Source organism: Helianthus annuus, chromosome 14, assembly GCF_002127325.2.
Source record: "Helianthus annuus cultivar XRQ/B chromosome 14, HanXRQr2.0-SUNRISE, whole genome shotgun sequence".
In the NCBI taxonomy this organism is placed as follows: Eukaryota; Viridiplantae; Streptophyta; class Magnoliopsida; order Asterales; family Asteraceae; genus Helianthus; species Helianthus annuus.
In genome coordinates, this window is record NC_035446.2 from 132,091,125 (window position 1) to 132,163,213 (window position 72,089).

Genomic DNA, 72,089 nt, shown 5'->3' on the forward strand with positions numbered 1-72,089 from the left:
AGGAGGTGCATAGTAGTATCATGGGAAATAAGCTTGATTCCCAGGTGTGACTGGAGCATTCATAACTCCAGCAGGCATGATTACTGGCTGATGGGGTTGCATGGACAATGCTGCCATAAGTGCCGCTGAGTACAGCGGCGGCATAGCGTATGTGGCCGGAGGCTGATAGTATTGAGCCATGCTCATCTGTTGTGTAGTGTTACTTGGACCCGCGGATGTGATAACGGGCATAGTGCTGTGACGTATAGTCTGTGCAGTTGTTGTCGATGCTTGGGTAGAAACAATGGTGGTTGCTATGGTTGGTACCACTGGTCGTAGTTGCCAGGAGGTGTATGAGAGAGGGTCTGCAGCTGTCGTCCCAAAGGGGGCGACTGAGGTGCTTGCAAACCCCGGTGGTGGTGCTTCTGCTTCAAACTCTTGGTCCAGAGACCTGGTTATGGCGGGTGAAGCCGGCATGGTAGTAACCACAGAACTCGTCACCAGCAACGGATTACTGGTTATCACTGCTTGATTTGGTGTTCTTGCTGTGTTCTGATCGATTGCCATTGGGTCTAAGTTCACTGTTGTTACCAAAAGGTCCCACGGATGGCGCCAATGAAGAAACACTGACCTGAACGGTAGGCTCCAACTAAGACTTTAACTCTTGGCAATCCGAACAGCTGACTGCAAAACAGAACACCGTCAGGACTCGTTACAGGAATGGGGTTATTCCTGTAACCACCCTCTGGCGTGAGAATAAGTCTCAGTTTGGGAGTAAGAAAATATGAGTAGAGAAAGAGAAAGTAAACGAGAGAAGAATGAATCATACCTTTGATGTTTACCTCTATTTATAGTTTACCATTAGGGTTTCCCCTAACTTAGGATGTGCTCCGATAAGTTAGGGATTTGCATGATATTCCCAAAAGATTGGGGATTTGGTTACGTGGTTTATCCATGCAGAATGGAACATTCTAGAATAAACATGTGTAATTAAGTATTTATAATAAAGTAATAGGTAATGACCGGGTCGGGTTGGCCGATCCGGGTCATACCTCGTCATACGCGATGTATTTTCAACGTGCGATTTCATTCATCAACATGCGATTTGTAAAAAAATATATAACATGCAAAACTGATATACATAATATACCATTCGATTTCTGATACACACCCACTTGCGAATTGTGTTTTCATCCCCACATGCGAATTGTGTTTTCACAACAACATGCGATATTAAAAATTTTATGCACACGCTTTTTTATAATGTGTGAATTCTAATCGCGTACATAATGTACGTTAAGGATAATTGTACGATACACTTTCTATATATATATATATATATGTTGGTGCATGTTTGTGACACCAGCTTAGATTTGGTCTTTGTATATCTTGTAATTAGTTAATAGATAAACAGTTAGCGGGTTTAGCTTTGTAATAGTTAGTTGTTATGTTTGGGCTAACTAAACCCAAGGAATTGGGTGATGGGGGCGAATTGGGCCTGTCCAATTCGCAGCCCAGGAGTCTTTAACCTAGCCCAGTTGTGAACCTTGTGTTATATAAACAAGGTTAGACATTAGGGTTAAGGTTAATCAGCCAAAACAGTTATTAGAGAGCATAATTTCGTGAGAGCATTAGCTTGGACGAATTTAGGGTTTGTGGTTAGGGTTTGATTGATTGTAATCAGTCTTGATAGATAATCAATAAAACCTGGTTTGATTGAATTGCTGTTTCTGTGTTCTACACGTTTTCTGCTACAATCTGATCTAGAGGATTCCGCACTCTAGGTTAGATAGACGATTCTGTGAAAGATCCATACATCAAGGGGACCTACAATTGGTATCAGAGCGTTAGGCTCTTGATTGCTCGGTTCAGAATTGTTTGCTGCAGAAACAAGGAAGAATTTTCGAAAATTTGAAACCTGAAAAATTAGGGTTTTGAGATTTTCGAAATTTTTGTGTGTTTTGATTCTGATTTTTGATTTTTGTTGGCTGATTTGATATTCTGGTTGTTTGTTTGCTGATTTGCAGGTTTTCAGGATAGTTTCTGATTGACTGGTTGAAGGATTTTGGCTGAAAAGGCTTGAGAATTCGAAGATTGTTCTTCGTGTTCTTCGTGTTTATTCAATCAGTTCTTCATAATTTCGGGTTTTTAGTTGCTGATTTGGTGTTTTGATTTTGCAGATTTGTGTTAGCAGAATCCAGAAAATCATCAAAAATTCGTGCAGATTGAGTTTCCATAGTTACTGACTGGGCGAAATTAGGTGTACTGGGCGAATTTGACTGACCTGCGAAATTGACTGATCCAGCATATTTATCAGCGAATTTGTGATTTATTTAACTCGGTCATCGGCGAACTTAAATCCAAAGGCGACTTTGGTAACCGAATAACTTTCAACAGCGAAATTATCTCGGTTTCGGCGAATTTACTGGTCGTCGTAATAGCGAATTTGACCAGCGAATTTGGCGGATTTGGAGCGAAGTTGACCAGCGAACCTGCGAACTTGATCAGCGAATTTGAACTAGTTGCAAACCAGCGAACTTGACTTGTCAGCGAAGCTAACCTGCGAAATTAAACCAGCGAATTTAACTAAGTACCTAGCGAAATTAGGAGAGGTTTTAAGGGGTGGAATTTCCATTGGCAAGCGTCGGAAAATTTTCGGTGTTTTGCAAATAGAATTTGATCCGTAGCTCGTTTGACAGAACCGTTTGGACCGTTGAACTCGTGTGATTTTTAGGACAAAAAAAAAAAAAGTCTGGAAAATCCCGATTTCGGTCTTTGACATTATATATCATTGGATTCGTCTTTTCGAGACGATTCTAACGGTGTAATTTGGTAACCACTGTTTTCGGACGACTTTTGTACGGTTTTCTCAGTCTGTTAACGTTAAAATGTCAAACATGTCTACTTTGAACGAGCTGTTGAAGATGGAGCATGAGGTTGGTACTACCAACAAACCACCTAAGATGATGAAGGTGGAAAACTATCTGACATGGAAGGATCGTTTTCAGTCCTTCATTGAATATCAGGATACTCGTATGTGGATATGCATCGAAGATGGTTATGTGAATCCAACACACGACTTTGAGGGCAGACCACGTCGAACAGAATATGTGAACATGCAAGATAATGATAAAAAGATGTATGAGGCTGAAAAGAGAGCCTTGGCTGCAATCAAAATGTCGTTACCTGATAGCATCAAGCATACCTTCACAAAGTACACAAATTCAAAGGATATGTGGGATGCATTACAAAAGCGATATCAGGGAAATGAATGTGCCACTCAGGCCTTCATGGCAGAGATAGTGCCAGTTGATGAGGCTGAAACTAGTGTGAGTGATGCTGAATCTCAAGTGGAGAATGCTGAAGCAAAAGTGGATGCTGAAGTAGAGAAAGAGAGTGAAGCTGAACAGGTTGTGGCTGATCAAACCACAGAAGTTCATGAGAAAGAGGTACAATCTAATTCTGTGTGTTTGAGGTGTCGTGAACTACAGGGTGAGGTTGACAGGTTGTCAACTCAAAATCAAAGTCTGGTGAGTGAGATGTCTAGTATAAAAGAGTCAAACTTTTTTGCTAAAAGAAATGAATCTCTATACTTGAAGAAGATAATAGGTTATGAAAGTGAAATCGAAGCCTTAACATGCAAATTAAACGAAAAACTTCAAGTAATAGACTTAGCTCACGAAATGATGGCTGAGAAAACAAAAGAGATTTCTGAAAAATGCAAAGAGTTGTCAGATGCACAACTCAAAATCATTGAACTTGAACAGAAATTAAGTCAATTCAGAGATTCGTCTTTTGTTATGAAACACATGATGGGTGGGTTAAAGAAGAGTAATGACAAGACTAGTGTGGGATATAATGAAGTCCCACCTCCTCTTAGTCATGACTATTCTTTCCTCCCGGATGAAAATGAGCTAGCAGCCTATATGTCAACTGCACCAAGTAGTTTCGGATCGACATCAAGTCAAGGTGAAGGGTCTGAGAGTTGTGATGCCAGGAAGAACAATAACAGGGAATCTTTGAAAAAGAAATATTCACCTCCTAAGAGCAAAAATCAAACTTTTGTTAAAAAGATTAATTTTGTTCAAGGTAGTGATATGAAAAATGAAACCGCTGTTATTGAAAAAGAATCAAATGTAGAGTTTGCTAAAAATAAAAACAAAGAAAAATCTGAATCAAAGCAAACTGAACAAAATTCTTCCAAGGCATCATCACCATCTGATAAGGGATCTACCTCAGAGACTCCTGCTAAGAAGTCTTTGAAAAGGAGATCGTGCTTCCGGTGTCACATAAAGGGACATGTAGCTAGCTGCTGTCCTAACAAAAATAGTGAAGCACAAATGAGTGACAAACAGAGAGGGAAATTACCAGTGAAGAGTGGTGATAGTGAGGAGAAAGGTTCAAATTCTCCAAAGAAATCTGCTCCTAAGCAACCACAGAATGTTGCTGTTGGTGTAGATAAGGCTGAAAAAGGAACTCCACAAGTTCCTCGTTTTCAAAGAAATCAACAAAGATTTCAGCCTAGATCTCCACCAGGCAGATATCAGAGACCTAGAAGCAGTTCACCTAGAATGAACAATTTTAATGGAAATACAAATAATTTCAGAAGTCAAGGTCAATATCAAAATCGATACCAGAATAATGGTGGTCGAACTTTCTATAACAATGGCTTTAGAAATTATAACAATCAAGCTTCTTGGAATCAAAATGTAAGGTTTCAAAATCAAAATTTCCAAAGGTCAAATTGTCCAAATGTATATAGGAACCCTCAGGACCAAAGGCCTAGTGGAAATCAAAATCAAATTCCAACAGGTTTGAGATCCAAGACTCCAGTTAGGAGTAATGGATATTGGATGGATGTTCCAGTTGTTGGTGAATTTGGACGACCTAAGACCATTAAGGCTTGGGTCCCCCAATCTAACTAATTTCTAAGTTAGTGTGTGCAGGAGCTGCTAAGGAGGATTATCAACTTATGTTGATAGTGGCTGCTCTAGGCACATGGCGGGGGGTGTGAGATTGCTGATATATATTTTTTAAATGATTTAAATTGAAGTTCAAAGTGCTTAGTCGACACAGAGGATAACCTGGCAGATCTTTATACTAAAACATTTGACAGGGCTCGCTTTGAACATTTAGTCGAACTCAACGGGATGAGGAATCCTGAATAACTGGTTTTTCATAAGAATTTTTTGTAAATAGTTTACTGTTTTCTCAAAAATCAAAAACACAAAAAAAAAAGTTGAAAAATCAAAAACATAAAAAAAATAGAAAATCAAAAATGAGTTATCACTGTGTGAAAAGGAGAAATGATAGTACATCAGCAAGTTAGACTGTCACACTGAAGTTGGACCAAAATTGCCTAAGTGTGATAGCAGCTTCATCATATGATGTACCAGTAGGCAAAAAGCATGAAATAATCAACTTACTGAATATGAGTGGGGAACACATCAGTGGTGTATGGTTTAATGACCTTAATTCTTGCGTTGATAGATTGCCAAAATCTGAAGTTTTGGGTCTTTATACTGTTATTTCATCTAGGGATATCTTGGCTGTCTGTCTGTTAGAACTAAAATTGTACATGACCTCAGGAAAGAAAGTCACTTGGAATTAGCTCATTTCTATTTGAATGTCTGTATGCTTCCCGATACACACAATTTTGATCTGATTCTGAAATCTTCTCTGAAAAAAGTCGTGTACCTCCTCTGCTGCATCCAGATATATGCTGACCTGGAGGTGCTAGGCAACGACAGCTTCTGCTGCATCCAGATACATGCTGACCTAGCTGTTCGTTGTCGCGCTATAGATCTAATACACCCGAAAGAGGCCCTCAAGTGCCCAAAAGAAACCCAAGAAACCTATATCAAACTGAGTAAAAACTCATTTGATTTGTATATTATACCATCTCTACTAAAGATCTATTCTGTTCTCTTCTCAACCTATTCCCAGTTAAGATTTCAGAACTCAGGATTGGACTTGTGAAATATGTGGTAGGGAAGATACTTGCATGATAGAGTGTGCTGTTTATATTTCCAGGATTTGATTTGTATTTATTTGGGTGTTCATGGTTATGAAATCAAAACATGATAAAACAGGTTAAATGCAGAACTAGACACAGACAGGATATCTTAAAGGGTGAATTCAGTATACTCACCTACTACGATGAATCTTTGTGCATACCTTGATCGTGGGGGTATATCCTGTTGTGGGACACGCTCGTATTTCAGAAAATAAAATTACCTTAACGTATCATATGGTAATGGTACTTGAAATGTTCATGCATTTTGTTTAAGTGGACAAACATACTGGTAATCGTCTTGAACTGCTTTTCACGAAAAATTAAATAAAGAATTATATGATTATGTGAAACAGTTTGATTGTGCTGATATGATCTTCTTACCAGTGATTCTCACAAAAATAGAGTGTTTATTGCTTTTGTATTTACTTGCTTTCAGAAAAATATAAAAATCCAAAAATAGTGTCTTTTTCTGTTTAAAATTCTTAACGTACGGAAAACTGTTATTCTTGGAGGAATTGTTACTGATAGGGGGAGACAGTGTTAGTAAGTGAGCTCAAAATTTTCAATCAGGCAGGTTCTTGTGTGTTGAACAAAAAGTTTTGCGTGTTGGTGATGAGTTGAAAATGCTTAATCTGTTATACAGTTTAACTAATCTCTTGAAAAATAATAATTTATTTAACTTAAGTTGAAAAATTCTTATGGTTTCTCGAGATGTTTGTTTTATAGTATACAGATTAAAGCCGTTTGTTGCTGAAGAAGTTGCTGTGAAGTGTGAAGATGAGAGTTTGATTGGCTGCATGGTAGAACCTCCTTTCTATATTGCAGACAAAGATTGAAGAGTTTGAAGATTGTTGTGCAAATGCTGAACTGGAGTTTTACTCAAACGCTAACGTGTTGAAGATTTGGTGATTGGATGCATCAGCTTAGGGGGAGTCTGTTGCTGACAGAAGCTACTGAAGCTGAAGCTATCCAAAGACCAAAGACAGTGCGAGACTACATGAAGATTGCAAGAAGACCGAAGACAAAGTTTTGACTCAAGACAAAGTTTTTATGAAGCTATTGTCAAGGGGGAGTTTGTTGGTGCATGTTTGTGACAACAGCTTAGATTTGGTCTTTGGATATCTTGTAATTAGTTAAACGATAAACAGTTAGCGGGTTTAGCTTTGTAATAGTTAGTTGTTATGTTTGGGCTAACTAAACCCAAGGAATTGGGTGATGGGGGCGAATTGGGCCTGTCCAATTCGCAGCCCAGGAGTCTTTAACCTAGCCCAGTTGTGAACCTTGTGTTATATAAACAAGGTTAGACATTAGGGTTAAGGTTAATCAGCCAAAACAGTTATTAGAGAGCATAATTTCGTGAGAGCATTAGCTTGGACGAATTTAGGGTTTGTGGTTAGGGTTTGATTGATTGTAATCAGTCTTGATAGATAATCAATAAAACCCGGTTTGATTGAATTGCTGTTTCTGTGTTCTACACGTTTTCTGCTACAATCTGATCTAGAGGATTCCGCACTCTAGGTTAGATAGACGATTCTGTGAAAGATCCATACATCAAGGGGACCTACAATATATATATATATATATTGCATCTCTATGCCTCTTTCAACCTTTGTTGATCAAGTGGCTAATTTCAAATATATTTCCCAAGATGAAACACAAATAGACCCAACTTGCTCAAGTGATCACTGAAATGAGGAAGCAAACCAGGACAAGGAAAACTGAGTGTCTAAGTTTATATCATAATTGTTAAGAATTGTCAATGATGTAACTTTAGTGGGTTCAAGTGTCGGTAACATAAACCTTGGGGGACTCCTCATGTTAAGTCATCAAATATAATTGAAAATGTATTATACTATATCTTTTAGATGTTCTAAAGAGTCTTAAACATCTATTAAACTTGAATTCTGGGGGAGGGGGCAGGGCAAGGTCTCTTTCTTATAACTCGATATATAGATTTTTTTTTTTTGAAAGAGAACTTCATTAAAACCCACCCGAACTCGAAAACTGAGCCAGGAAAAACACACAAACAAAGGACACACTACATAATAACAAAGTTACACCAATCCAACCACGAGATGTGGTTGTTCCTTGATCTATACTTGAATCATAAAAATCCTTGGGACTTGATCTCGCTAAAAATACTTTCCACCTTGATCTCAACACCCGAGAATATGGCCATGTTCCGAGCCGTCCACAAGCACCAAATAGCCGTATGCATAATACCTTGAACAATCGGCTTCTCAGTAGGTTTAACATGAACCGATTTATGAACTTCCAATAGGTCTTTGAATGAAAACGCGTAAATAGGAGGGATATGACACCACAGACTAACTTTTTGCCACAAAATAACCGCAATGAAGCACGAAGTAAAGAGGTGATCCACCGACTCATTATCCGATTTGCATAAGAGACATAACCCATCCCCGGCCACTATCCCCCTCGTACTCAAAGCATCCGCGGTAGGAATTTTGTTCAACTCCGCTTTCCAAGCAAATAAATTACACTTACTCGGCACCCACTTATTCCATTCGAGAACATAGCTAACATTATTCACGGTAGCATCCGCCAAGACTTTCTTCACCGACTGGACAGAGAAGGATCTCGTCGGATCGCCCAGCCACCTCCACACATCTTCTCTGTTACCCAAAGAGACCGAAGACAGGTCCGACATCAAGGAACTCAACTCTCTCGTCTCAACTTCTAGCTCGGGATCATGTTTCCACAACCATTCACCAAACACTCGATCCCGAACGGAGCAAGATTTAACCAACTTCAGCGAGAACAGGTTCGGGAATAGCTCTTTCAGCGGCTTCTCCTTCAGCCACGGGTCAAGCCAAAATAATATCCGATCACCTTTACCCACTATACCTCTAAAAAAATTCCGGAGAACAGAGTTTCCGACGCCAGGCTTATTGATAACTGAAACAGTATTATGCCACACACCACTAAAAGATTTCTTCATTGGAAGAAAAGACCAATTTGGCCCGCTTGAATGAATAGAATTCACCACTTTTACCTACATATTATTCTTTTCACGTTTGTACCTCCAACCCCACTTACTTAAAACGGCGACGTTAATATTCTTAAGTTTGCTAATCCCTACCCCTCTGGCCTTCTTCGAAGATGCTACTCTATCCCAAGCCACCCAGTGAGTTTTATTTACTTCACTCGAACCACCCCACAAAAGTTTCTTGATCAGCCTTTCCAGATCCGCAATCACCTTCACCGGGGCCTTGTAAAGCGAGAAATAGTACGAGGGGAGACTCTCGAGGACAGAGCGAATAAGCGTAATTCTCCCTCCAAAGGACAGCATAGACGATTTCCAAAGAGCAAGCCTTGCCTCAAAAATATCAAATATAGGTCTCCAATTATTAATACAATTCATATTTGCCCCCAACTTAAGCCCAAGGTATTTGAAAGGGAGCGACTCCGCACTACACCCGACTAACCCAGCTATCGAATCCACTTCCGCAAAAACAACCTGATGTTTGGTTTTGTTGCCAGTTTACTCCCTGCGGGGAGCAAAATGGAAAAACAAACAATTTGGATGGAGTTCGAGGCGGGGAGCAAACTGGCAAAAAAACCGAAACATCAGGGAGTAAAATGGCTATTTTTAAAGGTTTGGAGCAAAACCATTAAGGTGACCAAACCACAGGGAGCAAAACGGAAGTTTACTCTTAGATTTATCTAAGTTGATCTTTAACCCGGAACAAACGTAGAAACACCTCAAGATTCTAACAATATTCAAAGCATTATTCACATCCCAATCCCCGATAATAAGAGCATCGTCAGCGAAGAATAGATGGGATAACGTAGTCCCGTCATTAGGAAGGCCGATCACCGAGAACACCCCCACCTCGCCAGCTTCACAATAAGACAAGACAACGCTTCCATCACCACGATAAAAAGGAACGGAGAAATGGGATCCCCTTGTCACATCCCCTTACCACACTTTAACTCAAACGTAGGAGACCCGTTGACCAGAACCGACGCCCGAGCCGAAGATAAAATTCCCCAAATGTGAGCAAAATAGTAATGTTATAAATGAAAAGATAATATACAAAATTTCTTATGTTCTCATTTCATTTATTAGGTATTGTAATTAAGACTATATGCTATACATCGTGAGCGTGATTGTAAACCGGGCCATGTAAGCTCACACTCATGAAACACTGTGCCACCTACGGCCTACCTGTGACTGAGTGTTAGCCGTGAAAGCATGACATTTTTTTTTCTTTTTTATTTAATATATATAATTTTTTTTCAAACAACTTGCACTCATTAGCTTTAAAAAGACGAAACTCGCATTATCCTTTATTTTTTGCTGCTTAAAGTATCTTTGGTTTTGTAAACGTTTGTCACAGTTTTGGTTGTACAATAATCAATTGTTTATGTTTTAACTAGGTTTTTACCCGGGATTGCTTCCCGGGCTCGGGAAACTTAGTTATATTAATTACTATTTGTTATTAATACGACCACATTACATCAACCATCTCATTCGATTCAACAACAATGTCTTCAAATCACCGGATTAGATCATGAACCCATATTAGAGGTAAAACAAAAGCACAACAGGACCACATGAATAATATCATTTCCACTTTTACTTCAATGCACTTACATGATAGGGTGATTTCGGATTTTGTAAAAATGTTTGTTTTTGTACTTCTTTACAAAATAAGATATTGACCAAAATTCAAACAGATGTTGACCAATATTCAAACAGATGTTGACCTTAAACAGATGTTAAACATCTGTTTAAGTCCAAATATCTGATATAGAAGGTGAAACATCTGTTTAAGGCAAAACATCTGTTTAAGGTCAAACATCTGTTTATGGCCAAACATATGTTTAAGGTCAAACAACTGTTTAAGTCTAAACCTTTGATATAAAAGGCCAAACATCTGTTAAGGCCGAACATCTGTTTAAGCCTGAACAGATGTTTAACTTAATAAGATCTACTGTCTTCTCACACTATTTTGCTCTTCAAAACACTGTTCAACCTAACATGGGTTTCCATTAACTATTGACCAAAAGGCAAACAGATGTTCAAACCACTGTTTGTTATTGTACTTCTTTACAAAATTACATAGAATTCAAGAAAATGAAACAATGACTTAAAGAAAAATAATTGAACACATAATCTAATTGGCCAAAGCAATCTATTATCTGACAATTCCGTGGCTTTTACAATATGAAACACAACATCATCATGCCAAATACAGTCATATATATCCATCCATTATTCTGAATTCATAAACCCATAAATGCAGATGAATGTCACATTTACAATTAATAAACCAAGTTTCTACTAATTGCAGTTATTATTAGCAAAAAGAAATATCATATTATCTATATATAAAACATAAAGTGCTAATAACAGTGTTTTATCATGTTAGCCATACATAGCAACAAACCATCAAGTTAATAATTTAAAAAAAACATACAACATCACCATCAAAAAATTCATAGTTATAGTATCTGATATCAGAACATACTTAAATGTCTTTGTTAAACTGACGTAACTTGATTTAATACAATCTTCTGTTGCGAAGACACGTATGTGAAGTGCAACATATCACCAAACTTCAAGTTATTGTCAGTCATAAACTTTTGCCAACCGTCCAACGCATAACGTGGGTTCAATTCATTTAACTCCGACTTAACATCATAAACCTCCACAACTCCAACCATGTTTTGAACTTTCAAAGGATGAAGATCAAGAGAAAGACCTGCTCGTCTGGCAACTTCAGCAGGAAGACGCTACATGTATTGTGTGGAAAAAAAATAATAGTTAGACAAATACACATAAATCATTAGTTTGTTATAAAAAATGGTATACCATCCTATAGTCTCCTTTACGATCAAAATGAAAGAACTCAGGGTCGAGAAGATGTCCTGAATGTTTTTTTGCAGTTTTGTAATCTTATTTCTATTAAGCTTTTTCTGAACGTTGGCGGCTCTCTTCCCCTTGATGAAAAAGAAAACATATACATGTGAATTAAAGGAATGTTGAATATATGCACCAAAAAAACAGTTTATATAACATATACTAATTAACTGGCAAATATAGATACCTTAACTTTATGAGCAGATGAAGAACATCCAATTTGATCACTTGTGTCGACAGATAACGCAGCATTTCCCTTAGTCCTATTCTTGACCATCTCCTTTCTCTCAGAAGTAACTTTACCTTTCTTCTTAACCTGTTGTCATAAAGTAACTTTAATAACAATAGTAATATAACAATCTTTAAGATGGTAAACTTACATCTTGGGTTTTGTTCAATCGTGAAGACATGCGTCTCTTCGACTTGCATTCGGCATTGGTTGGTAACTTCTTCTAAATAATACATTATTGGATAAATATAACATCAGTAAACAACATTAATAATAGTTGTAAAAACATTAAATTCTTATATGTGTTAAATTAAAAATAAATAATTTTAATAATTTAGTAAATACCTGAGTAACGGTTCTACCTTCACCTACAGACACAACTTCTTCATCCTCATAGATGTCCTGGTCTACATTAATGAAATAATTAATATAATGCTAAAAAATTAAAACTTTTACTGCTAATGCTAAATACTTACGTACCTTGAATGCATTGTCAACATAATCAGCCTTCGATATCTCAAGTATACTATCATCGTCAGATTCAGGTTTCTTCAAAAAGCAAATCTCAGTCTCATCTCTATAAACTACTACCTCAAAAACAACATCATCAATTTTGCTAAACACAAGCAAATCATCCTCCAGTATCCCAACATCGTTGCTCATTTCCGGCCATCCTCTAGCAAATACAAAGTTGGTATCAACCTTAGAGGCCTCAACATTCCAATAGGAACCCTTATAACAGATTTGAAATTTGTCACTTGGTGGGCTGTTTACGTAAAATTGTTTAATGAAGCGGTCTTCGATTACCTGCATAAAATGAAAAATAATGAATACTATACGTGAAGTATGTAACTTATGAGAATAAGTGTTGACACGTTAAAGATGAAAAAGAATTGAAGTTAAGATCAATACTCATACCGTAAAACCAAATCTTGCATAATGATTAAACGTGAAATAAGATTCACCACACATGCCATCAACAAAACATGAAAGTTTAAGTCCAAAATCACCTAACGGTTTGAAAACCAACAAAGTATCCCTCGGCAGATTGAGATCTTTAACAACATTGTCCCAACCGTCAGTTATTATTAACGTTGAATTTTCTGTTCTGACCCTCACAACCCATTTTTTACCAGACACATGATAGATTCGCAACCTAATTTTTGCCAAAAATCTCCCCACTTTTGATTAACAAAGAATATAGGTACATCCTGTATATAATTTTTAAGTAGTGTAAGAAAATATAAACCATAAGAACTATTAAATATATATCTCAATAAAAATAAATTATGTATGTAAAAACATGTCATACCAGTTTCAAAGATTCCGGGTTATCAAGAAACTTGACAAATGTAGTATACATCATAAAACCTGAATTAGTAAAGATGTTAAAAGATTGTAATTAAAAAGTTGGCTTCGAAAATGAACATTAACTTTTTGTATTAACAGAGTATGTAGTGAAATTAATCATAGAAACAGAGTATGAGTTAAAATTTTTCTGCAAATAATAACTATTTTAACATGTTCTCAACAAATGATTCAAACACCTAAGTAAACTCTTCTTGAATGTATAGCAATAAACGTTTAAAACCGTACTAGTAGCAAGATAGGATTTGAATTAAGATCGGTTAAACAATATAAAGTTCATTACAATATGAATGTACATAACAGTTGCTGAAGAAAAAACAATAAAACCTCAGGTGATTGAAGTGTAGAAGACGGAGAATAAGAAAGTTGAAACCCTAGAAAATGACTGGGAAGAAGAGATTTTTGAAAGAAGAGATGATAGATGTTTGATGTGTAATGATGATGAAGAAATAATGACGGTTGTGTTTTTCTCTTCCCATATTTTCAACTGATGAAAAATATTTACACATACACCCCTTATTGAATTTGTTATTTACCTATACATTGAGACACAAGAGTAAAGTGGATGATTAGTTGAATTGATTTGATATTCAAATTAACAAAGAAAAATAATTTTTCTTATAGCAAAGCCATTAACATATCATATTTTTTGAATGCCTTAAATCATGTATTAATCATAATTAGCTTTTAACATAAGTAAGTTTCATGAGCTCGGGAAGCAATGCCGGGTGAAAATCTAGTTTTATCTATTATAAGTAGCTTCTAACATAAGTAGCTTGACTTTGGTCAAACGGTGTTTTAACATTGCTCAAACAGTGTTTTATCTATTATAAGTAGCTTTTAACATAAGTAGTTTGACTTTGGTCAAACAGACTTTGGTCAAACAGCGTTTTAACATTGCTCAAACAGTGTTTTATCTATTATAATTAGCTTTTAACATAAGTAGTTTGACTTTGGTCAAACAGACTTTGGTCAAACAGCGTTTTAACATTGCTCAAACAGTGTTTTAACTTTGGTAAAACAGACTTTCGAACCACTAAGAATCATATTTTTGCAAACAGTTGTTTGACATTGGTCAAACTGTGGTTTGACTTTGGTCAAACAGTGGTTTGACTTTGGTCAAACAGTGGTTTGACTTTGGTCAAACAGTGGTTTGACTTTGGTCAAACAGTGGTTTGACTTTGGTCAAACAATGGTTTGACTTTGGTGAAACATATTTTTGGCTGGTGTAGGTTTGAAATTGATAAGTTCGTAGCCTCTTATGCAGTCCAAATCCGGTATAATTTTCTTACATATTGATTGTGAACACGGGGATCTTCAGAATTGTCTGCGTTGTAAATTACTTATGAATAAATTTATCACACATTGTTCTGAGATGCAAAACACAATAGAGTTTATAAAGTTTAAACCAAATAAAATTTAAACAAAATAGTAATTAAGAAAATATATATACAACTATACTTAGAACGGTGGAAGTTAAAACTCAGAAAAAACAATGATTACAAGCTAGTAAAAACTTCTTTGTAAATAACATTAGAAGTCTTATTTGTTGGTTTTCCATCAGCGTCGAATATTAGTATTTTAACGCCTTCTCTGGTCTTGACCCTTGATAATGCAATGTACAACTAACCATGAGTGAAGACAAGATCTTTCAAATAAAGATCAACCTTTGATAACGATTGTCCTTGACTCTTGTTAATTGTCATGGCAAAACAAACTGATAAAGGAAATTGTCTTCGTTGAAATTGAAAAGGTATTTTTTTTTGTCAGACAGGATCATATTAGTCCTTGGAATAAAAATTCTCGTGCCAATGTTACCACCAGATATTACTTCAGCTTCTATAACTCGTTTACCAAGAAAAGTAATTTGAAGCCTTGTACCATTACATAACCCTTTCTGTTGATCAATGTTTTGAAGAAGCATCACAGGAACACCAACTTTTGAGAACTAATTTATGATTAGGCATGCCAAAAATCTTAAGAGCATTCAAATTTTCTATTGAGTATAAGCTTTCTTGAAAAGAATCAAGAATTTGTTCAGTTTGACATATACTATCAGAACTCAGATACACTTTCGCATCACCAGGAAATAACGAAAGCAATCGATCATTAATTTCATGAACTACCTCATTTTTGGGTGCTAGAATTGTTCGCTCAGAAAAAAATCCAGGAATCCTAAATTGTTCAATAATTGAAGGATATACAAAGTCAATTAAACTTTGTATCTGGTCACAAATATCGGTGATTAGTAAATCATCTGGTATCTCTATAATAGCGTCACCATCATTATCATCTCCAACGTTTCCTTCACCAATATCAATAAGCCATTTTGCAAATTCTCTGATAGACTCCATATTTGAACTTTCAGCTCCAATAGTTAGACGCATGTTTTTAGTCAGCCATAACAGTCTGCATTTTGACCATATGTATGAAGAGCTTAAAGATGCACTAACAATTTCTTGTCTAGTACCATTAGGAATAACAGGTAGGATTTGTCTAAAGTCACCACCAAAAACAATAACTTTACCTCCAAAAGGAATATCCGAACGAATACTCCTACCTTCCGAAAATACGTCGGACATCGTCCTATCTAATGCTTCAAAGGCATGTTTGTGTACCATCGGTGCTTCGTCCCATATGATTAATTGGGTTTCCTTTAATAATCTGGCAATATCACTATTTGGTTTAATATTGCATATTGAATCTTCTGTTAGATTAATGGGGATATGGAACCGAGAATGAGCTGTCCTTCCACGGGAAAGTAATAACGAAGCAATACCACTTGAAGCCACATTTAAACTATTCCATTTCTACATCGAACAGCTGAAGCCAAAGTCTTCCATAAAAAGGTTTTTCCAGTTCCACTGTAACCATAGACAAAAAAAGGCCTCCTTTACGCCCTACAACTGCTTCCATTATTTCGTCAAAAACCGCTCGTTGTTCATCTGTAAGAGATTGATGCAACATGTTAAACTCAGCTTGTACTTTATCTAGGTCATGTGACAGCTCTTCCTTGATCAGACGATTAGAAGCATCACGTAAGGAATCGTCATCAGGATACGACATAATGACAAACCTTTGTAATGATGAACCATTGGAAATTAAATAGTATTCAATTTTCAACAAAGTAAGGTTCTTAATCTGATATTCAGGAAGCACTAAACCTAACAAATCAAAAAATTAACATTATTAATTAAAAAAAATCAAAATGTAGTATGTGAAATAAAAAAGATAGATCAGAACCTGAAATATTTGTTTCTTTTTGACGTCTATAAACAATATCATCAGCTAAGTATTTCCAGGTGTTCTCCCAAACAAATTCTGGCCGTGAAAGAGTATTTGACAAAAGTAGGGTAGCAAATAACGCTCGAAGATACCCAGCATGTCCTTCAAAACTTGCTTCTTTAATGGCCTCAACGTATTCATTGTCATCATCTAAGAGTCCCATCGCATAGCAAGCATCTCTAAAAGTCGAGAATAATTGACCGTTAACTATATGTATCTCCTCGAATGATCTAGGACCTTTAACTTTATTGAGTAGTATCCTCAAAAAATAAGGTTCGCCCAATGCAGGAGTGTAGGATCGGTTTTGACACCTTACGATTGCGTAACGAACGTTCGACGTGCGGAATCCATGAACGTGCGTGAGCGAACACACAATAACGTACACTACTCAGTGATTCTATTTATGATGTGACGAATACAAGCTCCGTGAATCACGTTTTGCCACTTTCTCTCTCTAGTTTCTCTCTCTAAGCACCTAGCTCTCCAAGCTCTAATGTGGCAAAAGTTCTAAATCTAAACCCTAAGGCTCCTATTTATAGGCACAAGATTATAAGGGATTTCCCCTTATTTAAAATAATGCCACCTTGCCTATTGCTAACAAATTACAATATAAAGCCTATTTTACTTCTATTTCAGCTACGGTTCCGATTGACGAAGGTGATAGACATTCTGCACTAACAGACTCCCCCTTGGATATTGCCGCAGTCAATCTGTAGTCAAACTCGTAGCAACTTGACTTTCTCTCTCTCTCTCTGAGTCTTCTTGAAGGTTTGACGGTTTCAGCAACCATAGACTCCCTCTTTCTCAAACAAAATCCCCGTGGATCTGTTTACGAGCTTCCGTTGCTCCCCCTCTCGCTAAGACTCTTTTTCTTCAAGCTCCCCCTTTCATCAAGCTTCCGTGCTTTTGGGATCGACACCTGGATTTCCAGATACAAGCTCTTCCAGGAACGATACCTGGCTCTTTGCACGCTTCCGTTTGCGTTGAGCTCGTCTTCAGACTCCCCCTTAGACTCGGCTTTCGGGATCGTAGTCTGGTATAACATCTGCAACACTCAAACATTTATAAGTAACAATGTTTTGAACATTCAATTAAATTCTCTAATCCACTCCCCCTATCAACAAACTTTACAGATTTGGCAATGTTAAAGAATCCAACTCCCTCACAGTTAATCATCCAAGTCCAAACTAATGACCTTGGAGATATCACAAACTGTTTTTGAAGTTTTCTAGAAATTTCAAGTTTCAAATTAATGAACTTGTTTTATTTTCAAAAACACAATCAGCTTACTCAGATTTTGAAACTCAGCAACTCAGACATCGATTTATCGAAAATAAAGCAGAAATCAAAATCTTTTTGTATTTTCTGAAAATATAAAGCAGTAAAGAAATATGTACAAACATATTTACAGACAATATTTTTGTTTGAGTATGCGTCAGAGGATCATATCAATTTTTGACAAGTCACAAGTACCGTTGAGCTTAGTTACACATTAAGAATTAAACAATTCACTTAGATTGTCGATATACTGATCCACTTAAATTTTCATACAAATTTCAACTGATTCAGGATACGAATTAGAAGTTTTAAGAACTTAAACTCATTCATGTGTCCCACCTCTTGAATATACTCCCGTATCCAGAATCTCAATATTCAGTCTTACAGGTGATTATACTACAATGATATCTGTACATAAATTAGGTATGCGAGGGCCGAGGGATCTCAGGTCGATACTTCCGTATGCGCAGAGAGATATCAGCTTCGACTTTTCAGTATGTCCCCTTTAGAGGATCTTTTGATTACAACAGCAGCGACTATCAATTTTTTTGTTTCATCAGCATGCTGAGGGTTTATGCTATGTTTCAAGCATTTGGTGAAAGTATTATCCAAGGACTAGGTCAGTACTTCCATACAGTAGAAGTCCCGGAATAATACCCCAGATATCACTGAGTATAAAGACCTAGTATCTCAGAATATGAGACCTTTCAAACGAGATTTCAGGGGTTACCTATATATCCAAGTAGTGTTCCCCACGAAATAAGCAAAGTATTTGAATTTAGATTTATATCCTGAAAAAGTTTACTAAGTGTATAAAAACCTATCGGTATATCATCAGTGAGACTGTTTAACACTTATTAATTCTTTACAATTCTTTAGCACACTGTAACTGTCTACTGATGTACTATCATTTCCTCTTTTTACGCAAAACTCAAATTTTTGAATTTTATCATGTTTTTGGCTTTTTCAAATTTTCTAATGTTTTTGTATTTTCTGACATGTTTTTGGCTTTTTCAAATTTTCTAATGTTTTTGTATTTTCTGACAATTTTTCTCCCCCTAAAATGCAAAATCATTAAAAATTTGATAACCGATGTAGATAGCTTTGTCTCGCCATCCATGTTCTGCTAATCATGCACTGAATCATACTAAAATCAGTAATTACCCCCATGATTTACAACACATTGATTTTTACAGTCTGAAAACCGTTTTTCAATCTGGTGAAAGTAATCATGTTTGTTCAGTCGTGAGGGTTTCGGCTTATTCAATCAACACTCCCCCTTACAACAAACTATTTCCCCATTATGATTTCAAAACACTTAAGTTTGTTTTAATCAAAATAGTTTTTCCGGAAAAGTAGTTTGCTTTCCAACCATTTGAAGGTTAGGGGTTTACATCATCTTGTAATTTTAACAATATAAGATCAATTTTCACAAACACTTGTAGAAAATCAAGTACAAATTAATGTCCTTGATTACCCACTAGTAGATCGAAATATCACAGTTACCATCCTGTGAATTTCTCAAGAAAAATGCCGATACCTGCTTCTCGCTTACCAACCTGGAAGCTCCGGCAAGTCAGAAATTCAACCAACCAATTTTGACACCCAAGCCTGACCAGTCTTAGGCGTATTTTGAGCTTTTCTCTTTTCTTCATAAAATTATGTTACTCCTTTTTCCTTACCATCAGCCATCTTACTAAAAATATGTTTAACATTGCTATTAAACATTTTTCCAGTATCAACACCTTTTGATTTTCGGTTCGCGGCTTGTAATGGTGGAAAATCCTTATCATTCATTAAAGAAATTGTTTCTTCCTTTTTTACCTCAAGTTGTGGCTCTTCTGATTTTGTGGAATCAGATTCATTGCCTGAGTGTGGCTTGTCTGACTTTGATCTATCAGATTCATCGCCGACACTTTTCTTTTTCTCCTTTTTCTCTTTTGTCCTCAAATTCGTATCTGATGAAACCGTCTTGCTTGACTTTGCAATCGAGTGAATCGTTTCATCAGAACTTTTATTTGAACCAACTGGTGAACCCGAGGACAAAATTCTTTCCAAATACTCTCGTGCTTTCTTCCTCTTCTTTCGCAGTCTGTCTTTTTGCCCCTGAGAAAGTTTTACTTTTGTTTCCTGAACTTTAGGTTCTTGAACCTTCTGTTCTTTGGGCTTGACGTTGACTAGTTTCTTTACTATTCTCTGAGATTCAACCCTCGATCTTCCCATCGATCTCCTTGGGCAATCTCTTGCAATATGACCTTTGATTTGACAATTATAGCATCTTCTCGTCTCATATCTCCGGCTTTGGCAGTTAACAGCAATGTGTCCTTGATAGCCACAAGAATAACACACTCTGTTATCATACCTCTTCTCTCTTTCATATCGTACACCATTTTCATACCACACACTTAAATCATAGCATTGAGTTGCCTTGTGGTAGTCATTTCTCTTCTTGTATCCTTGATTTGGCATTTGAGCACTGTAGTCAAACCTGCACCACTTATTACCAACATTTTGTGAATTTTCATTTTTAAATTTTTGTAATTTTTTATAATGATTGGATGACTTATCTGATGAGCTTCTATTTTCATTTTTAGGATTTTTCAAATTTTTATCTTTTTGTTTCTGTTCTGCATTCTTCTTAACAGGTTTTTGCTTTGAGCATTCACCTATTTCAGTAGATTGCAAAACTGTATTTTGAAATTTTTCTTGTAAATCTAAAAATATTTTTCTTTTCTTTTCTTTTCTTTTTCATCATCAGATATTTCATCACAATCTTCAATTTTGACTTTGTCAAAATTTGTGACATTGTCACTTATTGGAACAGAATTGATTGGTTTTGGACAAGGAAAATTCAACCTATCTGATGAAGTCACAAAACCCTTCAATTTCTTTTCAAGTTCATCAATCTTGTTTCATGAATTCTAAGCTTCATTTTCAAGCTGAGATATTCTTTCAAGATGAGACTTGATTGATTTTTCATTTTCAATTTTAACATTTTCAAGCACAAATTTTTCATTTTCAAAACTTTTAATTGTTCTTGAAATTTTGTTTCATTTTCTTTCAAATTCTTGTTCTCTAGTTTTATCCAGAAATCTTCACTTTCTGAAGATTTTCTTTTGCTTTCAAAGTCTTTTTCTTTCAAAATTTTGTTTTCTGATGATAAATTGTTCAAATCATTTAACAGTTTATCATTCTCAGATTTTAGCTTTTCACAGTTCAAGCGTAATTCCAGAATCTGTTCATCATCGACTTTTTTTTCTATCATCATCACACTCTTCACCAGATAAGTATGAATGATCAAAAACTGGAGCTCTTTCTGAATCATCATCTGAAATTTTTCCATCTTTTTCAGATTTAACTTCCAAACTCTTTTCAGTTTTATCTGCTTCAACTTTGACTTCCTCTAAGGCTTTCTTTTTCAAGTCTTCAACCATTTTATTCACCTTTTCTTCTGTTCTCTTCTTTTCCAGACTAGCAAATATCACCTTCCGAATACCTTCTTCAACCTGCTCTTTGTACCTTGGAATCTCCCTAAGGCCTTTGCACCAAACACTCACAGTAGGTATAGCCGCAACTAATGCATCAAGGTCAACTGTCTTTGGATCAACCGTTGGATTTCCTTGAGGATCAACATAGCATTCTTTTTCTTTGCTCCACCTGCCTGCTCATGTTGCTTCATTGTAAGCATCATATACATCATCCAATCTCAGACGTGCATGTCTTTCTTCACGAGTAAGTGTTACTTCAGCAGTCATTGCTTTAGTCTTCAAACCTTGAATATCTCGAATTACCTGAATCACACAAAACAAACAAACACTTATCAGTTCAAACAAACTGTATGCGTAAAAGTATGAAAGCAAAATTGATCTAGGACTCGTATCGAAGAAAACTTGATCGAATGAAAGCTGATTGTGTGGGCCACGATTAGTGGGTCTTGGGCAGTGACTACTTTATGCAATCCAAAAACAATTAATCCACAAGCAGACAACTTGATCACTTGTAAGTAATGGGCGGCAACAGGAAGATGATTGGGTCAAAGAATGTTAATGGGTCGGTTACTTTGATTGGGCTTTAACATGCATTTTCTGAACATCAATTAATTGGGCGGCAACATTGATTGGCTATGATTCAAGGTGGCCGATATCACTTCTTTATATTCACATGCATTGAAATTCAACAACATTCAATCGTTGACCAGTTCACTTCGTTAAATGAAATACATCACATTCATTCGTTGAATTCAGTGGCCGACAATTGGTGCACATGGGCCTGCAATTAACCTGCTGACAACGATGACACAAAAGCGAACCACAATCGAATCAATATGAGCGGACCACTGATGTATAATGAGCGGATCTGAATGTTCTAAAAGCGGACCAGTTCACTAACTAATAAGCGAACCAGACAAACAACCCAATAAGCGAACCTGTCTTATTTTATGAGCGAACCTGAAATTTAACCGAATAAGCGAACCTTTACCCTATGAACGAACCACAACAGTGATCAATGAGCGAACCAACCTGGTTCGTTTGAGTGGACCATACACTTGTTCGTATAAGCGAACCAACCATATACTTTGGAGCGGACCTGCAACTATGACGCGAATCCGAACGAAAAAACTTTGATTTCTCCTAAACGGCTAGGAGTTTCGATCTGAAACTTGGTAGGGTTGTAGATCAGATGTATACGCACAATATATCCAAAAATCAGCTGAAACGGACCGTGAAAACCTGTTCGATTCGACGAAAAACAGTAAAAAAACGTGAGAAATATGAAAAAGATGAAGAAGAGATGAAATTCGGATCTGAATCTGATGTAATCCTGTGCGAAATCGTGTGAAAGATCAGTGCAATCGAGCTCCTGCTCTGATACCACTTGTAGGATCGGTTTTGACACCTTACGATTGCGTAACGAACGTTCGACGTGCGGAATCCGTGAACGTGCGTGACCGAACACACAATAACGTACACTAATCGGTGATTCTATTTATGATGTGACGAATACAAGCTCCGTGAATCACGTTTTGCCACTTTCTCTCTCTAGTTTCTCTCTCTAAGCACCTAGCTCTCCAAGCTCTAATGTGGCAAAAGTTCTAAATCTAAACCCTAAGGCTCCTATTTATAGGCACAAGATTATAAGGGATTTCCCCTTATTTACAATAATGCCACCTTGCCTATTGCTAACAAATTACAATATAAAGCCTATTTTACTTCTATTTCAGCTACGGTTCCGATTGACGAAGGCGATAGACATTCTGCACTAACAAGGAGATACAGAATGAATCCAACCAACACACTGGTACGACTTACAAACCTACCAACATCTATTTTTAAGTATTCAAACAAATTTGGAAGGAAACTCAACATAAGTCAGCTTTCTAGCATCTTCATTTGTCTCGTTCAACTTCATCCATTGTACAAATATTGAAGAAGAAACAGAAGGCTTGCTTAAAACATTATCAATATCGTCATCCGCACCATACACAACATTCTGTTGGCTCGGCAAATGAAAGCGAAGCCTCATAACAGCAGGATATCTATAATGAACCTCATTAGAGAATATTCTCCAGGATGCCTCACAAGCTGAAATATATCTACAATCGTAATACTCCTTGATCTCGTCTTTTGGATTTTCCTTGATTCTTGAATTTGTATCACCAGAAACTACCGCAGTAGCCATATCAGGACCTTTGTTAATGTACTTGAACAAATATTTCACTGAACCGGCTTGATTACACCATTCAACATTAATGTGTGCTTGATATCTTTTCAAAATCCTTTTGTTATAAGGAACAACATTTCTGTTGTCTAATCTAACACCATATTTTATAACTGTATGACCTGAATCCCTTCTTCTGTATACAGGAAAACCACTTGAATCAATAGTTGTATGTGGTGTGAATTTCTTCGGAAAGTTTTTTGAACATTTTTTTATCACCATGCAAGGACAATTCAAATTAGCATTCCCACACGGGCCATGAATCATATAATCAGTCACAAGAGAATAAACTTCAGGATCTTCTTTTTTATCGGGAATCTCAGCAGAAATAAATGGATCTATGTGATCTATGGTTGGAAGTTTGTGATCGACCTTCATGAATAAGCATATATGTGCATGAGGAAGACCACGCTTTTGAAATTCTACTGTATAAACAACTAAATAAAAAGGAAAAATAAATAGATTTAGTAGTTGATAACCTTGATTACAAAATATATATCAGAGGATAAGATGTGAAAACGAAATAACATACCAGCGTTAATCTTACCGAAATACTTAGAATCCTTCAAATCTTTGAGTAAGGAATCAAGCTTCATTTTAAACAATCGACACAATATGTCAGGCCTGTCTTCGGCTTTGATGGTTTAATCTTTTAGAAATCTTTTTACTTCAGGCCACTTAGGATTACACGTTATAGTTATGAAGAAATCAGGGTACCCATACCACTTACATAAGGCCATTGCATCGACGTAATTTTGTTGCATGAATCTTACACCACCAGTAAATGAAGAAGGAAGTATAACATGCTTTTCAGTATCTTTTAAAACTTCCTTACCTTTAGATTTAAACTTTTGAAGATTCTCAAATGTTTCAGAGCGAAGGTTCGCTTGTTGCCTACAGATGTTTTTTAGTCTTTCGCTCTCAATCATTGTGTACGCATCAACCAAAAACTGTTGTAACAACCTTCGCCCATTTAAAATTAAGGAAAATCCATAAGTTCTATCTTGGATCCTATACGAAAAAAATTCTCTCATTGTGCACTTTAGTTTTATTTTCTTTTGTGTGGACATAAAATCTCTATGAGGAATATCAACTCTATCACCATCATCACCATATGGGAAAAGTAACGGATATTACAGAGCAATATACGATGGGTGTAATTCGCTAATACGCTGCAGCATTCCCGACTGAGTCTCGACAACAATATCATGATGGTCTATAGCTCTATCTATGTCTCCGACAACCAAAGCAGCAACTTCAGATGTGGTGGGTAAGTTATATGTCCTGCCGTCTTTTTCTCTTCTATAAATAAGTCGAAGACTAAGGTTGGCCTCTGGAGATTTGTGAAGATGGTCTCTGACCATCCTATATGTCTTAACCAACATATTTTGTGAATCTAATAAAGCCCTCAAATACTCTATCATTTCAACATCAAGTTCTTTATCAATAGGCGATGAAGGTTTGGTTCCTTTACTGTTAAAAGAAAAAAAAACAACAAAACATTAACATAACATAACTATAAAAGTATCTCTTTTATAAAAACTTATAGAATATGTTGACAAAAAGTAAGATTTCAGTTTACCTACAACCACTAATGAGTTTAGATTGAATAAACCGAACTACTGTTTAGTACTCAGTCAAACAGCTGATGGAAACCTTGTAAGCACTGCTAGTGATTAAAACACTGATAGTACTTAACAACTGATAGTGAACTACATATGGTTAACAACTTCTATTGTAATAAGCAGTGGATAGAGAATCAATGATTAATAATTAATTTTTAAGGAAGAGCAGTTGTTAACAACTGCTGATACCAACCCAAAACTTTTAAAGTATGTTGAGAAAAAGTAACATTTCAATTTACCTACAACCACTGATGAATTTAGAATGAATAAAGCAAACTACTGTTAAGTCAAACAACTGATGAAAACCATGTAAGCACTGCTAGTGATTAAAACACTCATGGTACTTAACAACTGATAGTGAACTACTAATGGTTAACAACTGCTGTTGTAGTAATCAGTGGATAGAGAATCAGTGATTAAGGATTAAGTGATGGTACTTAACAACTGATAGTGAACTACAAATGCTTCAATTTCTAGTTGTTCTTTAATAAAATAAAAATGGAACTTAGAAATCACTCGTACCTGAATAATGCATGTCTGTTTGTTATTTCATTTTCGGTATCATGTATGTATAGCTGACAAAACTTACCTTCATTTCTATCTGGAGGTTTCAGACTCCCCATGCAATGATAGTTTTGGCCACTGATACGATATATAAATGGAGCATTGCCCTTGTTAATATTAGAATCAACCTTTCCACCCAGATGTAAAAGAGAACATAGAGTTGTATCGTCTTATGTTCTTCAGGAAGAACTTGCTTTTTGCATTTGAGGAAGAAAACAAATTTTGATAAGACGAATGTGCATACTTTAAAGGCGGTAGCTGAACTTTACCATACCCACAACACATACTATAACATAGCTTATTTATAGTTAAACGACCTTTTCCACCTTCTGATGTCCATAACTTTGCACTACAAACCTGACATGTAAGCACTTGATCACCATGGTCCAAATAATCTGTTAAAAAATGATTGATAGTTATATTACAGGTGGAACCCAACAAAAGTGTTAAAACAGTAATAGATTAAAACCTTTAGATATCCCTTTATAAAGATCTTCATTAGTGCACAAAAACACATCGTCTTCATCTGAATCCAAAGTCAGCATAGGTACAGGAGTATTATCACGTTTCTTGCGCTCGAGGTTACATTTACCAGAAGACAGCCGTGTAAGGGTAGAGGTACTACCCAATATCGACTGATTGTTACTGCTAATGATGCTAGAAGTAATGGAATATCGACGGTTGCTATCTAGAGGTGTACCTATGTTTATGCCGTTATATAAACATTCAATATTAAAACATACATGTTAGTACCAGTATGTTGTTTTGTAATGTATTTATCAAAAGAAATAATAAAGAAACAAAATACAAACCTGGTGTAGTTGAAATTAAAGAACCAGTAGTATTTCTAACTGCTCGACATGCAATGGAGTACATATGTTGATCCGTAGTATCAGAATATTCCAGCAAATTTGCATTGTCAGAAAAGATGTTACGAACATTCGTTGATGATGACGATGAATTCTTTGATTTCTTATTATCAAGTATTAATTTTCGAAGCTTACGCCTTTCATTCGGTGAAGTAACTAAACAACAGAGAAAGTATAATATGTACAAAACACAAGAATCAGTCCACTTGGAAACATAAAACGGAAAAAAGTATACTTATAATCAAATTCAAGAGTTATTACCATTTGTGATATCTGAAAGAGGAGATCTATTTGAGATATCTGAAAGAGGAGTTCTCATAAGGGGACCTAGAAAAAAACCAAGTAGAATTATGATTTCAATCTGAAAGCTGATTTTGATTTGGAAAATGATGAGTTAAGAAGTTATAAATTTCACTTACTGTGTAAATTTTGTTGAGATGAATTAGCAGCTGTAGAAGATGAATGTGAATTCTTTGACATTGCATACAATGAGAGAAGGAGAAGGATTCAAAAGAAGAAAGAGTAAAAGATAAGGAACATTAAAAAATAGAACCAAACAGTCATTTTTAAATTTTGAATTACAATATGTCATACCTAGGGATTAACATATCCTCAATAAATTATAATATTCCATTTTATCATTTTGTAATTAAAAATCATTTCATGAAAAGCAAAATGGAATTGTTTCAAATTATTGAATTAATTATTTCAAGCAATCTATTACATTGATAAAAAACTTAACAACAAATTTTGTAATCTTTGTTGAATGTAAATCGGGTGTTCATCGGTTAGGTTTATGGTTTATTTGTATATGATTTTTAAAATAAAATATTATTATCTTTATTTAATAAATAATTAAGTTAATCGGTTTTTTAATTCAGTTATCCAAATAAACGAAACAAAACAAATAAAATAAAACGTGGATCCATAAACCGAACAAAAAACCGAATAAAATGGGTTTGCATTTACGCTTCTTACTTTGATACGGTTTTTCTAAACACCCTACTTTGAATGACTTAGACAAAATTTGAAGTATATAAATAAGGTATTGAATGAGATTACTTAAATCAATTAATGGGAGAAACAGTCACAAATTAAATATTTTTTATAAAGTGTAATATATGACAGATACTTATTAAACCTTAGTGAGCAGGGATAATGGTAAAAACCAATAAAGAACAACCACATCCACTGATAATCCTATATAAATTATGAGATAAGATAATAAGATTAAAATTGCTTAAAGATTATAAATGGTTGTAGATAAAAGAGTTGTAATTTGGGTTTATACAATATATATTATAAATTGTTGATCCTATTCATACACATAAGTTTTAAACATAAATATTGAATATTGAACATCTCAATATTTATTTAACATACACATTATAATAAGCAAAGAAAGGTCATACTCATTATAATATTAGAACATAACAGTATAATAAGCAGATAAGTTTTCAGGAATTCAAAACCACACAATCAGTTTAAAACATAACAACACCAAACACCCAAAACCAACAAAGCGAAAACCATAAGTTCAACGTGGCAACAACATATGAAATCAACACGTAAATGTATTTGAAAATACAGGGAAAACTATTTCTCAATCTTGGGAATCGAAAGCGTCGAAACACCAGCATCTTCATCCTGAGACAGTTTATCACTCATGCGGCGCTTTGTCGAGGAGCAACCTAATGCATCATCTACATCGCACACTTCACGAATATTACGTTTTGTTCCATCAGAAGAGGGATTCTTGTTCCCTACGAGTGCTTTGGATGCAAGTGTAACATTGTCACTGCTAAATGACATCTCATCCTGATATAAAAAGACAATAAATATTAACGTTTCAAAAAATTTAGTACAAATAACCAAATCCTTATATTACCTTCATAAGGTCAACAGGAGTAGATAAACTGCAGGAATCTGGAACTTCCAACGATTCGGACTGCTCATGCTTTAATTACATAATACACAGTAACATAAAATACACACAATGGTATAAATCTATTTCAAAACGATATGACTATGAAATGAAAAGAATGACATAATGAAGATTTAAACCTGGTTAAGATTGAATTTGGCACAGAACGCGGCAAGGATCTCATCATCGTTAGTGGCCATTGAAATACCATAGTTTTCAACCTGATGCTCAATGTTATAGTCTTTAACATTTATGATGAACGCATACCTCTTTCCAATCAACGTGTCAAAAATCTCAGGATATGGGTTCGGTATCTCTCCAGAATTAACAACCTATGATTTTGTAAAAATTAATATAAATTACAATGAGCACAATGATTCCATAATTGAGAACCTACAATTTTATAAAAATTGATTTTAAAATATATTTACTACATGGCCAAATAACTGAATGCATGTATTTGTTACCTGATCTTGGATAGCAAATAACTCTTTGGCAGTTTTCTTAAAAATCTTGTAAGCTTCGAAATCAAACAGTGTCAAAGACACAGTACCGGAAGAGTCTTGCACCCTAATAGGTATCTTGAAGCTATCAAAGTTAAAAACAAATGAAAACATTAGTATTACTAATAACAGAAGTGTGGTTCATATTAGTATTTAGTATAAGGAAATAAAACTGTAATCTCAAACCTCGGAATAGAATAGATGTCGACTCCTGCACATTTATCATTTGTACACACCAAAGATTTTGCATGATCAACATCAAATGAACCATCCACATTTTCTTTCGTTACAAATCTTTCCTCCACACTCGACTTACAGTGGTTACAACCATTGTAATACCAAAGTTTATCAGTGCATATAGCTGTGATTGTGCCAAGAACCAAAACCTTCTTTGTCTATCAATATCAAACAAAAATAATAATACTTAGAAAAGACTATAAATAAACTCAGCATGTAAAGTACTTATAAGAAAATACACACCGTTGATATGGTTCCAAGGAAACCAATAAGCCTGAAATCAGGGTTATTAAGAAACTCTTCTTCAACACTTGAGATAACGTATGAACCCACATGCTCATTTGATGAAGATGAAGCAGAAATTTTGTATACATACCTAAACAGATTCATGTGATCAAATTAAAACGTAAAAAGTAAATGTACGTACAAAATAATATGTTTAATGTTTGTATGCATATAACTAACTATACCTCTTCCTAAAAGAGGATATCTCTTCAATGTCAGTGTCGATAAAAAGTTTGCTAAGATCAAAGCCGTTTGCAACTCCACGCTTGCCTGAATTTAAAAATAAAACCAAATGTAGATCAATATAAACAGTTTCAAATTTAAAACATATAAATAAATATAAATATATATATAAATATAAATTACTTATATAAGAAAAAATAAACTAATTAAGTTTAAAGTGTACCTTTGTAAAGGTTGACCATACCAAAATGACAAAGGATAACAACATATTTCTCTCGTTTCTTATCATTCATGTAAGCAAACATCAATAGCAAAAGCATCCCACAAAGTAACCGTACACTTTTGCCCTCTAAAATATTAACATAAAACATAATAACATCAAGCAACCTTGTAATGCTTTAAACGTCAAAATGCAACAACTTAATAAAAAGAACTCACTCAAGGTCTTCAACTCTAAGATTAAGTCTCTTGCCCTTACTCCCATCCTTCTTTGATGTATCCTCTAGATTGAAACAAACTTCCACATAACCAATCCAATCTATAAACAAAAATATATTGTTAAAAGAAAACAACATTAAGAAGCGATAACATGAAAAAAAAACAATAAGACAAAACATCACATATATATTATATAGTGATTTACATACCAATAACTGTATTAACTTCAATTTTATTTTGAACAACATCCTTGAGGTTAACGAAATTAAAACGGTATTTCGGTCCAGACCAGTCAAGGCATTTCTCAACAGAAGTATAGAAATACAGTGATATTTTGTCATTTCTCTTGGTATACTTAGCAGAGGACTTATTAGCAGCAAGAGATGGTTTGGTGATAAGAAGACATTCATCCAACTGAAGGAAGTCTTTGAATTTTCCTAGCATCTTATGCAGACATCTGGCTTGTATCATAGTTCCCTAAGAATATGAAACACCCGATTAAATAAAAAACGTGTTATATAACATTTGGATATTCATATGTCCAAAATAATTATAAGACAAATATATACGGTACCATCTCATCCATGAAGATCATATCAAGACGATATATTTCATTTTTGTTTTCATTCATCATCTTCTTGGACATGCTAACAATCTTCACTCTAATCGAATAGTTGTTTGAGAATGTATTAAGATCATTAAGCATGCTAACCTTTGCAACCTCCATTTAAAGACTGTAGATAAAAAAAGAATAAGCAAAATATATCTATTGCTAAACGTAATATGAAAATATAATAAGCATGGATGTTCTTAACAAAAATATCAAGGTTGGAATTCAAGCTTACCGATTCTCCATTCAAAATTTTAATTGAATGCAACGGCAAATGTAATTTGAAAGGTAAGTAGTGTATATCCTTATATCATGCTTTATTAAATTAATTAAATATTAGAAATGATATGGAAAGTAGGAAAAAAAAAAGAGAGAGAACGTCAATTTTAAATTACCATTTTGCATATTTTGAATTTCAAAATTACTGATATTATCAGTAATTACTGATTTGATTAGAAAGCAATTGTCATGATGACTTTTCTAATTTTTATTTTAACTTTAATTAAGAGATAATAACCGTCGATTTAAAATTCACATTTTGCAAATTTTCAATGTCCAAAGCTCAAGAAATTAGCATTAATTACTGATTTGATTTGAAACAAATTGCCATCAACAGTATTTTATTTATTTGTTATTTTAACTTTAATTTTTATCATGAAAACAATGTTGGAGGAACTCTTATCTCATTGGAATGTAACGATTAGGTAAAATGGTAATTTCATCGTAATTCTAGTATTCTTTTGATAATTTCATTCTTTCACTAATTAACCACATCAATAATAAAAATGTGAGCAGTGGCTGTTCTTTAGGGAAACCACTGATGATCAATATCAGTGGATGTCAACAATAAAAATATGAGCAGTGGCTGTTTTTTGACTATCAGTGGATAGCCAATAGTGATTGAAACACTGATGTTTAGTCAGTCAATGGTCAACATGAAGAATGAAGAAACAGAGGTTGTCTTTCAGCAGTGGATAACTTTTAACAATCAGATGTTTGAACCAACACAGTGGTTGTAACATACTTTTAAGGATTAATTAAAACTATCATTTTTAAGTATTTTGAAGAGTGTTAAAAGATGAGAAGACAGTGGATCTGGTTAAACATTTGTTTAGACTAAAACAGATGTTGGGGCTTAAAAATATGTTTGCCTTTTATATATCAGTTGTCTGGAGTTAAACAGAAGTTTGACCTTAAACAGATGTTTGGCCATAAACATCAGTTTGAAAAAAAAAACAATTTCAAGAATACTATACTAAAGAATACATCAGTTTCCAAGTGTACATCATTTTTATTTATTAGTATAAAGATCAAACAACTATTCAATTTATAGTACAGATCAAACCACTGAGGTAATGTGATAAATACTGTTACATATAAACATTGTTGTGATAAACATTGTTACATATAAACACTGCTACATATAAACACTGATGTCATATATACTGTTACATATAAACACTGAGGTGATGACATCTAACAACCTAACAGATTATAAAACACTGATGTGATAAATACTGTTACATATAAACACTGTTAACATAAACAAAGGTAGAATAACTGCTGTTGATGCTGAACCACTGTTGTTGTTGGGCAGTGGTTCACCTTTGGTTGATCAGACCTTTGGTTCATCAGTGCTTGTCTTCAACAGAGCTTTGTTCTTCATGAGTGCTTTGGTCTTCAACAGTGGATAATCCTCATCAGTCTTTGTGTACAACAGTCTTTATATCCAACAGTTGTTAGGCAGATCAGTGTTTTGCCTTATTAACTTGTTATAATCACTCTCATTGGAGGAAACTTAGATGGGCAGTGCTTATTGTGGATCAACGTACAGCTTCAACAGCCAGATCAACATCATCTTAATCTCCTTGAGCAATATCCGATATCTTTTCTTCAGTTCTTGGATCTAACAGCTCGAATGTTTACCCTTTTCATCAAAACAAAACCAGTATATATGGCAACAATTAATCTGAAATAAACACATGGAACTAACAGCAAAAAGTGTACCTGAAACAGAATCAACGATTAAGAATAAAAAAAAAACATGAGGAATTAACAAATGCATGGATTAATGAATGAAACTTATCGTGTTGTTTAAGAAAACTCCGTTTAATTGCTCAAATTAAGATGACGGGTGATCTTCAAGTGATTACAAATGAATCAATGCATCAATAAACAGTAAATCAAAATGTTACAAATACCAAAAAATAAATCAGACCAATTGAGGTTACCGTTTATATAACAACAATAATTAAAGTAAACAAAAATTAAGTAACAACCAACCTTAATTCATAAGCCTGAAAATATAAAGTTGCCACATGAATAATCAAGTAGAACTTGCTGCAAAAATAATAAAGTGTGAAAACAATCTCAAAAACTTCTCTGTAATTGAGTAGTAAAGCGACTCAATTTAGTTAACTACATAAACAATCCAACAATGAATTTACCGTCATTCTCCTTCTCTTTCACATTTCCAACTCCTCAACAACCATCCGGCAAAGGTTACTTCTAATCAACAAACAGATTGTGAAAAACAGAGGATCAAGAAACATAGGTGCATCCAACATTACTAACATGGGTGAATAAATCAACAAAACATATTGTGAAAAACAAAAACTACAAACATATCAAAATCAATCTACTCGTAATCTCATGATACAACAAAGCAAGCATCTGAATAAACAATAAAAAATAAAAGACAAAAATCAAAAGCTACAAAAAGTTATTCATGTAAACAATAATAAAAACATTATTACAACATACCAGGGTCACCGATTAACAGGAGGTTGTACAAAAGCGTTCATTGTGTACGATAAGAAACCCTAGGAGAGCTTCTTCTTCTTCTGAAGGTACAAAAGGGTTCATCGTGTTCAGTATAAGAAAATAGATAAAACCAAATAAAATTTCTGAATGAGAAAATAGATCTTACATGATTATTCTGTTCTTCAACTACTCGACGGTACATGATTTAGGGTTTCAAACACAGATGTTTCCAATAGATGTAACCTTTGCCGGACGTTGTTGATAAGATGAAAATGTGAAGAAGGAGAAGGATGAACAGCAGAGAGAAAGGGAATCTTGTATGGAAAGGTGTAGGAGAAGAATGAAATAAGTATTGTGAAAATGTGAGAATAAAGGGCAGTGGTTACTGTTGGGCGGGAAAAGGGGAAAACGATGCCCTAATTTACTGACACGTGGCCCAAATCACTTTCATTTATTATATATAATAGATTTTATAACATGTAACTCTTTAAAAATAATTGTGTTAAAATAATATAAAACAATATCAATCGCACTTACACTCACTAAGCATAACATATTGCTAGTGATTGTGAGAGTGAGTGGTTCTCCTATTTACTTGATGCCTACGTAGCTCAGATTCACATCCACTAGGTATAACACATGCTTTTAGACGATTTTTAGTGGGGAGTGAAGTGACCCTTTCACACCCCAAAAAACCCATGTATGCCGCCCCCATGGCGTGAATTGGGTCAAAATCATTCCAAGCGTGATTTAATTCATGCAACATTTTGTACACACTCCCATGCATTGGTTTGACCAAAGCCTTCAGTAACTTTCTTTCTCTCTAACTATTGGCTTATTTTTTTATTAAAAAATATAAAACTAATTAATGATTGGGTAATTATTGGCAGGGCATAAAAGGGAGGTGGACCATTACACCATTTTTTTTGGTTAAAACTGGCTATACAGAAGTGGCATCACATGACGAAAAAACGCCCCAAAGAGGGGAAAAATCACTATACATCGTTGATAGTCACACTTCTTCTAAGGTGTTGTATGCACATCTTTTTACAAGAAAAAACATTCTTGTAAAACGTATATGTATGAACTAATTTTTTTTAGAGTTAGTTGTCTTTTTCGTCCATGTGATTTGTTGAAAATAACTATCACAGTTCATTAGTTTAGTAATTTTCAAAACAGTACAAGTGGTTTTATTTTTGTATCAATTAAGTCCACTTCGTTAACTCTATCCAATTATCCTGTTAAGTTATTTGTGGAAAGACAAAAATACCCTTATATTAAAATGAGAAGAAACTTATATACCTAACCTACCAACCATACCCTCACACATCGTCGTCATCTCCTTCACATACCCCAGCCCCACACCCCATTGTTATCTTCTACAAAACTTAGGTGGTCGGAGATTGTAGGTGTACCGATCAATGGGAAGTTTGTTAAGGCCATCAGAAGAAGGTTAAGAAGAATAAAGAATAAAGATGTACCATTGCACTGTGACTGAATATACCGTGTGGATTGTTCACTGGGGAAGTTTGCTGTCATCTTCTCCGACGAACTTTTCATTTCCGGTGGATGATTAGAAGCTTTATTGTACATCGAATTCAATGAAATCAAGAAGATGATTAGGTGATTAGCAGCTATATTGAATGAAAGAATTGAATTCTCTTTAAAAGTTTTCATTCTCCAATCCATTGACTGCAAGATGTTTATCTCATGACCCCAGTGATCGACCACCGTGAATTTAGGTAAACCTTTTCGTACATTACTCATATCCACCCCTGTTCCATAAAGTCAAACCTCAACATCTACAACCATATTTTTCAAAACCACTATTAATATAAAAAAACATTGTTAACCATACAGGTGGCAAAATGGGTAGCGTAAAGTGACAACGTCGCGAAGGCGTCATGGACTTGATCAAGATGTAGTAAGTCGAAATGATTCGCTGCCTTCACATCCATTGTGATTGTTGTTGTATAAGAATTGATTGACTGTGGTAGAATTGTTGGACGATTAGCAATTTTATTCACCCTTCTAAAACACTTATTTCTTATCCAATTTACATCTTTTGTAGAGTCTTGACCGGAATTAGGAGCCTCGAGAGCTTGATTTGTGCTCAAATAAGCTCATCTAAAGTACTCCTCAAGATCTTTGTGTTTCTAATAAGCTGAGAATCTTAATTCTATAGAAGATTTTCTTATTTGGATCGATTCTGGATTATGTAGTTCGTCGAAAACTGAGTCAGTGTATGGTGTACGTTTGATTCAGAAATGGATGGAGAACAAAGCACGTTCTAGCTCTTGCGATTCTTGATGTTGTCGTCAGAAACGGAGTCGGTGTATGGTGTGGGTCGGTGGATGTAATGTTTCGTACCTTTGTACTTTCCAATTTTAGGAACTTTTAATCATATTCCATTTCAATCATTGTAATCCGAGACTTTGATCATAATGGAAATTCATATTATATAACTATCATATTAAATTCATATTTATTTGTTATGTAATCAATCATCAAATATATGTGTATGTGTAGAACTAAGATATACTATACATTCGTAATTTCATTTATACTTACATCATACTTATTCCATGCTTGGATACACTTTTCATACTTAAAACAAGTTAAATTGTAAGTCTATCACTTAAAATATAAAAAAAACAAATTCAGGGGCTGAAAATGAACAAAACAAACAAGGTTTGGGATTTTAGGTTCTCGTGTCACGCGATGATCAGACCCTTCCCTCGTCGCGGTCGCACGACGAGGCTTAATCTGTAGAATGTTGTTTCAACAATCCAGGTTGGTCACTTCCCACCTCCATTCACCTCATATCACCTTACAACGACTTAATATGTAGAATGTTGTTTCAGCAATCCGGGTTGGTCACTTTCCCACCTCCAATCACCTTACAACTCCATTAAAACACTACCCCTAATCCTCCATTATAAAACCAAACCAAACCAAACCTCCCACACCTCCATTTCACTTTCCGGACACTTAAATCACTATCTAAACTCTCTCAAGAATTTGATTTGGCAAGTTTAGAACAAAAATTTCAAGTCAAAGAAGTGAGCTTTCAACTCACTTTCTCTTCTCTTCATCATGAATTCTTGCTTCTTCGTCTTGGGGACAACCTCTAGGAGTGTCTCTATAAGTTTGCCATGGTAAAACTAGGTTAGGACATCACCGTTTTTGAGGTCCAAAGGGATTTTAAAATTATGTTTTTATAAAACTTTCATCTTTTATAATTTGTTGTCATCTTTCTTGGAAGGACTCATACCAAACCTTGTTCCCTACTAATCTACATGTTCAGGGGCTTGAGTTAAGGTGTTGTTCCAGGAAGTATGGGGTTCAAACGCACTCAATTTTTGTGTTATGTATTTCTTTTCGTTGTTTACGTTCAAGTGCAAAATGTCGTATTTCCATTTCAAGACAATGTACTTTGGTTTAGTATGAAATGAAATATTGTTTACTTAAATTATTGTCGCAATTAGTACGTTATGAAGTCTCGAATAATCTCGTTTCGTCTGACTTCGATATTTCTGCCATCGGTTAGGGTGTGACAGTGGAGGTCTTTTCCTTCACTGGAGATGAATGGGGTGGAGGTAGAACAACGCCTCGTGATAAGGGGATTAGGGTTTTGTTGGATTAGATGAGTTGCAAATGGTATATTTTACGTTTTAATTAACTTATTATTTCTATTGATAGGGATATCATGGTTAGTTCACACAAAACTAATAGAATAAATAGATGAGGTTAGACAGAATGAATTGTAATAGTTACAAAAGTGAAAATACGCGTTATTTTTAAACCATTTGACTATAATGGTTATTTTCAGAAAAAAAAATATAGACAAAAAAAACATAATTAACTTTATTTAAGTAAATGTAATGAACTTGATAAAAAAAAATTAAACTATAAAAAAGATCTGGAATTTGAATAATCGAATATTAGAATAGGGACAGAATCCAAAAGAATATATGACAAAAGCCAAAAAACAAATGCTTTAAAAACTATGCATGGCATGTTAGCTACGTTGGTTGATTGATACGTATATTAAGAATGACCACTACATGCCAGGTCACTTGAATAAAGCTGCATGCATACCGGCCTTTTCTATACGATATTAAATACTAAAGCTGCATACACACCTCCCCTAGCTTTAGTGCCTGATAATAAATTAAGAGTTATTTTTTTTTAAAGGCAAAGAAGACGTATTAACCATCGTGACATTGGGTGTTTGGCTAGGGGCGGATGTAGCTTGAGAATAGGGTAGCCTCTGCTATCACTTGACGCTCCGGCGTTAGTCTAAATTTTGGAAAAAAATTGATGCTTTTTCGATTTCGCTGCCCCTGTAGAAAAAAGATTTCTCAAACGTTGCTCTTGACATTTTTTCTAGATCCGCCACTGGCTGTGGGCAAGGTCGACTACTCAACCGCCGCCAGCCTCTTGGCTCTCCCAGATGAGCTGAGCGGAAACCTAACCTCCACCCGCCCAAAGGCACGACAATAGAATAATTGGTAAAACCTCGCCTCCCATCCAAGACGAACCGACGTAACCCGTATTCGCCCTTCACCTAGATGCCACAGAAAATAAATAATGGTGAGAGTGAGAGTCGAACCTGGGTCACAAGGAACAACAAGTCTTTTTCCAACCACTCCACCACTACCTCATTGGCAAATTAAGAGTTATTTAATATTAAAATGAGAAGCAGTATTGTTTTTTAAAACTATGATTTAAAAAAATACTTTTTCCTAAAAGATGAGATTTAAGAATTGATATTTTCAAGTTAAAAGAAGAGAGAGAAGGAAGAGTGTGTATGTGAGAGAGGGTAACTATGTGTAAAAATGGTTGTAAAAGTCGTTATACGTTCTTTTGTTGGTCGACTAAGAAGTTGAAACTACTCTGTGTAGGCGGAGAGCACTCAGGGAGTATTTTGACATGTTAAATTAGCAGAAAAAATTCTTTTTTTTAGAAAATTATATATAGATTAAATATAAAAAAATACTAAGATTTATAACAAATACCTGAATATCAATATAAATAAAAAATACATCTTCAAATTGTAAAATATTTCAAAAATAATATGATAGACATATTACTACTTGAAAACTGCTACTATTCTCACGTCAATTTCTATGTGGGTAATTCTTTTATGACGCATTTCCTACGGATTTTCCTACTCCTTTCTCACACAAATGTTTCGTTGGAACACATCAATTTCTACGTGGCTAATCCTTTTATGACGCGTTTCCTAAGGATTTTTCTACTCATTTCTCACACAAATGTTTCGTTGGAATTCTCCTACTTATTTCTCTTGAAATATTTTTTTTTAAAATTTTGTGTTTAAATCAAATATATTTAGATATATTATATAATAATTATTATATTTTAATTTTATTACACAATTCCTACGATTTTTTTTCTTCCTATACAATTCCAACGGAATGTATTCGTTTTCCCTACATAGTTCCTACGAAAATATGTTTTTTCCTACACAATTCCAATTGAATGTATTCATTTTTCCTACACATTTCCTACAAAATTATTTTCTTCTTACACCATTCTAACGGAATGTATTCCTTTTTCCTACACAATTCCTACAAAATTAGTTTTTTTTTCCTACACAATTCTAACATAATGTATTCTTTTTTTTTTCTTACGCATTTCCTACATAACTATCTTTTTTTTCTTACACAATTTGTTTAGTCTTTTTCCTACACATTTCTTATGGATACATTTAAAAATAATATAAAAATACCTGCTTTTTTCCTGCTGAAAAATGCATATTGATAAATATCATTCGGAATATAAATTTAACAAAAACAAATAACATAAATTCGGAGCACATTTAAATTACAAAATCATCTATTGTTAAATATAAAGATCCGGAATAAATAACAAAAATTCCGAGCCCGTTCAATCACAACCACCATTGTTAAACCTAAAGATCCAAAAATAATTAAAAAAACTACTGCTAATGACTAACGAGTGGCTGAAATTTTTTCATAAAGTCTTCAAACTGTTTTTGCCCCTTTTCTTTATTTTCTTTCATTTCTTTTTCTATCTATTGCGCTCTTTGCTCCAACTCTTTTCTAGCATCCTTTTCATTTGTAAGTTCATTTTCCATTTCAACTCGAACTTTTTCAACCTAAATTACTACAAATTTCCGACAAATGGTTAAAATGAAAACGAATTCCTTCGGAAGAAATACGTTGGAAATTTCCGACACGTTTCCTACGCATAACAATTTGTGGCTTTTTTGTCGCTCTTTTTGTCACAAAACTAAGACCGTTTCTTGTTCGTTGGAATTTCGTGGGAAAAGTGTTCGCATTTTCGTTTGTAGAAAATTTTGATAGGAATAGTAGCACTTTTCTAGTAGTGTATGAATTATGTTTTATTATGTTTTTTAATCAAACTAGGCCCGAGTTAACCTACTAGATCCGATTTTGGCCGAGGTTGACAACGTTTGATCAATTCCAGGTAACTATGTGGAGTTAAAAAATATCGTCTTGACAACCTACCTTAGGCTATGGGGTGTGGGGGTCACGGATTGGAACATTATTTCCACATAGGATCATTAATTAAATGATATACCACCCCCTCCTTGATTGATGGTTCCCATGGATTAAACCACGACCCTCCCATTTGATAATTTTAAGACAAAAATAAATTAAAAAAAAATAAAGGGGATAGTGGTTTGGGACTTTGGGTCATGACCACACCCTTAGGGTAGTTGTTTTGAAGGGTGGATTAAAGATGGATGACATGACGCCTATGTGGAGGGTCATGGTGATCATGAGGGTCATGATCACACCGTATAGCCTTATAGCGATTACCCGGTCTCAGAGACCTTGTTTTATAACTTTGGCAAAAACACATCAAATGAGGTCAGTTTATAAAACCTTTTATCTCAAACTTTTATTAAATCTAACTTGGCCCTTCAAATAAACACATCACTTTTATATCAATTCCCTTATTTCAAAACCATCAGACCAAACACACAGTAATTCATGACAACTGGTTGAAAAGCTAGTTAACAAGGTTTCTATAATTAAGGAATGATTACAAATAGTCCACTACTCTCATACTCCCCCCTCTTTGTTTTATTATACTAAGACCACCCGTAGTGGTTAAGAAAAATAATGCCCCCATCATAGGACATTATCTAATACGTGTCATCCCAATCAGCATAGGGCGTTATTGCAAAAGTGGCGTAGTGAGAATAATGCCTAATAATGCCCCTTCCAATCATTAAAAAAAACAAAAAAACAAAAAAAAAACCAATCTATTCTCTCATTGGCCAGTCAAACCAAAGTCAAGCCATCACAATCCCATTTTGGCGTTTTAATAAACACGCCGGTAACATTTTTTTTCAAAAATAACGCCGGATAACGCCCACCGTAATGGGGGTGGGGGCGTTTCCGGGCGTTTTTTTTTTTCAATTTTTTATAAAAAAACGCCCCACTACGGGTGGTCTAACAAGGTTTATATCGTGACGACAGACTTTTCAAACTCGTTCTAAACGCTTCAGATACAAACTTGTTAAGTTACACATGACTAGCCTCTTTTTATGTGTTTTACACAGGGGTGGACCATGTATATGGGTGGGTGGACGGACGCACCCCTTAAAAATTTAGTGTATTTTATAGGCAAAAAAAACTAGACCCTTTAAAAATATTGTTGAACCCCTCATCCGCACCTCTAGAAAATAATTCATGGGTCCGCCATTGGTTTTAGATAAAAGTCTTTCAACAAACTATATAACAATTCAATATAAACATTTTAAGAATTTATCTTAAAAATGAATTATATATGTATAAGTTAATATTTACTTGCAAAAAACTTGTCCTAAATCTTCTGTTATAGATAAAATATTATTTAATTATATGACAAATTGCATTAAAATAGTACAATTTATATGTATTTAATTGATGAACGAATACTAATTTATATAGATTGATCACAAAACTTTTAAAAAAAACCTTACGCTGGGAAAAGATTATTATTTATCTCTGTTTATTGAAAAATTGGCCAAATATAAAAAGGGTACCTAAATGTCGCACTTTGGTTTATCATTGAACGTATTGTACTCACATAATGTGTCCATCGTTGTTAAGTCGATAGAGTAAATTGGCATTAATTGTGCCTACTGGGTCATTCTCGGACGTAAATTGTACCAAATTTCACATGCGAAGATTGTTTAAATCGGGTAATTATACATACCTAATGGGTCACACATCTGCCATAAGTTGTACTCATCCAAGACACGTGTCATTCTCTTTATTTGTCCCAATAATAGTCGTAAACTGGAAGGAGGGGTCACCATCGAACACATACATTGTGTCCCAATGCCGTGTGTCAGTCTTTTATTTGTCCATATTTATTGTGATTAGTGAGCCTAAGGCTATAGGGTGTGGTTATGACCCTCGTAACCATCATGACCTTCCATGTTAGTACCATGTAACCCACCTCTAATCCACCATCCAAAACCACTACCCTAAGGGTGTGGTCATGACCCAAACCACTAGCCACTTATTTATTTTAATATATCTTTGTCTAAAGAAAAAAGAAATGATTTGTTGAAAAATGGAAAAGAGGACCATGGTCGCCATGGTTTAATCCATGCAAACCATTGTGGATCAATTAAGGAGGTGGTGTAGCATTTCATTCATGTTCCTATGTAGCAAATCATGTCCCAACCATAACCCTCACACCCTATAGCCTAAGAATGTACGTATCTGGTGAAAATATTAAATGTTGATAAAATATTTAATTTGGACAATGTTTATTTTGGAAATTATTCTGATCAACCTTTTTATGCGACTTTTTTTAATCTTATATTCACTACCGCTGCATATATATGTATATATGATGGGTATGTTTGGTAAAAGTAGCTGGTAGCTGGAAGCTGATAACTGGTGCCTAGAAGCTTGTAGCTGGTAGCTAGTATCTGTAGCTTTTTAGATATATTTTGTGTTTGGCAGATTAGCTGGAGCTTTTAATAAAATATATAAAATGACCAAAAGGGACATAACTAAAAATTTAGAAAGTTGTTAGATTAAAAAGTTCCTTATTTTTAGAGGTTAAAATAGTCATTTTTCCCTAAAAGCTTGTAGCTCCTTCTAAACGCTACTAGTAGTAGCGTTCAACCAAAAGCTTCAAGCTCCTTCAACCAAACAAGACTTTTTATTGAGTAAGAACTTTTTCTTAAAAGCTTAAAGCTAGAAGATTCTAAAAGCTCCATACCAAACATACCCGATGTCGCAAGACACTTTCTAAAAGTTTGTGCCATTTTAAGAAACAAATCGTATCATTTAGGGGTGTCAACGTTCATAATTTTAGTTGAATTTAAGAAACAAATCGTATCATCTAGTGATATCAACGTTCATGATTTTAGCTGGATTTAACTGTAAGGAAAGAAGTAATCCAAATATGCATTAACTAGGTTAATGCCCGCGTAATACGCGGGCTTCAACCAAAACCATATTATTTACTTTGAAATGAAATGTTGTGTACAAATACATACATTGGAAGAAAAAAACAGAAAACTATTCAAATGCCGGAAAAAACTTCCTTGTAGACTACATTTGTTGTTTTACTCGTTACATTCTCATCTTTGTCTAGTATAAGCAACTTCACACCGGCTCTGCTTTTAACTCTTGATAACGCAACATAAAGCTGACCATGTGAGAAAACTGGATATTTCAAATACAATCCAACCCTTGATAGAGACTGTTCTTGACTTTTATTTATAGTCATTGCAAAACATACATTTGAGGGGAATTGTCGTCGTTGAAACTTGATAGGAATTCTTTTATCCGACGGTGTCAAACTGATTCATGGAATAAACGTTCTGGTCCCTATGTTTCTGCCGGATATAATCTCAGCCTCTATAACACGTTTATAAAGTTTAGTAATCCGTAGTCTCGTACCGTTGCATAAACCATTTTGTTAATCAATATTACGAAGCAACATTACAGGTATATCAACTTTAAGGACTAATCGATGATTAGGCAGACCAGAAATTTTAAGACCATTCAGAACATCAGGAGAATATAGTCTCGCATGTGCTTCATTCTTTGCTTGATCAGTTTGATAAATACTATCAGAACTCAGATACTCCACTTCATCGCCAGGAAACGAAGCAAGTAATCTTTCACTAATTTCTTGAACAACCTCGTTTGTTGGTGCTAGTATAGCTCTTTCAGTAAAATAATCTTTATCTTTGTACAGTTGGAGAAGTGAAGGATATACAAAGTCGATCAGATCTGACATAGGATCCTCAGAGCACTTGATTAACAAATCTTCAGGAATATCTATAACCACCTCACAATCGTTACTGCCACCAATTTTTCCCTCCCCCAACTCGAGCAACCAATTCGCAAAAGCTTTAATCTCTTTTATATCAGATGCGTTCGCTCCTACGGTTAACCTCGTGTTTTTTGTTAACGTAAGGACCTTGCAACTACTCCAAATATACGACGAAGTGATTGAAGCATTAACGATTTCTCGCCTACTGCCATTTGGTACAACCGGAAGTATCTGTCTAAAGTCACCACCGAACACCATAACTTTACGACCAAAGGTCATCTCACATTTGAAGATATCTTTCATTGTTCGGTCAAGTACTTCAGACGCATGTTTATGATTCATCGGTGCTTCATCCCAAATTATCAATTTCATTTTCCTTAATAAATCAGCAACGTCATCGTCCGGTTTAATAAAACACATCGAGCTTTCTGTTAAATTCAAAGGTATATGAAACCTTTAATGTGCAGTATGTCCACCAGGTAACAAAAGAGATGCGATACCACTTGATGCAACATTAAGTACAATATCTCCTTTACATCTAATAGATGCAGATAATGTCTTCCACATAAACGTCTTACCAGTCCCTCCGTAGCCATAGACGAAGAACACACCACCAGCATTACTATTAACTGCTGTAATTATCTCATCAAACACTAAACGCTGCTCATCGGTTAGGCTTCTTAAATTATTATCAAACTCGATGGCAGTAGCGCTTACATCGTACCCAAGCTCGTCAGCAATTTAACGGTTGTCTGCTGAATATATTGACTCACTGTCGGGTTGAGCCATAGACGGAAACCGACTTAAACTTGAGTTGTTACGTAATAAGTAACGCTTAATTTCCAGCAACGTTAGGTTCCTTATTTGTTCTTCTGGAAGAGACAAACCTATTACAATTATATGAAAAAATTATTTAATTATTAAAATTCTTATAAATAAAAAATGAATTTCATAAACACTTATATATAAGACATAACTGTGAAAATATTAAATAACAATTTGCGTACCTTCGATCCTCAAAAGCTTTTGACGATTGTATAAAATACCATCCGAAAGGTACTCCCATGTGTTTTCCCAAACATGTTCCGGCCTTGATAATGTATTAGACGCCAACATTGTAGCAAATAGATTACGAAGATAGTATCCTGAACCTGTGTAGTATGCCTCTTTGATAGCTTCTATATACTCCTTGTCGTCGTCTAAAAGGCCTCTAGCGTAGCACGCATCTCTAAATGTTGGGAAGACTTCTCCATTCACAGTACGAATCTCTTCAAAAGACTTAGGCCCTTTTACCTTATTAAGAAGGATTCTTAAAAAGTAAGCCTCGCCCATAGAAGGATTAACACAGTGAATTCGACCAATGCTTTTGCCTATTATCCGCTTATCCCATACCCTTTCATGCAGCTTCCAAACAAATTTAGTAGGGAACTCAACGTAAGTAAGACTGCGTGCCAACGGATCTTTTTGGTTCTTTTCCATCCACCCCAAAAACATCGTAGAAGCAACAGATGGTTTATGAAGAACACTATCAAGATCGTCATCAGGGCCGTATACAACGTTTTGTTTATCTGGTAGATGAGATGGAAGCCTCATTACGGATGGATATCGGTAATGAACATCAAATGCAAAGATGCGCCATGTAGCATCGTAAGCCGATAGATATCTGCAATCGTAATACTCTTTGATTTCATCTTTGCTATCTTCAAGCTGACCTTCATCGGCATTTTGTACATAACCAAATCCTGCCCTATCTGGTCCTTTGTTAATGTATTTAAACAAATACTTTATGGACGCAGCCTGGTTACACCATTCGACGTTAATGTGAGCCTGATAACGTCTCAAAAGGGTTTTGCTATACGGAACCACGCTTCTGTTATCAAGCTGAATACCAGATTTCTCAACAAAAAATCCTGAATCTGCTCGTCTATATACCGGATAACCATTCGAATCTAGAGTAGTCTGCTCAGAGAACTTCTTTGGAAATTTCTTCGAACAGGTACCTTCTACCATACACGGACAATTTGGTTTTGCAACACCACAAGGACCGTGAATCATGTAGTCGCTGACAAGATTATACAGATCTGGATCTAAGTTTTTGGCAGGTATCTCGGCAGAAATAAAGTTGTCAACATGGTCAACCGAAGGAAGCTTGCTTTCGTCATTTAAGAACAGACAGATATGGGCATGAGGTAGACCTCGTTTCTGAAACTCTATCGTATATACAACTGCAATAGGATAATTAATATTAAAATACTAATTTTTTTAAATTATGGTTATCAACGTAGCAACCAAAAAAACTATAATAAAGTAATTCAATTAAATGGATGCTTATCTGCCGATGCGTTTCCGAATAAAGATTTCTCTCGCAAGTCTTTTATTATTGCGTCAAGCTTAATTTTGGACAATCGACATAGAATGTCCAGTCTATCCTCCGGATTAATGTTCTTGTCCTTTAGAAATCGTTTAATCTCCGGCCATTTTGGATTACAAGTTATCGTAATGAAGAAATCGGGGTAACCAAACCATTTACAAATAGCCATCGCATCATAATAATTCTCCTTCATATAACGCGATCCTCCGGTAAACAATGACGGTAGTAGTACGCGTGTTCCAATATTTGACATATCTGGATTACCATTTTGTCCAAGCTTCTTAAGGTTCTCATATGTCTCAGATCTCAGATTACTTTGTTGTAGACGTATGAATAGTAATCGTTCACTTTTAATCATCGTATACACGTCAACCAAGAACTATTGCAAAAGTCTTCGAGCATTGAGAATCAAAGAGAAATGTTTGACTCTATCTTGAACATGGTAAGCAAAATACTCTCTCACTATACATTTTGACTCTTTCTTCTTCATTGATGCCCTTCCTTCTCTATGAAGAACATCAATTCGGTAACCATCTTCACCAAAAGGGAAAAGCAGTGGATACTGAAGAGTGAGATACGATGGATGAAGCTCGCTAATACGCTGTAAACCATCTTTCTTTGACTCAACAATTACATCACGATTATCAAGAGCATCCTCAATGTCTCCAACTATAAGCGCAGCAACTTCGGACGACGTTGGTAGGTTGTATGTACGACCATCTTTAGACCTATTTGCCTTAAGTCGTAGTTTTAGGTCAACATGAGGATTATCAGCCAACCGATCTCGTACACGCCTATAAGTTTTCACCAGCTGATTATTTGAATCTAAAACCACCTTAAGATACTGTATGAGTTCAGTGTCAAGCAAATCAGAAGTTGCGGAAGCTGCTTTCTTTGAGTTACTATAATGCAATTGCAATACAAAAGCGAAAGTATCAGTAAGTGTTTATATAACATAAAACCAATAATAAATCAAACAAAGAAATAATGAAATGGTTTGAAAGGATACCTAAGTACGGTTTTCCGATTACACACTTCATTATCTGTGTCGTAAATGTAAAGCTGCGCAAATTTTGGTTCAGCACCTTCTTTAGGAAGAAGACTTCCCAATGAATGATAATTCTCGCCACTAATTCGGTATACATACGGAGCATATCCTCTATTTATCTTTTAATCAACTTTACCACCCATTGAAGTGAGGGCAAACATAGAATTAAAATGACGAATATTCAGTTAGAAATGCTTGCTCTTGTTGTCTAAACTGTTGAAAAGATTTTAATATTCCTCACACGTCTCTTTAAAATCTGGAAGATGTACTTTTCCATAACCACAACAAATCGTGTAACTTGTTCTTCCTAAGTAAACCCTTCCTTTTCCGACTTCAAATTTCCATAGCTTAGCGTTACATACGCCACATACAACTACTTGATCTCCATGATTCAAATAATCTATTATACAAAAATATAAATATCAAATTGTGATCATTGTTACAAAAATAATATAATGAGGTTCTTCAAATGAAATTTAAAGTAGTGAGTGTGTAAGCTACTTACTATTAGAAACTCCTTTATATGGATCTTCAGCTAATTGTTGAGGAATAATAGGATCGTCGGAAGATAAGTCAACCATTGGGATAGGAAGTACGCAGCGACCTTTATTAGACAACCTTTCTTTACCTCTATGTATCGTCTTAAAATTTGATCTTTCACTTGAGAGCGAAGGTTGATTTATAGAATGTGGAGTTGATGAAGTTGTATTTATTTGGAATGTAAAACATGGACTCATATAAATATTCACATTGTCTTTGACACCTATACATTGATATCATGGAAATAAAATTAAAAAGTCAAAATCATAATAAAAAAAATCTGAAATCCGTTAAAAAATACCACCAACCTGAAGTAGATGCTTCATACGGACTTGTTGAAGGTGTGGTTGGCCAAAAACGTCGATCGATGGTATTCATATAGGACGATGAATGAATTGGTGTTACGATCGGGCATCCAATTGTAGTGGAGGTTGAAACGTTGGATGACCGAGTAACATTTTTTGAAGTGGAAGATTTGTTATTCACATTACTTCTTTTATTATCTAAATGTGACTTCCTAAATTTTCTTCGTTTAGCTGATTGTTGATGATCAACATCATTAGGAGCAACTGAAAAAAAAACATGGATATCCATAAAAAATCAAAATAATACATTAAAAATTTTAAACCTATCTAAAAAACTAAAGAGTTTTCCATTTGTAATGTCAGACAAAGGAATTCCTCCAGATTCAACTGCAACGTTGGTTGCCCGAATCACGTTCTGTGAAGTGGAAGATGAACGAATTGGTGTTACGACACGACATTCATTAGTATTGGATACTGAAACGTTGGTTGACCGAATAATGTTCTCTGAAGTGGAAGATTTATTATTGGCATCACGGTTTTTGTTATCCGTATATATTTTCCTAATTTTTTTTCGTTCAACACATTCTTGAGGCTCAAGATGATTATGAGAAACTGAAAAAAAAAGGAGGCATGTCCATCAAATATCAAACTATAAATGAAAAATTGTAATCATTCGTAAAAAATAATAGAATTTACCATTTGTAATATTAGATAATGGACTTCTTCTATATTCAACTGCAACAAAAAAAAAAATTGATGGTAAGAAAGATGATATGTTTTATATAATTAGTTATTTTAAGCAAAAAAAAGACATATTAATAATAAACAAAATTTATATATGTATATAAATAAGACCAACCTGATGTATACGCCTCGTACGGACTTGTTAACGGTGTGGTTGGCAAAATACGCCTATCCATGGTATTGATATAAGAGGATGATCGAATTGGTGTTACGAAACGACAATCATTTGTATCGGACACTGAAATGTTGGATGACCGAATGACATTTTGCAAACTCAAAGATTTATTATTTGCTTTAAGTCTTTTATTATCCAAATATAGTTTCCTTAATTTTCTGCATTCAACATAGTCTTGACGCTCAACTTGATTAGGATAAATTGAAAAATAAAATGCATATAAAAAATAAAATAATTTATAAAAACAAAATTAGTTCATGTCTACAAAATTGGAAACATTACCATTCGTAATGTTAAACAAAGGACTTTTACCAACACCAACTAAAACAATTTAAGTAAAATTAACGGTACGTAACATATTTAGATATTATACGAATTTTTATTATATTTGTAAACAGAAATAAGAATAAAATACGTACTATTCGAAGGTTGGGCAGCAATAGGAAGTGGAAATGAAGGTAACGTTTGACGCTTTGCACGTTTAGGCATTTCCTAATATTGTAGCATATAGAACATGCAAATGAATTAAGATATGTATTCGAATAAGTTAAATGTATAAGTATAATACAGAATGACAACACTTACGTGTATGAGAAACTACGAAACCTCAAACTTCAAAAATGCATGAATGTTGTGATAGGGTGTTTTGTTTTAGACTAAAACATTGAGTGTGTGTAGTATGAAATAAGAAGAGAGCTTCTTATAGTGTTGGAGTGTATTGTAAAAAAGGAAAGTTTAAATTTTTTTAAAAAAATCACTTATAAGTTTTAAAAAGGAAACAATTTAAATCATAAAAATTTGGAGGTAAATCTATAAATATTTTGCTGATTTTATTCTGGAAAATTGAAGATTTTCGGTTATATAATTTAAAAAAGGAAACAAATTCTTACCAATTTTATTTGTTGGTAAATTATTTAAAAATTTACGGTTTTTTTATAATCTCATATTATAAGTTTGAAAATATTGAGGATTCTTAAAAATATAGTTTTACTATTTATAAAATTAATAAAGTATTTAAATTAGTTCATATGAAATGTGTAATTGCTATTTAAAAATAAAACCAAAGCAATAACACTTTTAAGAATAATACTTTGTAAAACACAAAATTTATAACTGGATAATCATTTTTTGTCTATATAATAAAACTTGACAAATTTGCAAAACAATAAAACAAACATGAATTAACCAAAATATAAACCTTAAAGAATTATAACTCATATGCAATATTCAAAAAACAAACAGTACTTTGTCTAAAAACCAACCAACAAAACAACCAACCATAACAAAAATTGTCCAAACCAATCAAACATCCAAACCAAACCAAACAATCAAAATACGGAAAACAGCGAAATTGTTTTTGCAAGATATACTTCAAACATGAACTACTTTTCAATCTTTGGAACCAGCATGATAGTTTCCACACCATCAATTGCGACATCGGCGTCACCAGTCTTTTTAACCTTCGTTGATGACAGAGACGTGGTTTCTTCAACTTCATAAACGTCCGCAAGGTTACGCGTCAGTTCCGCAGACGAAGTCTTTGAACAATCTTTAGATGTGCAATCGGGTGTGAAGCTATCCCCAATAGAATCCACAGCCTCATGTATGATATATTCAACATTAGAAACTAAAAGAAATCTTTAAAAAATTTGGTATTTTACGAAATTAAGATTTATTTCATACCTTTAGAGCAAAAGGATTTTGAGTTGATAAATCGCTAAGTGAAACATCAGCATCCGGCTCGTTCACACCCTGCAATTCATAAAATAACAAATTAGATACAACAAAAATAATAAATTTTCTAACATGTCTTTAATTAAAAGGTTAGTATGATTTAACCTGATCAGCTAGAATTCGGCTCTCCAAAGATTCAATAATGGCTGGATCATTCACCAGCTTATGAACAGCATACCCATCTGTGTGGTTGTCAATATTGAATTGACTAACCTGAATCTTGATAGCATACTTTTTATCATTCAAAATTTTAAACTGATTGGGCATGGTTTTCTCTTCCGACGATGCCTATAATACGTGAATTAAAATTTATTGAAAACATAAATATCATATATCGACATTACTAATATGTACCATATATAACAACTTAAAATAAAACTGATGTAAAATTATTTACCTGTTCCACTTTTGACTTCTCAAGCAACTGAATTGCAGTCATGCCAAACATTTTTCTGGCTTCACGGTCAAACAAAGTCAATGACGAAATGGCTGCAGAATCCTGTACTCTGATCGGAATCCTAAAACTAAATGGACAAAAAGTAGTTCACAAAATATATTCAATTAACATTGGTAAAGTCTGGTAATATAAGCAAAGCGATTATTAATTAACAACAAATAAAATTAACTTACACTAGTGTCGCACCGACAACTTCCTTAGGACATTCAAGATTTGAGCAAACCAAAACCTGCTTAAACTTGGGTTCCTCAGCACCGTCTTCAGCCTCATCTATGACCAAAGTTGTTTCCACCTTTCGATTGCACTCTTCGCAACCAAGGTAATACCAGTCGTCTTTATCATCAATACCCAAGACGGTACCAACAACTATGACCTCACATGGCTGAAATTAAATGTAGGAAAATAGAGATTGTAAGTATAAATTGATAAAAATAGTGTCTTTAATGTATTTATTTAAAATATTTAAAATTGGATACATACCTATTCAAACAGAGTAATATCACAGAAATTGGAAAACAGATGCTTAACTAAAAAGTCATCCGCAACACTGATGCTTCCTGATGAACCAATTGATTTCTGACTATTAGATGATGTTTTACATATCTTCTCCACAAACCTGTTTACAATAAAATAAGAAACTAAAAGTTTAATAACAACAATAAGTAGTTCATATTAATTAAAACCATATTTACTTGGTTTTGAATGACCGAATCTCCTCTATGTCAGCATTGATAAACAGTCTTCTTATATGGAAAGCATTAGAGAGCGTTGTCTACCCTGAGTAAAAAAGTTAATATAAATTAATGGATATTGAATTTTAAAAAGCATACAAAAAATTATGTAAAATTAACGAAGATTATAAACAGCAAAATACCTTTATACTTGTTGAAACTACCAAACTGCACAAGAAGAACAACATGGACTTACTCTTTATGGCTCTGAATATAGTCAAACATCTCATCACAGTACTCATCTCACAAGGTGCAGTTTAACTTGATACCCCTACATGAATAGAAATTTAAAAAATTAGAGGATATCATAAAAGAATAAATATATAATACTAAAGTTTTAATGAATTAAAATTAGGTAAATCAATAAACAGACTCTTCATCCAGCAATTGCAAGTTCATGTATTTGCTATCTTTTCCCATCTTTGTTTTCGTCGCCTCTGGTTCAGACCATTCATCTACATATCCAATAAAATCTGTAAAAAATATTGATCAAAACAAAATATACTCAGCACAAAAGCCAACATTCTTAAAAAAATATATTTATATTTTATGTTAATTCCTATCTGGTTGTTATATATGATGAAGTACAAACCAACTCGATAGTTGACATCGACTTCACCGGCTTTAATGGACTGAAACGATGCTAAACAGATACCGTGCACACTTCCATCAAAGTTCTCACACTTTTTAACAGATGTATCAAATTTTAAGCTAATAGCATGTTGCTTGTCAAAGTGTTTGAAATTAGACTTAATCACAGAAAGTTGAGATTTATAAATATAATAAGACTCATTTTCTTTAAGCAAAATTTCATGTTTTTTCATAAACTTGTTCCAAACAGTAGCCTGCATCTTCGTCCCCTAATAAAAAAAATAAAATTCGTTAACATAAATATCAAGAAATAAAGTAAAATATATTTTTAAAATTAAAATGATATTCAATCTCTAACCTGCTCATCCATCACCACCATTTCAATAGCAAGTATTTCGCCTTCTCTCTTTGGATTCACACGCATCCAAAGTCTTAAAACTTTGACCTTTATGGTAAACAACTTTGATCTCCAATCAAGATTGTTTAACATATTCACATTATTTTCATCCATTTCGATGAAATAGCACCATAATATGATGAAACTGTTTTGAGGATGAAAGAAATTGTAATTATAAGTAAATATATATATAAGAAATCAGTAATCAATTATTTATGTAAACTTGAAAATTAAATTTATTAATAAAATAAATAATTACCGTAATTATAATGAGTTAGAAATGGATTGACTTTAATTCAATTTCTAATAATTTCAGTAAAATTGAAAATTTAAAAATACTTACCGTAATTATATACTATTATTAATAGGAAACTAAATTTATTAAAAAAGTACATTTATTTAAAATAATCATAAAACTACCGAAATACATACACAAAATTTATTTAAAATAATCATAAAACTATATTCTATATCTATATTCGAAATTTTACTTTTCAACTTTTCCCTACTTTGTTTTAAACTTAATAATTGTTGTAAATTAAGTTGGATATGATAATAATGAAAATTTAATAATTTTAAGATTTACTTATAATTATGATATGATTGGTAGTATATAAATGTAATCTTTTGGTTTAATTTGATTTTTTTAAAATAAAGTTAATAGATTAATTAAATGTGGAATGATTTTAATGGATTTTATAAATCATTGATTACAAAAAAAAAAAAACATAACCGATCAACCGCCGGATCATAAAAAACTTCCATATTATACTTTTGAAATCTGATTTTTCCTTCCAAAAATAAATAAAACAGCATTAAGAATTTTGATTATAATTCATATAAAACTTTGTTTTTTTAATTCGAAAACAGAAACTTCACAATTAAGAAACAGATGGAGAGGATATTCAATTACTAATCTACATGTTGAAAGTCAAAACTATTACTAAATTAAAATTTACAAAAGAAATATTTGATTAAAAGAGAAATTTTAAAGTTTTAAAAAAAATTATACAATTGAAATCAGAAACTTCACAATTAAAAAAATTATCTACCAATGTCATTCCTTGATTTAAACAATAGAAATTAACCAAACATAATCAAAAACTTTTGTTCAACATTTTCAATGCTTTAATTGTACCATACTATAACAAACACACAATTTCAATCCTGGACCATTTCATTTTAAAATGCATAAGTCATCAAGTCGTAGGGAAGTTAATATAAACACAAAAATGTAGCAAAAAACATTAACAATGTCAGGACACAGGCATCCTAAGTCTACAGATGATAATAGCCATACATAAATATGGCCACAAAAAAAGTATAAGCGTATCACCAACATATATCAAGTCATAACGATCATCATAATGACTGCACCAAAAAAATACTACTAATCATTGTCTAACCACAACCTGTTTGTCCAACATATGCTACCAACATCTACCACATACTTCACCAGCTCAATTGTAAAGCAACATACCTTGACTTTTAACATATATCATCTGAAAGTGGGAACCATATACCAAGTGTTTGTCTCTAACAAAATCTCGCATACCGGTGACATTATAGCGTGGACAGCCTTGGGATAACTCCTTACCAACAACCACGTCCCAAGTTCGACCTTCGCCATCCTTGATGGTCAAATCCATCCAAGCCATGCGTATGTGCCCACTTCTTCTTCAGACGCTACAAATAAAAATACAAATTTTTATAATAAAATTCCTTAAACACTGGTATTCAAATAAATAGTAGTAATATAACCACAAATTTTACATTAAAAGTATAAATAAGTAAATAATAGAAACTTACAAAATGATTGTCAACAACAAAAGTAACCGGTACTTCGTCATCGTCACTCTGTTTAATAACAGGTTCAGCAATCGGATTAGGCATGTCATCATCAGACATTAACTCATCAGTTTGTTCTTTTTTTTTTATCACACAGAGTTCTGGTGGGAATGTTAGAAGGGCAGGCTTACAGCTAAAAACACTCAAATCAAACGTATTGAAATCAACCATTTCCAAAACCAACAAATGATCATCCGTTATCGACATCTCCTTCTTGATTCAACTCCAACCAGTAGTAATGTAAAGCTCATGGTCTAACACATCCATCATAACAAATCATTTGCGATTTCCAGCCCCTCGCACAATGACAGGATATGATGGACAGGTATTCAGGAGGGAATGATGAACAAACAACATGTTCACATACTACACACGGTACATAACCATATATCAGTATCGATGCTATACATGAAATACAAAACAATGTATGAATGCAAGGATAAAATAATTTTTCAACATTATATGATCAATTACCATGGAGTCGTCTCGGTCTTTGACATGTCCAGCTTTGTAGTAGAAGTAGTTAGAAGGCGCATGCGAAATATCTTGATAAAAGTGGAACAGGCGGAACGAAGTCAAAGCTTCTTCGTACTTGAAAACAACCCACGAATTATCTGATAATTTCAATGACGTGACCACATCCAACCAACCATTGTAAAGAAAATAGTCGCCTGTAAGGTTGAACACTTTGACTTCAAAGATCTTCCCATTGAGTGTCCGAATGACTGCATTCTTCTCTGGATAAGCAAACTTCTTAATCCATTCACCATAATCTGTAGGAAGTTTCTGTAAAAGGAAAAGGCAAACTCGTTAATGGCAATTATAATATCAGTGAATTTATAAATGCTTATAATATCTACACTAACCAGCAATTTTTTGTCGTTCTTCCACACGCGGGCAGCGAATCCGTACACCATCTCTTCTTCAAACGATGTACAGTAAATGACAAAATTAAATTTAATTTCTGTTAGGAACAATAAACCAACGTATATAAGATTTATTAAAAAATAACAGTTCACATAAGCCTTCCTTATACAGACTGATTAGTAAAAAAAAATAAACAACAAAACTCGGCGTATCAATTTCAATATTGAGTATCAACAATCAATGTGTTCATCTAAAACAAAAAACAAACAGTCCATATGAAGAGACTTTTCAAATAACATTCAAATTATAAACAAAAAAAAACATCAATCGTGGTTTAATCCTCAACAATAACTACAAACAGGGGCTGTGTTTATCAAAAGATGGAACCAAAATCATACAATCAAACCAAACGAAATCTTGTGCAAAAATACAATACCAAACAGACAACATAAATTCAATATTTAACTAACATTCACTCACTAACTCAATATTTAACCCTAATATCGCCGATTAAAACTCTAACTATAATCATCATCAATCAATCATCCAAAAAAACTCAAACAGTAAAAAAAAACATCAATCGAGGTTTATTCTAAACAATAACTACAAACAGGGGCTGTGTTCATCAAACGATCGAAGGAAAATCATACAATCAAACCAAAGCAAAAATTTCTGCCAAAAAACAATACCAAACAGACAATCAAACATGATTCTTTAACTAACATTCAGTGCCCGAATCAATAAATTTCGAAACAAACCTTATTCTTTAAATCAGTCGGAAAAGAAGAGCATATCGGAATACTTATCGTCGATTATCACTGATGAAGGTGAATAGTTTGATAAAGGCTGTGGAAGAAGATCGATTGAAACCGTGATAAGTAGAATCGCCGGGGAAGAAGATCGGTTGAAGACGTGAGACGGAAATCGCCGTATAGGGTTTTCGTATAGTGTGAGGCGAATGATTGATGAGAGAGAGAGATTAAGAAACTTACCAAAGAAGCTAGATTCAATCCTCAACTATGAGATATGCCACATGTGTGCTGACATGGCTGCTTATTTTGCTTAAACCAATGGGTGACAAGTGTCCCCCAATGGTTTTATTTATTATAGATATAGATATGTATAAAGGCGTGGAAATCGCATTATCTAAAGGTGTCAATGTTGATGATTTTTGTTGGATTTAATATTTTAATTGTAAGCAAAAACGAATTTCAAATCTAATCTAATATACCTTGGGGGCTGTTTGGTAGCCTCTGAATGGTCATTAAGAGGCTACCTCTTAATGGAACCATTAAGAATTTTACCAATGAGAAGGTAGAAGAATGTTACATGTGATGATTTACCATTCAGATGTTACCTCTTAACCACTTAGACTTAAGGTTACCTCTTATTTATTCAGAGGTTTTAAACCATTAAAAGGTAGCATCTAAATGGTCATTAAGAGGCTACCAAACAGCCCCTTATAATAAAGGATTTCAATTAATGTCACATGTTTTCTCTCTTTTTCAACCTCACAATTTTCCTTATATTCTATTTAAAAATACCCTTTTATCCTTATCATGTCCTTAATGTATTATTTAGAACTAGGCGCTCCACGGCGGGTTTGAAACACACATAAAATTAAGCCAATCGTGAACGTGACTATACAAAAATCACGGGCGACGGTATATTCGAAAGTCATGGAAAAGTTACGTCATATTGTGTACGAATGTCAAGTTAGTCAAACAAACTTTACACTAAAACACATATAAATTAGATAAACATGACGGCCTTGCATTACAGCGGGTCGGTTTATACGTTGATAAAAAACACGTTGCAATGGTGTATTTAGAGATGAGCGTTGGACAATTTAAAAATACAAATGCTTTAAATAATGTTTAAAACAATTGCTTGGTTTAAAAACACTGTTACGAAAATTCTCGTCGAAGCGTAGATAAAAATAAGTCACTTAACTGAATACTCATTAAAAACTCAAAATGATAATCTTAATAAAGTTAAAGTTCAAAGAGATGTTGTAACGTAAATTATTAACCAAAAAGAAAAAAAATTAACAAACCTAAAAATGAAGGGTGCAAATGAAAATTATCCTCTAATAACAAAAAAGAAAAAGAAAAAAAAATTAACAAACCGAAAGATGAGTGGTGCAAATGAAAATTATCCATTAAAAACAAAAAAAGAATATAGTTAATAGAATTTGGTAGTGAAACTAAAATATATAGAAACTTTGTGGCCAAAACAAAAAATTCCAAAGTTACTTGTAGTTAAGGAGTTGTAAAATTATATATAGCTAGAATTGATTCCCCGCGTTGCGGAGGTCGATTACTTTTAACGTGATTTAAGCGTACTGAGTTTTTTTTTTTTGTAAGTTCCTAATGATCAAAAGGTAGACTAACAAAAAAAATCCATAAAAATAAGTACGAAAAGGTATTATAATTGCCATTACTCATCAAATGTAAAGCAACTCTAATTTATAAAGCCTAAAGAAATGTACACCAAAATGCAGGTCAACTGATAACGTAAAGTAACTCTAATTGACCCGATTCCGTTTTCAAACAAAAGTTACGTCAAAATGTAGACCAACTAAAAACGTACATAAAAATAAGCACAAAATGTATTATATTGAACATGACTCCTTTTCGATAAAAATTATATTGAAACATAAAACGTCAATTTATATTTGACATATACATAGAAATAAGCATGTAAAACTCGAGGAGTGTCAAAATGACAGGTTACAAAAATTTTAGAAACTATAGCACCTTTAAATGTTAATATTAAAAGTTGAGGATGAAATTCATAGAAAGACAAAAACTCATATTAAAGTTAGGGGTGAAATTAAAAAAAAAAGATAAAAAAATCAAAATATTGTAGCTAACAAATTGGTTTATCAAATATATAATAATAATAAGAAGAATACATATATTATTTATTTTAGTCTTAATCTTTATCACATGAGTTGGTTTTATATATATATATAAAGTATAATGTACAAAAGCCCTAATCATACTTCATGTACGCGACAAGGAGATCTTAACGCGTGGCACGAATTTAGATTTCTCATCAAGGGCAAATTAGACATTTTTCATTCTTGAGGCAGGGTAATTCAGTAATTTACTAACATCAAGAGAATTATGCGAGTTCGCTATCTCCTGTATCCCGGTAATTACGATTCGAATCAGTTTCAAATATTTTCCATTTTTCAAAGTATCAAATTAGCGGTTATAGGTGTGCGATTAGGGTTACTATCACTTATTGTTTGAAATGGATCCACAGAGCAGTAATGCACGAAATACAGATGATATTGAATTTGAGGATGCTGAATTCCATTCCGTTCCTGACGCTGCTGAGCATTTGAGGAATCCGACATCAGACAACCATGTTCTATTCGACGATCAGACCAGTAAGTTGTCAATTAATCGTTTTAATTTTCCAGAAATCAACGAAATTATTGTTATGTGATGTTTTGTATTTGATCGTGCATCATTGTTTGATAATTAGTTTTTTGAAATGAATGTGTGATAAATCACGCATGTTTATAAGCTAGAGACCTGTGTAATTCCATCAAACAAGCGTTATTATTATGAAGTATACAGGACTGGCTAGTTTTTTTGTACCTGCATTTTTATTGAGGATATCATGCGTGATTTTTTTTTGTTTGCGTTATTTTTTTTATTTCCTAGATGAATGACTGTGTGTTTTGGTTTAGAGCTAATGTTTTTTTTTGTCATTTAAAAATGTACAGACGAAAGATTGTATATTCCTGAGGTAGCTTCATCATGTGTTCCTGTTATAGGAATGAAATTCACTTCCCTAGAACAAGAATATGTTTTTTTATCAGACATATGCCAAGAAGTCAGGGTTCTCTGCTCGAAAAGGAGGTGAACACCATAGTGGTGGTATTATCAAGACTAAATACTTTGTGTTTTCAAAGGAGGGGCATAAACCTCTGGCTTTTGATGATCCTTATTCGAAGTTGTCTGAGCCATACAAAAGTAGGAACATACCGACTATTCGAATTGGGTGTTAAGCTCAAATTAAGCTTTGTTCGATGGATGGGGTGTTGTATAAGGTTGATAAGTTTGTTCAAGTGCATAATCATTCATTCGTGTGCCCCAAAGATATGCATTTATTACCGGCTTATAGGCATCTGTCCGAAACACAAGAAGAGATGATATGGGATCTTGGTACATTGAATCTTGGGCCGGTGAAAGCGTTCAATATAATGAGACAAAGATATGGAGGTTTTGAAAATGTTGGAGCATCTAAAGACGACTGCAAGAATTTTAGAGCTAGGATACATAGCTATATAAGAGAGTATAATGCAGATATGGTTATAAATAGGTTGACCGATAAAAAGCAGTTTATGGTTGATTATTCATTTATACATTCAGTCGATGAAAACAAGCGATTAACTGGCCTGTTCTGGGCCGATGGTTTGTGCAAATGTAACTATGCTGAGTTTGGAGACGTCATATCGTTTGATTCTACATTCAAAACCAACAAGTTAGTATTCACTTTAATGTTTTAACTTTTTTTTTGTATAATTTTGTTGTTTTTTTATTCTATTTTTTTCATCATTTTGAAGGTATAAAATGGTTTTTGTACCCTTACTGGTATTGATAACCACTGTCGGAGTGTGACGCTTGGAGCCGGGTTGCTAGCATCCGAAAGCATTGAATCATACAAATGGCTGTTACAATCATTTTGGACTCATTTGGTAAGCAGCCGAAGGTGGTCGTCACTGATCAGGACCCGGCGATGAAACAAGCTATCGAGGCAGTGTTCAATAAGAGTAGGCACAGATTATGTATGTGGCATATAATGAAGAAAGTTGCCGATAAGGTTAGACACAACTACAACTTGCGTTATTACTATTACAACCGGCGTAATAACTATAATGATTTCTGATTTTTATATGCACTTGTACAAAAAGTTCATCATGCGTTATTATTTCCTACACTCATTTTTTTTAAAGTGTGAATAATTATTAAGATTTCTGATTTTTGTTCATTCCAATCCTTTGTTTTAATAGGTGGGAGATGAGTTGTGTAACAACGAAGACTTCAAAAGACGTATGTGTGACATTGTATGGACTGATTCGATTGCGCCAGAAACGTTTGAGTGAGAATGGAAACTGATAATGATTGAATTCGGTCTAACCAAGAATAAATGGATTAAAGATATGTTTGACATGAGATCTTCGTGGATTCCAACTTTCTATCGTCATGAGCCTATGTCTGGGCTCATGCGGACCACCTCCAGATCAGAGAGCGAAAACCAATTTTTCTGTCAGGTGGCGAATTCTCAACTTACCCTTGTTGAGTTCTTTAACCATTTTGATGGTGCAATGGACGTGCAAAGATTCAACCATCGGAAAAATGACCATATTGCTAGAAATACAACCCCAGATAACTGGTCTGAAACTACCTTAGAGGATGATGCTATGAAAATTTACACCAGGTCCATCTTTGCTGATCAACAGGCAGAGTTATATGGAACAATGTCCGAGTGTCTTCCTATGGAGACTAAAATCGAGGAACCGTTCTTGAAGATAAGTATGAAAGATTGGAAAGCCCACGGTGACGGTTTATTAGAGGTAACACTATCTATACTAGATAACATGCGTTATTACATAACAACGTGCGTTTTTTCCTTGATTTTTAGTTTTCAAACTTTTATTTAGGTTTGTTTCAAGAAGGGGGAGGATGTAACTGCATCATGCAGTTGTCGCAGGTTTGAACAATATGGATTGTTGTGCAAACATATATACTTTGTGTTCAAAATGTTCAAAAGTTAAAGAAATTCCCAACAAGTACGTTATGAGAAGATGGACCAAAGATGTGGTACCGAATGATCTAAATAACACATTTGATTTAAGTGTTGATGATAATGATGGGCATAAAAAGGTCAAAGAGGTTGCATATGAGATAATGCAGACCAGAGAGTATCTTATTGGTAACTTGATGAGAGATTTTGATCATCTAGTTATAGTCAGGGATCGGATGAGGGAGATGAAAGAAATGGTTGATGAACTTTGCATAACCAAACCCATCGACCCTAAGTTTGATAGATATTCAAGGTTAATCGGTTACGAGAAACCGAACACTGATGCTCCACCTACAGTCCGTGTGCCAACCGATATTAGAAACAAAGGTCACGGTTCACATAAGCGGATTAAATCAAAAAAAAAAGGATGGTTAGTCTAAAAGGCAAGAGAAGTCGGACATGTAGTGTTTGCAATACCAAAGGTCATGATATCCGAACTTGTTCAGTTTTAAAGGGTCAAGCTAGTGCTGCCGATAAGAAGGGGAAGAAAAGAAGAGTAATTCAGTTGGAGATTGATCCTGGTTTAGTAGACGAAGAGGACGAGGAGGAAGAAACTGGTGAGGGAGAGGAGGAGTATGAGGAGGTTGACGAAGCAGATGATAGTGATTCTGAATGGGAAGAGCTAAACGAGGACGACGAGTAAATTTTGAACCACAATTGCATATATTTAATCATGGTTTTTTCATGCGTTTTTAAAGAAACAACTAACATTTTAACATGCGTGATTTTAAAGACCAAAATCATAAATATACAAGACTATCCTGATTCGTGATTTTTTATACCATCTGATGCGTGATTATGTATACCATCTGAACTGATACTTTTTTTTATCCCTGTTCAATATGCACATGCGTTATTTTAAGACCATTTTGATCCGTGATTATGTAAACCATCTGAACTGATCCTTTGTTACTCCTTTTCAATATGCAGATGCGTTATTTTACTGTATTGGTCCTTAACCTAAAATCATATCTCAGATGAAGATCTCAAATGACCATTTAACCCCTCTCTAACATTTTGTATAACCTGTCATAACCCCTGTTCACAGCTATTTCAATCGAAAACATACCCAAACACAGATCACTTTTTCACAACTAGCGTCTTTAAACGTAACATGTGTGATAATATTTAACATGCCTTTTTCATATAAATAATGCCAAAACACCATACATAGATGCCTGAAAAGTTATCAAAACATGTTAAAAGTAAGCCTACATGATTTTCCTAAATATATCCACATATCAGTTTCTATTGCCAAAAACCACCATAGTTGTAAGTTTTCAAAATACCAACATTAGAACATCCCCAAAAATCAACAAAAAACGTTGATTAATCAGACATACCACCTAGTTCGATGTGAATATTTTCCCAAGCTCCTTGTCACGGGTCTCCATCTTCTCTTGCACCGTCTCCACTGCATCCTTGAGATATGAGTAAACCAAGTGATCAGCAGATGCCTGATCCTTCATGAGCTTTATGCCGTTGTCCCTCAACGAAGATTTTGGTTCTTGTAGTAGTTTCCCCCAGACTTCCTGGTTCATCTTCTGTTGTTCTAAGACCTTCCTCTGCACATCAAAAATACTGTTAGTAGAGTTTACATCAGACGCAAGCTTTGTCAACGTGCAGCTGGAGAGGAGCTCCTTGATGGCATTGCTTGTCGGATCAGTAGACATTCTTGTTTCTTGATGAGAGTTGTTATTTTTTTTCAAAAATCTAATATGGGGAATCGTATATGTATGAAGATTGTGATTTAATATGGTAGTTGTGGGAGATTTGGTAAGTGAAATTAAATATCTCACATAATTACTAGTCATGTCGATTTGGAAGGCTACTTGTAGGTTTCATTATTATTAAGATTAATTATATTTTATATCAACTTGCACTGCATCTTGCATATCAAAGTTCAGTAGCTTAAATAATTCACAAGTAGGTCCTGCGTGATTATCAATCCATGCGTGATTATTCTTTCATGCATGATTATTTTTATACTTGCGTGATAATATATACATGCGTAATTATCTTACATAATATATGTACTGGACCAAGAAAACTCCAAAAAACAGCTAGAATTATTTCTGAACCATACAGCTGTCATGCTTAATAATTTTAGATGTCCTCTTGTTTGCTATTTCCTTTTATATATCATTGAAAGAGCATTCAGTTATTACCTCAAAGATGGCAGATTCTTGTAATTCATCTTGTGGTTCCTCTTCATCATCAGGTATGAGTGTTTATCTCAAAAAGAGAATCGAGGAACAAATTGTTGAAGACAAGTCTTGTAAAGACTTGTTGGAAACTAACATGTCTAGGGTCAAAGAGAACATGAAGAGGCGAGAAGAGATTTTCAATTTGCTATCTGGTATGAAAGAGTCAAGTGTCCGAGAGGTGGCTATGATGTTTATGGTTGATCTAGAGAGCGGGATGAGAAACAATTAAAGGAGCTTGCGGATGCAATAACCGTCTTAAGATGCTCTATGGACATGAAGATCAAGTTTTTGAAGTCCTTTTTCTGATGGGTATTATGTGTCATTTTCATCTGGGTAGTGAAATCATGTGCTTTTTATGTTTATCTAAGTGTTTTTCTTGAATCGAAAGTGTGTTTCAATAAGGAAATTTTCCCATTGTTTTTACATTTTTCATGTTATCTGATATCATAGTTTATGAGTTTATGAGTAATCAGCAAATTTAAGAATTAAAAATAAAAATAAAAAATGAACATGTCAAATATGTTTGCAACAAAGTAGTTCTACGAGGTAGCATTTTGTTTCACTTTCTCAAGGTTGAAGAACTGATCCAATCGGTCACTAATTTTGTTATCTAGATCGCGCAAAACATCTACGGTGCTTGCATTCTTCGTAAATTCCTTAGTTTTGTCGTACACTTCTTTCCTTATAAGATTGTAGTCGGACAATACAATCTTACTAAGATATCGGTACCGCAAGAATCGAAGTTGTGAATCTTGAATGGTCTTTTTATCTTCGTTTACAAACCCCGGATTCCATGGTGATTTGCCTTTGTACGTCTTCATATGTCTCATAGTGAAGACACCACAGTCACATCCGTTTTGAAGAGTTCTCCAATCCATTTCCTTTCGAATTATGCTTGTTGTTTCCAAGTTTTTTATCCACTCTTTTCGTCGTATCTTGCCTTTTAGGTATAGTACTAGAACTCTTCGCAATAATCACGATAAAAAATCATATTAGTACCTAGTCACTATAGTATATAGTCGTTTTTGTATATAAAGCTAAGTATTCAAGAATTACCAGCTTTTCAGGGCGCCCACGGTAGCGTTTGCTAAACGATTCGTCAAACCTAGAGTTATCAATTAACTCGATTTCGCCATTTTTCAAGTGAAAGCATAGGCACCAAAAATGATCAGATAGTAGTACTGGAATGAAGATAAGATCCAATGTGTCAACTTTCTTGACCTGATACTTACACAGTATATCGTCTAGGCTTGGTGCAAATACTTTCAATCGATCATTGTCTGTGTATTTTGGCCCAAACATTTCGCCAGGCTGCAAAAATTATGGTGATTTTTTTCATTAAACTCCATCTGTCCATTAAGCTTAAACATGCGTGATTATCATATAGCATGCTTGGTTAACCTTAAACATGTGTGCATTTAACTTTCAACATGCGTGATTATCATATAGCATGCTTGGTTAACCTTAAACATGTGTGCATTAACTTTAATCATGCGTGATTATCATATAGCATGCTTGGTTAACATTAAACATGTGTGCATTAACTTTCATCATGCGTGATTATCATGTAACTTGCGTGATTACATTTCAATATGTGTGATTTAACATATTAAAATACAAACATGCGTGATTAACTAAGTAAAATTCATACATGCGTGATTATTATGGAAAAACTTACAATCATTGTACTTGGCAAGAACAGCCTGTGGGATGATGATTTTTTGTCCCTTTTTTTCTCTTCAAAGTTTAACACATCTACAAACGCGTCCACTCCATTTGAAGCTATGTATTGCGATGGGTGAAAGCTTTCAAAAATGATTTTTAGTGTTTCGACTCCACTTTCAGACTTGTATATCAATGAGCTGTTGTTTAAAACCAAAAAGGACAGTTTAAAAAGAGATCAAGATTTTAAGCGGTTTAAAAGAGACAAAATATATTACCCAATATCTCTGACCGGAGCTAAGAGGTAACAGATGATCGTTTGGTCACGTTCCAGAAGTGGCTCATATAAGCTGATTATCCTGTTGCAGTAAGGTGATCTGTATGCGTCACCTAGTTCTGACATTTGTTTTTCGTTCTTTTCCCTCAACATTTTGATACGCGTTCTCACTAGTTCTGTATGTCTCTCTTCATCCGTTTTCTTTGTGTTCGCAGACACGGGAGATTTTTGCTTACTTTCATTTGATGTTTGTAAGATGGGAGCCAATCTTAAAAGCGTCTCCACCGACTACATTTCTGCATCCGTCACTTCATCAGTTTCTTTAGCGGATGTGGTGGGAGGCATTTCTTTACCATAGACGTCAGGGTTTATCTTTTCAAGCTCATTCAACATCGACTCGGTTATTGTATTCTGACTTTGTGCTTTTTGCTGACTGCACTCTGCTAAATTTACAGCTTGGTCCATTTGGTGTACCACATCTGCTTGTGTCACTATTTGTATGTTCGAGTAGGTTAATTTTTTGTAAACACAAGTTAGAATACGGTTAATAATTTAGCAATTAATGATCGTATTTGTTATCTTCTGTCGTCTGCTTGTATACACCTGGTTCGATGGTTTGTAATGCAGCCAGGCATGAGTCTGAAATACCCCCATCATCATATGTCATATTATCAACATCATGACATCCTATAAAATTACAAACGTTTTGTCATTATTGAACTTAAATTACCGTTAATCTTAAGAAATAACACAAATTCTTATCTACCTTTTGCTTTTCCTGTGTTTTCATCTTCCACGTTTGCATCTCCATCCCCTCCTAACTCTTGATTTGTATCGCCACCCTCTCCATCTTTGTTTTGAAACGCCTCATCACCTCCAGAGCTTACTTGATCAGTCGTCACGGTATTTTTAACTGCATCATCCCATCTTTTACACATTCTCATTATATCTGGATCCCAGAAACACTTTTCCTTTGCGTACATAACGATATTATTCATTTCCGTAACCAGAGAAATGTATTTATTTATATTCTTGTCCATTGTTTTCAACAACAGCTGCAGAATTGGAGTTTTATCAATATCATGCGTTATTATCTATATAAGTAGAGTAGTTTTCATTTTTAGCAAGATCATGCGTCATCATCTATGTAACTAGCGTAAATTTTATTTGTATTTATGTTCCTGTCCATTTTGTTAATCATGGGCTTTATTTCAAACCAAATTTAGTGCAATTTTTTTCCTTTTCAGAATATCATGCGTTATTATCTATCTAAGTAGCGTAGTTTTTTTAGCAATTTCATGCGTCATTATATATGTAACTAGCGTAATTTTAATTTGTATTTATGTTCTTGTCCGTTCTGTTAATCATGGCCTTTATTTCAAACCAAATTTAGTGCAAAATTTTCCTTTTCAGAAGACTACAGCCCAATGTTACTCCTTTTAAATTGGCCCAAACAGCCCAATGTTTCTCTTAATAAATTGGCCCAAAAGCTTAATTTCATGTGTAGCCTATATCATTCGAAGCCCATTCCACTATTTATGAAATCAAGAGTTATACTAACTGGCCTCTTCTTCCAGTGATCTATATTGGGCCTAGTTATAGCCTAAACACCACAAATAACAATTGGGACACTATAGCATGCCATGTAAACAACAATATGGTCTTCACTAACTGGACCCAGTTATAGTAATACGAAAGCCTGACTCAAGTCATGCGTTATTAATTTCATAAGCTAACATGCGTTATTATTTTTCTAAACTAGCGTGATTTTTATTATTGTACAGGCGTTATTTTTTTAATACCATAAACAAGCATTCTACATATATGAGGTTCTTAAAGCATGTGTTATTAGTAATACCATAAACAAAAATCTAAATGAGTGTACCTTCTTATTTTTGTTTAAGGCTTCCCGCGCAGCAGCATCATAGACCACCCCGGTTAGTTGAAGCGGAGTGGAGCAGTAGTTAAGCTCTTTTTGCGTTTGTGACCCGATGTCCATATCTTCTAGGTTCAAATCTGAAATATGTTCACTAGGATTCTAGCCCTCAAACCAATCGGTAGTTGATGGTATGTAACATTCTTCGATTGAATCTTCACCAGCCTGGTTTCTTCTTTTGTAGACCTTTGTGGTATCCACTGGTGGTATTGTGAAATCATCCATATCTGTCATAGGCTTGAATATCGTTTCAAATGCGGTGAGGTTTTCTTGTACTGCAGCAGCCTCGTGTAATGGGATGTTGTCAGTGAACAGGTCCGTCAATAACGTCGAAGTTTGTTGATTTACATTTTCGAATGGCGTTGTTGGAGCCTGTTCATTTTGATGATCACCGCTATGGATGTCCGAGGCAGTCGCATGTTGTTGATCTTGGCGATTGTCATGCGTTTCTTTGTCTTTGTCAACTTCATCATGATCTTCAACATCTGACAGCGGCCCATTGTTGTATAAATACTCTTCCATGTCGTCGATTATGCCAGATGTTATATACTTTATGACAGGTAGTTCGACAACTTCATCGAAAATTTTGTGCCTTTTGTTGAATTCATGTGTGTATAGAAGCTGCATATAATTGTTTAAAAAAAACAAATTACTACTAACAATATTGTATTAGCTTAACATTTTAAAGATGTTTACAAAACATACCGTTATAAATGCAACTGGTCCATTGTATTGTGAGTCTAGTTTTTTCCAACCATGTCTAGTTCGTTTAAGCGACTCTAAAACAAACGAGCACCAATCCAGCTTCGAAATGTCTTCCTCTTTGTCAATGGCTAGTGATGGGTAGTCCGTAGGACAACCCTTAACGGTTATAAAGTATAATTTAATCCCGCACTTATCCATGTATTTATCTTGAATTAGATAACCATGGTTGCTTGTGATTCAGGTACATTCGGGGCGTAAAAGTGTGGAAATAAAGCTTCGAATAGATGTGACTGGATTGGAGATTGAAAGGCGGAGAATAAATGAAAAAAATTAAATTTTGGAATTGAATAATTAAGAAGATAACATGATAGAGGACGAAATTACGAGAACGTAGGCGAAAACAGCGAAGAAAACGGAGTTGAAACGAAAAAGTTATGCTGAAAACAAAATTTCATGCTGAAGCCCACCGTAGCTTACGGTGGTCCCTGACATAAATTGTCACCGTATGATAGTTTAAAGCCACCGTAAGCCATTCCAAGCCACCATAAGCTACGGTGGCCACCGTAGCTTACGGCGTTGACCTGCGTAAATGTGTAACTTCCACCTTTTAATGCGGATTTATGATGTCCTTTCTAGTCCAATCAATCCCATTTGGTTACCAGCAGTCTAGAGGCGAATTTTTGGTGTTCTTGAGAGCTGAAAACAATTTCTAAACATCTTGTTAGTGTTTTTAATTCTTATGAACATTGATATGTATGTGAGGATGATGATTCAAGCCATGAGTGGCTAAACTCTTGATGACTATCTTTGGTTGAAGGTTTGTATTAGACTTTATGCTTGATTTCCTAATTTATAGAATAACAAACTTTGTCTTTATGATTGTTTGTTATGGTGTGTGATTGATGGTTTGTAAATTGTTGATTCTTATTTTCATCTAATTTGAAACCATACGTTCTTGGTGCCGTTGGCAATCGAGATATCATGGGTAGAATTAGGATTGGGTAAGGATTAATTGGTCATCGGGTAACAACCTGACGTTCTAGGAATCTGAGTACTTAGTTCCCTTTTATCACAACAAGTAATCACACATGAACTTTATCTATGCAGTTCTTTCTAGTGGAATGATAGCATAAATGTCGAAGCAAACCGGAAACTAAAGATGGTCATTTGTCTCTAAATTGTCTACAAACCAAATTTTCATTTTGCAATTAGAATAGTAATTTTAGTTTTTAAAACTCAATCAACCAATCCAACACTTTGAATTTACTTTCATTGCAATTAGTTTAATTTTAGTTAACTTAGATAAACCTTCAAATAACACATATTCCACAAACTCCCTGTGTTCGATACCCACTTGCCACTATCTATTTAGTAGTAATTGGATTAAATTTGATTGTGACCACGACATCACGTCAAATTTTGGCGCCGTTGCCTGGGAGTAGTGCGCAACGTGTGTTATTTTTGATCTTTTTAAGTTTGTTATTTTTCATGTTTACGCTGGGTGTGTTAGTGTGCAGGTATTTATAGGTGCATGCGTACTAGGAGCTCTCACAAGCTATCACCATTGGCATTTGATCCAGAAATTGAACGGACTTTGAGAAGGAACATAATTTTGCTAAGAGAAAACAAAATCAGCGGTTCACCAACAACACCTACTACACCAGTTACACCAATCAGAAACATGAATCCACCACCACCACCCACTACGGGTGAACCTACACCACCCTTTATACCATCTTCAACACAACCATCACCAAATATTACCACTCCTGCATCTACACCAGAAATCAAACCAACTAACACTACCCTACCTGAGAACACACAATCTGAATACTCCTTCAGTTACAACCCTACATCATCTGCTGTTCCAGCTTATTCAACATTTTTCCCAACAGCCAGTCAACCATCATCATCACAAATACCACCACCTAACTTATACCAAACCGGTCCATCTATCATCCATTCTACTCCATTCCAACCAAGAGTGCAATTTCAACATACTTCGAGAGTAAGACAAGATGGGTTCGATGATGAGTTTGAGGATGACTTTGTGGGATATGATGAAGAAGGATACATGTATGGGGGTGATGGAGATCAAGGGGAATATACCTATGTTCAAGGTCAAAATCAAAGGATGTCAAGTGTTGGTGGGATTCCTCAACAACAAATCATACCTCAACAATTGCCACCACAAGGTCCACAGGTGCAAAGATGAGTTAAACAATCTCATGTGGGGCCGAGATTTCAACCACCTCCACAACAATTTGGGCCTCCACGCATGCAAGTTCAAAGACCAATGGGTCCTATACGTCCAAGAGTTCGGTTGGGGGTACCAAGAAGACACCTTCGAGAACATGCGAGAGGCATAGAAGCACATTTTAGACCGGTGATCACTCATAATCCTTCGCCAGTAGTTATTCCTCATAATGATCAAGGGAGGACGTTCGAAGTGCGAACGAATTCGTTACAAAGTTTGCCAAAATATAAGGGTTTAGCAACGGAGGAGCCTTATTTTCATTTGGAGGCTTACGATTCGATTTGTAATACTATTGGGGATCAAGGATTCTCAGCCGATGATGTTAAATTGGTGCTATTCCAATTTTGCTTAGAAGATAAAGCGAAAAAGTGGTTTTACACCCTACCTTCGGTATCTATCTATACATGGGCGGAAATGCAACAAATCTTCTTGGATGAATTTTATACCGCTCAAAAGACAAATGATGCTAGAAAAGGTTTGAGAAGTTTCCAACAACAATCGGGTGAGATGTTTCATGAAGCATTCGAGAGGTTTAACATGATGATAAAGAATTGCCCTCATCATGGGATAGAGCTATGGGAGTTGATGAATGCTTTTCATGAGGGGTTATGTGCCGAAGATGCTCGTGACTTGATGTCTATCACAAATGGCACTTTTGGCACGAATTACGAGCATGACAATTGGGAATTTTTGGAGCAAATGGCGGTCACATCGAAAAGAAAAGCTCAAGCATCAAGGAGAGCACGACCGGCCATTACCTGAACTCAAGTGCATGCGGTAGACGATGGTAATGTTCAAAATTCGAATCAAATTTATGATGTTTGTGCGCTTTGTATGAGTTAGGACATGCGGCTGAAAATTTCCAAGGAGTGGAAGGGAAATATGAGGAGGTGAATGCATTGCAAGGGCAAGGAGGGGGTGGTAGAAATTACAACATGAATTCCAATACTTACCACTCCGGTTTGAGAAACCACCCAAACTTTAGATATGGAAATCCCTCAAACCAAGCTAACCCGAATTTTCAAGGAAGTCAATGTAACTTTGCTCCACGCCGACCGTTCAATAATCAAAGTAGGTTTTCGGGTCAAAGTTCTTCTGGTGGAAATGAGGTCATGGAGATGCTCAAGGCAATGCAACTAGAGATGCAGCGAAGAAATCAAATGGATGATATTCGCATGCAAAAAGATGAAATCCGTGACAAAGCTATTCAATCGTTGACCACTCAAATGGGTCAACTTGCAAGTGACGTGGCATTATTAAAGAAATCAAAAGGTCAATCACCAAGTGACACGGTGATAAATCCCAAGAACACAAAAAGCATTAACATCAATGTGGTAAG

At 34.6% G+C, this 72,089-nt stretch overlaps 4 protein-coding genes, 3 long non-coding RNA genes and 1 other non-coding gene across 9 annotated transcripts in view; 3 read left to right on the forward strand and 5 right to left on the reverse strand.

Moving 5' to 3' along the window:
* Positions 1–12,126: 12,126 nt before the first annotated feature.
* On the reverse strand, positions 12,127–12,518 carry LOC118486661. Its single transcript, XR_004879374.1, has 3 exons — positions 12,460–12,518; positions 12,266–12,337; positions 12,127–12,201 (listed from the first exon to the last, which is right to left on the reverse strand). It is a non-coding gene; the product is annotated as an uncharacterized LOC118486661 (long non-coding RNA).
* A 15,899-nt stretch (positions 12,519–28,417) lies between these two features.
* On the reverse strand, positions 28,418–31,118 carry LOC110923790. Its single transcript, XM_035983088.1, has 11 exons — positions 30,966–31,118; positions 30,601–30,868; positions 30,432–30,491; positions 30,177–30,302; positions 29,956–30,040; positions 29,729–29,861; positions 29,435–29,643; positions 29,213–29,333; positions 28,886–29,077; positions 28,710–28,778; positions 28,418–28,639 (listed from the first exon to the last, which is right to left on the reverse strand). The coding sequence occupies exons 1-11, from the start codon at positions 31,116–31,118 to the stop codon at positions 28,418–28,420; spliced, it is 1,638 nt and encodes a 545-aa protein (XP_035838981.1).
* A 1,842-nt stretch (positions 31,119–32,960) lies between these two features.
* LOC110922533 lies at positions 32,961–34,042 on the reverse strand. 2 transcript variants are annotated; one of them, XR_004879376.1, is made up of 6 exons: positions 33,931–34,042; positions 33,765–33,844; positions 33,449–33,509; positions 33,285–33,341; positions 33,084–33,140; positions 32,961–33,008 (listed from the first exon to the last, which is right to left on the reverse strand). It is a non-coding gene; the product is annotated as an uncharacterized LOC110922533 (long non-coding RNA). The 2 variants fall into 2 exon arrangements; XR_004879375.1 differs by lacking the exon at positions 32,961–33,008 and having other exon boundaries at positions 33,020–33,140.
* A 1,069-nt stretch (positions 34,043–35,111) lies between these two features.
* Positions 35,112–36,268, forward strand: LOC118486662. Its single transcript, XR_004879377.1, has 3 exons — positions 35,112–35,506; positions 35,625–35,688; positions 35,836–36,268. It is a non-coding gene; the product is annotated as an uncharacterized LOC118486662 (long non-coding RNA).
* Positions 36,269–43,712: 7,444 nt separating this feature from the next.
* On the reverse strand, positions 43,713–46,801 carry LOC110923789. The gene is made up of 5 exons (XM_022167847.2): positions 46,603–46,801; positions 45,080–46,297; positions 44,846–44,959; positions 44,573–44,704; positions 43,713–44,500 (listed from the first exon to the last, which is right to left on the reverse strand). The coding sequence occupies exons 1-5, from the start codon at positions 46,799–46,801 to the stop codon at positions 43,713–43,715; spliced, it is 2,451 nt and encodes an 816-aa protein (XP_022023539.2).
* Positions 46,802–70,174: 23,373 nt separating this feature from the next.
* LOC110923787 (extensin-like) lies at positions 70,175–70,708 on the forward strand. The gene has a single exon (XM_022167846.1). The coding sequence runs from the start codon at positions 70,175–70,177 to the stop codon at positions 70,706–70,708; it is 534 nt and encodes a 177-aa protein (XP_022023538.1).
* A 505-nt stretch (positions 70,709–71,213) lies between these two features.
* LOC118487017 lies at positions 71,214–71,319 on the reverse strand. The gene has a single exon (XR_004880184.1). It is a non-coding gene; the product is annotated as a small nucleolar RNA R71 (small nucleolar RNA).
* A 366-nt stretch (positions 71,320–71,685) lies between these two features.
* The window catches only part of LOC110923786, a 990-nt gene continuing 586 nt past the window's right edge, over positions 71,686–72,089 (forward strand). Inside the window, exon 1 of the mRNA XM_022167845.1 lies at positions 71,686–72,089. This exon is cut by the window's right edge and continues 586 nt beyond it. Coding sequence (XP_022023537.1) covers positions 71,686–72,089 — 404 coding nt within the window.

Excerpts from the sequence above, each read along its gene's own strand:
- LOC110923787 (XM_022167846.1), top strand. The coding sequence starts at position 70,175 with ATGAATCCACCACCACCACCCACTACGGGTGAACCTACACCACCCTTT.
- LOC110923789 (XM_022167847.2), bottom strand. The coding sequence starts at position 46,801 with ATGATTAAAAGTGAACGATTACTATTCATACGTCTACAACAAAGTAAT. Across the intron at positions 46,298-46,602 it reads TTATGATGCGATGGCTATTT|TTGTATATACGATAGAGTTT; the intron begins GTAAATGGTTTG and ends ATCCTATTGCAG. Across the intron at positions 44,960-45,079 it reads AAAGCTTTTGAGGATCGAAG|GTTTGTCTCTTCCAGAAGAA; the intron begins GTACGCAAATTG and ends TAATTGTAATAG.
- LOC110923790 (XM_035983088.1), bottom strand. The coding sequence starts at position 31,118 with ATGGAGGTTGCAAAGGTTAGCATGCTTAATGATCTTAATACATTCTCA. Across the intron at positions 30,869-30,965 it reads TGATCTTCATGGATGAGATG|GGAACTATGATACAAGCCAG; the intron begins GTACCGTATATA and ends TCATATTCTTAG. Across the intron at positions 29,644-29,728 it reads TCCTTGGAACCATATCAACG|ACAAAGAAGGTTTTGGTTCT; the intron begins GTGTGTATTTTC and ends TGATATTGATAG.